This window comes from Quercus suber, unplaced genomic scaffold (genome assembly GCF_002906115.3).
Source record: "Quercus suber isolate HL8 unplaced genomic scaffold, Cork oak 2.0 scaffold_36, whole genome shotgun sequence".
Taxonomy (NCBI): domain Eukaryota; kingdom Viridiplantae; phylum Streptophyta; class Magnoliopsida; order Fagales; family Fagaceae; genus Quercus; species Quercus suber.
In genome coordinates this window covers 1,243,061-1,304,008 of record NW_027069501.1, presented here as the reverse complement: position 1 = coordinate 1,304,008, position 60,948 = coordinate 1,243,061, and the positions used below count along the sequence as shown (strand labels likewise).

Here is a 60,948-nt window from a genome sequence, read left to right as displayed (position 1 = left end):
AATGAAAAATAATGAAAATAAATGGAATGTAAGTAATCTTGTTTGGGAGCAACATGAAGAGAATGGAATGAAATTATTTTGTGATAATATTACTAGTAGGCCCCTATTTTAAAATAAATGGTTGAATATATAGGGGTATTTTAGAAGTTTTAGTAAAAAAATTATTAAATCTAATTCTATTCCCTTCCATTTCTCCCAATTTCGGGGGGAATGAAAATTTGAGATTTTAAGGGAATAAAGAGAAATGAGTGTTCCCTTCTACCCATTTCATCCCCTCCCACTTAAACTCCCAAATAAGGGAATTAACTTTTCATTTTCTCTATTAAAACTCCCAAACAAAAGAAGGGAAGAATATTCTAAATTTATTCTTTTCATTCTCTCCTCTCAAACGAGACCTTAAAGTTAAGGGGGCGGCTTTGCTGCTGGTTGTGTACAGTGACTTCGGCTTCTGACTCCGCTATTGCTTAGTTACTGACTATTTAAAGGGTTAGATTGTTTGTTTTGGGTAAGATTGGATGACTAGGCTTAATTTTGTTTAGTTTTACTATTAGTAATTTTGTTGTTGGATTAATTTTTTTAGGCTTGTATATTTTTTTTTTTAGATTTGGTCTTTAAAATGAGAAAGATGTTAGAGTTTCAAACTTTTTTACAAATTGCTGATGTGATGAGTGATTATTGATAAGTAAAAAATAATGTAAGCGGTAGGTCCAAATGCGAATCAATAAGAATTTGCTATCTTAACAGTTTGTAAAAATGTTGTAGAAAATTTTGACTATAACAATACTCTTAAAAGAATCAATGAAATTATTAAGAAGGTAAAAATGTAATTTTCTAAAATAAAATTGTTAAAATTAATACCCACATATATAATAATATATATTTTAAAAAATTTGGGGGCATTACCCCTCAAGTCAAACCATGGCTCTGTCTATGCCATCCAAATATGCTAAAAGGATGAAGCCATTTAAACATTTTTTTTAAATTATTTTATTTTAAATAATACTAAACGAAAAACAAAATCTATTAAATAAAACATATCCTAAACATTTTCAATTAAAGTTTTAATAAAAACAGAAAGATTAAACAAATATAATTTGCTAATAGATTTGTACGGATTTTACAAAATAAAGAGAAATTAAATGTTAATGACTAATCTGGTAATTAAATTTAAATTGACTAAATTAAATATTAGTCTAAAATATTCTGTCAAATTGAATGCCAAAAAAAGAAAAAGAAAAAGAAAAAGAAAAAAAATCAGGTAGTATACAACCCCAGTCCAGTCCGTACTTCTCTCCATTGTTTCTTCCTCCTCAGGAAACTCAGGAGTTGGATTGTTTCTCAAGAAAACGAAAACGAAAGCAAAAGAAAACATGGCATCATCATCAACACCAGGGGGAAGTACCGATGCAGAGAGAGAAAAAGCGTTGGATCAATTGCTCACTGTCTTGGCTTTCTGCGAAGACGACAAACTCCATATCTTGCTCAGCAGGCTTCTCCCTTTCGCTATTTCCTCTCTCTCTTTTCAATCGTCCCTAGTCCGTAACAAGGTCTCTTCTCTCTCTCTACCCATTTATTTTTTCTGATTCATGCTGTTGCTGTGTCAATTTTTCTCAATTATTAGCGCCATTTTAATGCATAAGTACTGCTTTCTGAACCTCAAAATGGAAAATGAATGAGCAAAGATAATAGAAGGGTAGGACTCGAAAAATTGACAAGTATCCAGATTCTGAATTTTCAATTTTATGTTCTGGCGAGAGGGTTTCTCAATAACTAACACAATTTTAATGCGTAAGTACTGCTTTCTGAACCTGAAAATGGAGAATGAATTGACAATGACAAAAGGGTAGAACTCGAAAAATTGACAAGTACCCAGATTGTGAATTTTCAATTTTATGCTCTTATTTTTTGTGTTCTGGCGAGAGGTTTTCTCAATTACTAACATATTGTTAATGCATAAGTACTGCTTTCTGAATTTGAAAATGGAAAATAAATGAGCAACGACAAAAGGTTAGGACTCGAAAAATTGACAAGCACCTGGATTGTGAATTTTCAATTTTATGTTCTTATTGTTGTGTTCTGGCGAGAGTTTTTCTCAATTATTAACACATTTTTAATGCATAAGTACTACTTTGTGAACCTGAAAATGGAAAAATGAATGAGCAACAACAAAAGGCTAGGTCTCGAAAAATTGACAAGTACCCGGATGGTGAAAATTCAATATATGTTCTTATTGTTGTGTTGTGGCAAAAGGTCAGGGGACTTGGTGCAATGGCAAGTGCCTTCCCCCAAAAGTGACAGGTTGTGAGCTTGAAGAAAAAATAAAAAATAGGGTAAGACTGCCTACCAATGACCTCTCTTAGACCGTGTAAAAGTAAGAGCTTTGTGCGCTAGATAGAAATGGAAAGTTTATTTCCATGGAAATGGAATGTTTGATGTTTGTTCTTACTACGTGTGATCAACATTTATCTCTACTCTAGTGTATCCTTATTTTGCTGTATACTTTATTTTCTACACATGTAGGGTAATAGATGTATACTTTGGTATTTGAATTGCCAAGAGCCTTGTAGCTCAACTGGTACCTTTTGGTGTTTCCAACGGAGACGTTCCTGGCTTAAATCCCTTCCTCCAACTATCAAATTATCAAAAACTTTGGTATTTGAATTAAAAGCCTCCAAGGTTAATAACTTCCATGTCGTGACAGGTTCTTGAGATATTGAGTCATATAAACAAGAGAGTGAAACATCAGCCTGAGATTGCTTTACCGCTATTGGAGTTATGGAAAGTGTATTCAGAAGCCAATGCTGCTCCAATGGTCAGAAATTTTTGCATTGTGTATATTGAAATGGCATTTGAACGTGTTCAAGCAAAGGTATGTTTGTTTTCTCCAGTCTACATCTTTTTTAGGAAATTATTTTGCTTAGTTTGTAATGACAGCATGCCATACTAGCAATTTGGAATTAATGATGATACCTGATGGTAATAGCAAAAAGAAGAGTTGGCACCTATGCTTTTGGTGAACATTTCAAAGCTTCCTCTTCAGCACCAAGAGATTATCCTGAGAATTGCAACCAAGGTATCTTTTTGTCTTATCTGCTTTAAAAATAAATTGTTGATGCAGCCCTGGAAAACTTAGAATGATTTTTGTTAGTTTATGAGGATAGGAAGGAAATAGAGGAGTTGTGACTGGATGGCTGCATTGAGCGGCCATTCTTTTTCTTTGCTGGAATTTTAAGATTTATGCACCCTGTCTTGATATTTTCATACCATTTGTTCATTTCCTGTGTACTGTGGATGTTATTTGCTTTCTTTCCTTTGAATAAAATATTTATCTTTATTAATTAAAAAAAAAAGTAAGTGAATAGAGGAAAATTAGGTGTGGTGAGTGCATCTATCTCCTTGGACAGACTATCTCAAAGTCTAATCCTATGTTTGAAAGGAAACATTTTTATCTAATTGTTTTTCCTAGAACATGTAAGGGTGCAGCCTAGCGGTTGGAGGCTTGGGATGAGCTGTAGACCTAGTCATCTGGGTTCAATCCTCACTAGGAGTTCTCTTGGATTAGATCATGTATTCGTGGTTTACTCTCAGGGATGGGTCCAAAGGACCTTTCCTTAGTGAGGTTCCAGTTCTTTTTTGCGAGAACAAAGATCAGAAATTAAAAAATTCATTGCTTGCTTCTAGAACCATACAATGACACATATTCATAGAGGCTTAGAACATTCAAAACTTCTCTTGTAACTAAGATAATAAATACTTGACTTCTTGGAGAACTAAGAATTTGGCTAATTTAAGGATGACTCCTCTAGAATTTGAATACTCAAAAATAATTTTAGATTTATTAGTTGCTTTATTCCCATCGACTCTTCCCTGCTGGAAAGAACTGAGCTCCAACTATTGAAAAGCTTGATATCTTTCCAAAAGTTCTTGACTGATACATTGGAAGTCTGATACAATTATCAAAGTGCTTTCTGAAATTGGTTTCCCTTTCCACTTGACTAGGAATTTCTGGTACCCTTCCTTTCTTGTAGAGACAAGTTGTTCAACAAGGACATCTTTTATCATGTCTGGTTTCATAGGTACCACAGGCAGTCTAAGTCTTGATTGTTTTCATTCAGTGTGCTTCATGGTGCTCAGAATAAGGGTTAGATTCTCCACATTGAAATAGAGCTGATGCTAAGATCTTTTGGGAGCTCAAGTAGATATGCATTTGGCCCAAGCCTTTTGAGTAGCTAATAAGGTCCATGTGTAGTATTTTAAATGCTCCTTTGGCAAATTATTAGGTTGTTACCATAACTTTGTCATAATTTTTTTTGTTTTGTTTTGTTTTTTGATAAGTAATAAACTTCATTGGAATTGAAAAAGGACAAAAAGATATAACAAGGCACGCAGGCAGTGTGCTAAGAGGCAACAAAGAAAAAGAAAACTAAATAGCAATGAAAGTACACAAATCAAGCATTTCAGGCAGAGACATGAAAGTAACAACACCCTAAGCATTTACCCATTCAAACAGAGTCTGAAAGAAGACAAGCTTCAACTCATGAATCGACCTTTCATCCCCTTCAAAAGGATGTGTATCTGCATGAGACTTGAATTTCTCAGTGCTAATAGCAATCTTCTTTTAAACTTCTTCATGGATCTCATAGATATGCCTCATGAAATCCTCAGCCTTTCGGCTTGTTCTAATATCTGTTGGTAACAGATAAGGTCAATAGGTTGGCTTGGCTTTTAATCCTGTGACAATTTCAATTGCTGACCGACCTGTTGTTTTATTATTAGAATTGTTATAAGAAAATTGTGCTGCAGGCAGAATCACATGCATGATTGTACATTTTCCCCAACAAGGTATCATAAAAGGTTTCTTGAACTTTGGTTAATAACCTCTGTCTGACTAACCATCTGTCTTATGGTAGTAGGCATTTGAGCACTCAGCTTGGTAACCATATTTTTCATAAGGTCTTCCAAAAGTAGCTCATATATATATATATATATATTTTTTTTTTTTTTTTTTTTTTTTTTTTTAATTGAAAAAATAAGGAAATAAATTTTTTTTAATATCTGAAAGGGGTGTAACCTATGTACAAGGGAAGTATTTGAGAGGTGCACCAAGAAATCATGTAAAAGTAAAAGGATCAAGAAATTATAACAAAAGAGGGAAAAAGGCCATGACTTACTCTAGAGTTCGAGGATTCACTTTTAGGGTTTGAATGCTTCTTACAATGGCTCTAGAAAAATTCCAGAAATTGTCCTTATTTCATATCTTGGCTACAAACAACTTTTTAAATAAAACCCTACATGACAATCAAACTAAAATACCCGACTTTGAAATCAAATAAAGCACTTAAAAAAAAGGATAATCTGGCAGCAGCTCTGTTTTAGCATAAGACCCACATATAACAAACTTCCAGCAATCAAACTAGCTACTAGATAAATCCCTGGTGAGGCTTGTAGTATCATTGTAGTCCGAAATGCCTTGTGTTATCATGATTTAGAGTTCAGATTCTTACGTCTCTTGTAAACCTTTCCAAAATGCCTTGTGTCCTCGTTAGAGGCCTTTCCTACACAAAAATATCTTAGCGTTCTTAATGAGTTTCTCAAGGTAAACAGACCAGCTAAAGTTGGAAACGGCTGAATGGTGGAAAAAGATTCTCATAACTGACCTTAAATACAATTCAAATTAAGACTTAGTTGAGACAGTGAAAAGGATTCTCATGACTGACTCCGACTATGCTTGGAGTTAAGACGTGGTTGAGTTCAGTGAAAATTGGCAAAAGTCAGCTATCTTATTAATTCTAAGAAACAGCTTATGTGGCATTCCATTTTACATCTGGGTTTCTTTCAGAGTTATGGCAATTCACAAATATCGACTGTTGCTTGCTTTTAGGTGATTGGTGAATGTCATTCAAGTCAAATTGATGATGAAGTTACTGCCAAGTATAGATCAATAAATGATTCTCAGGATAGGGAGCTCTTCATTGAATTTTGTCTTCATACAGTTTTGTATCAACCACCATCTCAAAGGTACAGAAATCAATTTAGTTTTTGTGTGATACTTGATCACTAAGCATGTTGTTTGTTATATCATAGCTGACTTTGAAGACTCATGTTTCTTTGCAGTGGAGGATGTCCACCTGGACTTTCAATTGCTCAAGCCAATCGTGTTAGTGGGAAACATCAATTGAAAAGCGATATGCTTTTAATGACAAAGGTGAATTTATTATGGGGCAATTCAACTGCAATAAATTAGATGGCTTGTCCTATTTCCAATCCTATGTAGAAAAAAAAATCTAAAATAAATGAGCTGAGAGGTTGGTTGCTCAAGCTATTTCATTTATTTATTAGCAATCTAGAGCAAATTTTCAGTTAGGATTGATCGCGTTATTTGGCTTTTCTAGGGTAAAGAATCAAGCCAACCTGAGCAATTAGGTGCTTATGATTAGTACATTCATCTTTCAAGATTATAGTTGATTGTTCAAGTTGTTTTTATTAATCCAATCTTGAGCTGACTTTAAGTATTTTGTTATTTTTCCAAACCGATTGTTGGAGCAAAAGCTCATTATATATCTAACATGCCTATTAAATAGCAAATGGTTTCATTGTTAATTGGTATCTAATCCAGGAAATGACTTATGTTCATAAAATTAAACTTCGTTTTTAACATTGTGACCTTGCTCATGCTTTGTGGATATTTGTTTGTGTGTGTTTTGGGTACATTGGGTTGTGCCACTGAAGAAATTGAAGACAGAAATTTCTCTCAAGCAAATCATTAAATGCAAAAGCATTAATCAGATAGAGAAATTGCCTGTAACTTACTCGCCATTCTCTTGAGTGAAATTCTGCAAAAGTCGTTTCTGAGTGCAATTTGAAGACCTGATTAACCCTATCTTATGCCACTATATAAGCTTTATATTGCATGACTATTTGACATTGAAAAAGGTTGACACACCAAGAGCAATGGAGAGAACTTCTTGCCTTTCCTTCCTTGTGCCAAACTAAAAATTCTTAGATTTTGCCCACTCATCTTGTGATCCTAAAGAGAGTGATTGTGAGTTTATTTGAAACCACAAAGATTCTTTCCAGTGAGTTCACTGCAGCAAATCTTATTGGCATGTGGAATTCATAAGAAATTTTAATGATTGGGAGTTTGATGGGGTGGCTTCATTTTCCATTTGTTAGATTCTCATATTCTTCTTAGGGAAAATAATGATAGGTTGAGATAGAAGTTAAAGAGTACTGGGGAGTTCACCTTGCAATCTTTTAATGAGATATTGCGTTTTTCCATTTGTTAGATTCTCATATTCTCCTTAGGGAAAGTAATGATAGGATGAGATAAAAGTTAAAGAGTACTGGGGAGTTCACTTTGCAATCTTTTTATGAGATATTGCGGGGCTCATGCCCTCTGCCTTTTCCTTGGAAGGCCATATGGAGGGCCAAGGCCCCTCAAAGTGTTTCTTTCTTTGTGTGGACAGTGGCTTGGGGGAAAATTCTCACTTTTGAGAATCTCATCAAGTGAGGTTATTCAATGGTGAGTTGGTGTTGTATGTGCCATTGTAGCAGGAAGACTGTGGATTACCTCTTGATTTATTGTAGCTTGGCTTTCAAGTTGTGGAGCTGTATATTCATGATGTTTGGGGTTTAGTGGGTTTTACCGGAGAAGGTTCTGATTTACCATGTGTGTGGTGATGTTGAGGCCCGAATTCAGATATATGGAATCTTATTCCTTTATGTTTGATGTGGACTATGTGGAGGGAACGAAGCCAGTGTACTTTTGAAGATGTGGAGTGCGCATCATCTCAATTGCAAGCATCCTTCATTAGTTCTGTTTATGAGTGGTCTTTTGTATCGGGTCTTACTATTAGTAACTCTATTCACTCTTTTGAAGAATTAATTCATGTGTAGATATTTCTCCCATTGTAATTCTTTAGGCTACTTCGTGCTTATTCTCACAAAGTAGCCTCATTTCAATAATATTATTTTTACCTATTAAAAAAAAAAAAAACTGCAGCAAATCTTCATGGAGGTCCTTGAAGTGACAGAGGTTTGGTTTGTGACGTGGAGAATATCACTGTAAATGGATGCCATAGGTTCTGGTACTATTTTGGTAAGAAGGTAAGCATGTGTTTGCAGATGTTATATAGAGAGTCTAGGTTACAAAGGTTTGAGAGTTCTGACTAATTGTAACTGTTCCTTTATAGTATATTTTCAATGGGATTGGATTTCCCGGAGTGGTTTTCCATTGAATAGGCTCTTCATTGGTTTTGCACTTCGTTACCAAACCTTTGCGTTCTCACTTATATTGGTTTAGATTTGATACTTGTGGTTAATATATTTGTTTGCACTAGAATCCACAATAAACATGTTTAATTTCCTCTGTTTAGTTACATAGGGGTCAAAACATAATTTTCAGTTCAGAACTATTCTCATCCAGCTCTCATGTATTGCAAACTCCTCCTTAGTGTAAAAATTAGCTGATTTTCAAGTTGCATCAACATATCTCAAGTTGCATCAACATCTCTCCTTACACATGTATGCACGCAGTCTATATTGGTCAATGCCTTGAATTCTTTCATGAGGTATATATATATATTTTTTTGTAAGCAGTTGGGGATCTTGAATGTTATTGAAGCCATGGAGTTCGCCCCTGAGCTTGTTTATCCTATATATGTGGCTGCTTGTGTAGATTGGTACGTCATAGTTCCTCTTGTATATTTATTTAAATATTTCTTATCTTTTTTTTTTTTTTAATTTTTTTTTTTTACTTTGGTTTGTTTAATATTTCAATTATAATGTGTTATTTTATGATTGATTGATTCAAGGCAGGAGCCTGTTGTTAAGAGAGGGGAGGAGCTTTTAAAGAAGAAGGGTTCTGGTGCGAATTTAGAGAATCCCAACCTGATAAACAAACTATTTATATTATTTAATGGTATGTAATTCTTAATTTATCTTTTTAATTAAATTTGATGCAATGGCTTTGTTATAATTTGATCAAGTGATGTTCTTTTTCCACATTCTCTTCCTCGCTAGATATCTTATCCATATATATTTTTTTTATTAAGAAATTTTATTAAAAAAGCACAAAAATGGGCGCAACTCCAATAAAGGGAATGCATACAAGAGATACCAAACAGCTATCATCTGAAATTAAACAATTAATAAACATTGTACGTTTCTTTTTTATCTTATAAAAAAAAATAGTTCTCATATTACCTATCAAAAAAAAAAAAAAACCTTTTTGTTGCTTTATTCAAAAAAAGAAAAGAAAATGAAGATCAATAAACACAATCATTTTGAAAAGGAATAACAATTAGTGGTAGCAATCCAACGCACAGGGAACGCAATAATAGAAGCTTTAAGTCCAAAATTGATCTCTCACACCCTTCATAGCCACAAGCATTTCTCGCTTTCCATATACACCATACCGTATCAGGCACAAAGGAATTGCATTCCAAATTTCAAATATGACGATGCTGGCTGAGCTGTCCCTTCCAACAAGCTAATGAATAAATCACCCTTTAGGCTTAGCCCAGTTAATCTCAAATAGTCATAAACCATGACCCACAACTCTCTAGCAATATCACAATGAAGAAGTAAATGATCTGTTGATAAGTTCTATCATTAAATTGAATTTTTTTTGATAATTTTGGCATATTAGTTTGGCTTTTAAAAATATCTTTGGATGATGGAAATCATTACTATATACTTAACCTTGAGATTCCATGGGTAATTGACCATAATTTTATTAGTTGGATTTGTTAGATTGTACTATCTATAATGAATCTGAATCTCCTTGCAAGTCTAGGGAGCTTTCATATACAGTTGCTAAAAAATGATATAATGAAGTAACAGAAGGTCATGAAGTGATAATATGTGAAGAAAATCACTTTTCACAATATTTATGACTCATCCTTTTATCCTAATCATGATTAAAGGTTTGTATGAGTATTTGATGATAGCGACTGCTAGTATGCTTTGGCTTATAGTTTGAATAAGAGGAGTTTACATTTGTAATATTTTCTATCTGAAAAATTTATGTTAAGGCTTTTGTTTGAAATGCATTGTTTTTTTTTTTTTTTTTTTTTTTGAGGAAGAAATACATTGGTTTTTGCAAGTCTTTTTTTTTTTTTTTTTTTTTTTTTTTTTGAGGAAGAAATACATTGGTTTTTGCAAGTCTTTTTCACCCTCTTTCCGATCATGCTAGTACATATTTGATACATATATTATGATTTTTGTAGGTAATGTTGGAGCAGAAAATGTTGAACCAGATTTAAGAGTCAATCCTGGGAATCCTGCTCTTAAATCCAGACTGATGTCTATTTTCTGCCATTCTGTAATGGCTGCAAACAGTTTCCCATCAACTTTGCAGTGCATATTTGGCTGCATATATGGTACTTAGCTTCTCTTAAATTTTTTATTTTTATTTTTTATAATATATATATTTTTAATTTTATAATATAAATAACTTGACTTTGTGTTTGCCCATTGTTTTAATTTATTTTGTAAGTCAATTGTATTTTTGTTTGGGCCCTAGTAATTAATTAGGTTAATTAGTATTTTTATTTAAAGTCTAGGGTATTTTTGTCATTCAATAAGTGGGGTTTCTTATAGAATTAAGGTTTAGCATTCCTAGATAAGCTTTGTACTCCTATGAAGAGAGATTTTTTTGATGAATAAAGTTTTGATTGAAAATTTGTGGTCTAGTGCTGACTCCTAGTGGTTCTCCTTTACTTGGTGTTTACTCCAAGCAACCCTAGGTGCCGACTCCTAGGTTTTATCATATATTTTGCTGTTGCATTGTTCTGGTTTGTCCTGCATCCAGATTGTTCCTGTTGCCAGATTTGCTGAAGCATTGTTATTGGGTTGCAAATATTTTGTTTTGTTTTGGTAAACTACACACACCCAGTGGGGCTTGAGTAATGCTGACTTGTGGAAAGATCAGTAAACGCAATCATTTAGTTGGGTGAAGCCACAGTAGTAGAATTGTTCTCTTCTTTGCAAGGAAACTATGGTCACTCTGTGTATAGTAAAATCTGGGAGTCCTTTTTTTTTTTTTTTGGCATCTTCTGTGGGTAATTTGGAGAGAAGATTATCTGAACTTTTGAAGGGGCTGAGCTTACGTTGATCTTGATCAAATCTTTATACCTAAGAACTTTGTATAACTGGATGTCTGTCTTAGGTAGGGTTAATTCTGCTTTTTTGTAGAATTGATTGATATTTTAAGTTTTAGAATATACTTCTTAAGGAGTTGCTCTAATGTACTCTCTTTGTACTGTAGCATTCTCCCCTTTACATAAAGTGATGTTTCTTTTAAAAAAAGAGAGGCAAACATCCTTATAATTGTCATATTGGAAATCACATAGAAATTTCGGACTTTCCATGGCTGCATCATTCTCCCCAAGTTTGAAGAAATCTGGCCTGGGCTTTTCTAGCACAGAAATTGATTTCTTTCCAATGAGCACTAGACATGCATTCCAATGTTCGTAAAAAAATCGCATTAACTTTTTGCTCACCTTTTGAAGCATCAAGCTTAATAACAAAGGATCTGTGTTTCATGCCTTATGTAATCTGTATGGAATCAATACTTATAAAAGAAAATGTAATCTGTATTGAATATGGTAAAAATCAATAGTGGAAATAATCTTGAAAAAAAATGCATCCTTAGATTATTTTGGAACACGGACTTTTAAAGAATCTATATCTATCCTTATCTCCATTGCCTTTGTCATGCAGTCTTTCTGATTCTGCCAGAGTACACAAGTATTTAACCACAAATACCTATCACTTGATTTTGAAAACCATGTAAGCCTTGATGCCATTGGTGTCACACATAAATCTTCATATTGCTAAAATTGTAAATAACATACAAACTAACAGCAACCCCATTTTCATGCCATCCTTTTGTATTGAACACTTTACTTTGGGCAAAGGAGCTTGAAAGGCTAAATGCTTTTTAGAACAGGAAATACTGATTGGTACTGCAATTTGTAGGGTTTATGTATAAGTACATTACTTTAATAATGCAGTGTCATATAAATGTCATATCCAAGGTTTTGGATTTTTGTATTTTGTGATAGTTTATCTAATCCTCATCGTTTTGACTACTTGGTCATAAAAGGGAAGATTTACTTTTATCTTCTTTTCAAATTTTGGTAATTTCATGTTTATTGTGTGATAGGATGTCCTTATGCTTATTTTTCTTTGGTTTCCTGAATTCTTAAATGTGATAGGAAATGGTACCACATCAAGGTTGAAGCAGTTGGGAATGGAGTTTACTGTCTGGGTATTTAAACACGTAAGGAACTTTTAACTTCTTCTTTTTCTTTGGTGTTCTGAAAGAGTGCTCATGCTAGTGCAGGTTCCTATTTGTGGTTCCCACTATAAGTTCTAGATGTTAGATACTACATCTTGTGGGCTATGATCAAACCTTTGGTTCTAGTTTCCTACACTAGCATACATCTAAAATTACATATGTTGGGAGGTTTTAATGACTAAGAGATTTTGTGTGTTTGGTATACAAGTTAATTGATGTTTGCCATGAATCATGTCAATTTTAATATGTTTTGGTTGAAATGCACTTTTGTCTCTGAAATTTGATCTAAATTCAATCTTCGTCCTCCAAATGTAAAAAGTTGCAATTTCGTGGAAAATATAAAAGGTATCAATTTTGTCATTTCATAATTTATTCATCACCAACCTCAACTTTTTAATGTGCCGTGTTAGTATTCTGCTTGCCTATTACACAATTCCTTTAGTAGCTGAAGGAGAGAAGGAAGCAATTGGTACTTTTTAAAATTCAGGGAAAAAATTGCAGTTTGTTTGTTTGATTTTTGATTATTTAAATTGAAGAATGAAAATCAAACTTGGATCAAATTTCCAGATGAAAAACATATTTTAGCCTTTGAAGTTTGAACAATGGGGGGTCTTTTTTTTTTTGGGTATTAGAAAGGTTTTTTCTTGTTCAAGTTGGAGCTTTATCATGTGTAGTGAAACACCCCATGCTGCGCGTGCCCCAATTGCAATGCAAATGTGAGCATGGGATAGCTAACCATCAACTGTTAGTCGCTGTTGCTTTACATTAACAAAAACAAGAAGAAGAAGGCCTTTGTATAAAATTTTTTGGGGTCAGCTATGGATCCTCTACAAGATTAGTTTGGGTCCACATGTATTTATTTCCTCCATTTTATTATATTCAAAGTCATAACTTTTGTTACTTCCTTAATTGACATGTCATTTTTAACTACTTCTACTATGTTATCTTTGGTCTTCCTAACTTCTTTTGTTCTCTTAACTAAATTAACTCACACTTTCGTACTGGTGTATTAATCACTCTCCTCTGCACATCACCAAATTAGAGATTTTGATGCTCTTCTTCCTCACTTCATTTTGATAATTATTTATGCAGGCAAAATTTGATCAACTTAAGCTTATTGGCCCAGTTATACTCACTGGAATCCTGAAGTCACTTGACAGTTATTCAGATTCAAAATCAGGTCCTGCATTTGAAGTTCTTTGAACTTCTTATATATGTGTGTGTGTGTGTATTTATGTATGTATGTATAAAATTTTATTTTATTAGGCTTTGTAGAACTTCATTCTGATTGATCTAGTGTACTAAATTCACCCAGATGCTACTGCTAGGGACACCAAGACTTTTGCTTTTCAAGCAATTGGGTTGTTAGCACAGCGCATGCCTCAACTTTTCAGGTTCATCACCCAACTTTTCTGCTTTCTTCTGTGACCCCCATTAGGCATATCTTAACATTGTGTACGAGGGGAAAAAGTTCTGATGGCTATTTTTTTTTCCTCAGTGGTAAGATCGACATGGCTCTACGTCTTTTTGATGCATTGAAAGTAGAGGATCAGTCTCTTCGTTTCATTGTTCAAGAAGCAACCAATTCCCTTGCTGCAGCATACAAGGTTTGCTAGTATTTTTTTTTTTTTTTTTCACTGGGTTGAATATATCATTAATAAATTCTCTTTCGCTGATGTGGCAATTAATTCACAAAGCTGTTGTTTCTCATCACTACTTTAGTGAACTTAATTTTAGCAATTCTGTTGTGGTTTTGTCAATTGAACTATTGCTACGTGATACTGGTTGGTTCAGTGGCAGGGAAGGTTTTGTTTTGTTTATTTATTAAGGTGTATTTTTTAGTATTAATATCTACCCTTGCTATTTTCTAAGGAAAATGCTCATGATGGGAATCATGTTTAAGACTATTCCTATATTTACGGAATACTCATTCTCCAACTGATCCAAATGAGAGAAAGGATGTCTGAGATTCATTTATAATCCTGGACAAACTCATTTATAGACAATTGTGATTGTCAGAGAGGTTATCTTTGAGATCTGTGACATAGTATGGAAGGATTAAAAGAGACCCATTATATTAGTTAAAAAGATATTATACAAGGATTTCAAAGAGAGCCATTGAAGTGTATAAGTTATATGCCCAAAAGTTACCTCAAATAAATTTGATGTAGAATTAGATATAGTTACCATCATTTAGTCACTAAGACCTGTCCAGAACAACAAATGCAAAAGGGCAACATCTTTGACTCACTTGATTGACATTTGACAATACATTATGGTGGAAGCCATGTTTATAATGAGATTCATTGAATTTTTAAAAAAGGTCAACTATAAATTTATTACAAATATATTTTGAATTTGAGTTTTCATATCAATACCATTTACATTTACTCCAACCAATCAATTTCTTGGTCTTGTTTTCAAGATGCATCGTTTTAAAAACCGAACCGGACTGGACCAGCCAGTTCAACTGGGAACCGGACATTAATTCGGTCCGGTTATTATTAAAAACCGAAAATAAGAGAGAAACTGCAAAAAACCGAAAACTGCTGGTTCAACAGGCAAAACCGGAAACAGGTACGGTTAAACCGGTTTTAAGTAGTTCTTCATAAAGACTTCTGCTATTGTGTTTTTGAAAAAAAAAGAAAAAGAAAAAAGAGAGAGATGTTGTTTCAGATTTAAGGAGAAGAGAGATTTTTATTTTTAAAATGCTCGAGTCTGAAGTGGTGAAGCCTAAAACGGCCACAATGACCCCAAAAAGGCAAAAACATCAAACTTACCATCTTTGTATTGAGGAAGAAGCTCAAAGATGAAGCAGATTTACAATTTTACAATGATATGATCTGTGCTTCAGTTGAGGCCTTTTTTTGCTGCTCTTGTCTGCTTCAGTTTGCTTCAGTGTTGGTATATTGGTATGAAACATTTGAAAGTTTAAAATTGGTATTTGAAGAAACTGAAATGCAAATGCCGATGCCGAAATAGAGGGATAGCATAGAAAGAAGTCGGGGTAGGTTGAGATATTTAATGGTGTGCCACGTTTCAGTTTTCTATTGGTTATAGGCTTTTTAAAATTTTTTTCCATTCAATTGTGTGTTCCATGTGGTGCCACATTTTTGGCATGCAAGGTAGTAAATTTTTTTTCCATTAGTCATAAATCGTGAAGTCATGAGTGATCATGACATTTCTTTTTCTTAAAAAAAAAAATAGTATCATCTCATTTCATTAATATAAAAACACGAAAATGAGCATAAATTTATATATAGTTATGAATTAAATAACCAAATAATTATATATTAACTAAATATTAATATATTATATATAATTAATTAATTCATATACTAAATAAGTCTTTGGTTATATTTTAGTATTTTTATTTTGTAAATATAAGATCTAAAAGCTTACTTAAAATCATTTTAAATTTTTTTTATATATTTTTAACTAAACATATTTACTACTATTAGCTTATTAGTTATATAAAAAGACTTATTATTTATTTTTATAATTTAATTAAATTATTTATGACGTTACCAGTTTTTTTGGCATGCAAGGTAGTAAATTTTTTTTCCATTAGTCATAAATCGTGAAGTCATGAGTGATCATGACATTTCTTTTTCTTAAAAAAAAAAATAGTATCATCTCATTTCATTAATATAAAAACACGAAAATGAGCATAAATTTATATATAGTTATGAATTAAATAACCAAATAATTATATATTAACTAAATATTAATATATTATATATAATTAATTAATTCATATACTAAATAAGTCTTTGGTTATATTTTAGTATTTTTATTTTGTAAATATAAGATCTAAAAGCTTACTTAAAATCATTTTAAATTTTTTTTATATATTTTTAACTAAACATATTTACTACTATTAGCTTATTAGTTATATAAAAAGACTTATTATTTATTTTTATAATTTAATTAAATTATTTATGACGTTACCAGTCAGACCATTGGTCGGACCACAAAACTGATAAGCTGTCCCTTTTTTGGTTCTTTGTCCGTTCCGGTTTTTAAAACCATTTCAAGATGTGGAAAGTGAACTATTCTTTCCAATATATGTTATCACTGATTGCAGTCCCTCTTCCTTCCTAGAAAGAGTGGTATTTATACCCAACTGCTTGATTTGGATTTTACTATTCATATCTTCTTTTGCAATACAAGTTATAACCTACAATCAATTTAAGTATATTATTGGTTAGTGCTCTAAAGCTTAAGTTAGGCGTCTTTGTAGAGATGGAGATTTGTTTGGGGTGGTGGGGTTGCAGGTGGAAGGCCACTAAAAACTGAAAAACTGAAAAACAAGAGTTAAATTCTGTTTCTTTGTCATTATGCACTCTCAAACTTTATTTATGCTCATAGCTTCCTCAGTGCAGTCAGAAATATTCCAAATGTTTATTTGAGGCAAAGATGGGTGGGTTAGTTGGCTTGAATGCTTCTTGTTTGTTGGACATTCTCTTTCTATGCTTTACCATAAGCGTTCACATTTTTGTGAATACAATTAGCTTGCTCATAAAGCTGACAACTTACAATTCAGAAGTATTTGACTTCTTGACCACTTTGCACCTGTACCTCTGAGCCATGTTCTATGATATTAACTTTTTTGTTTTGATTATTCTGCTTCACGTGCCCTTTATAATAATCTAATTAATGCTGCTATATTATCTGAGCATCAGGAAGCCCCTGCAACAGTGCTAAGGGATTTGGAAACTCTTTTACTGAAAAGTTCTCAAGAGGTATCTCACTTTTAATTTGTTGACTTCGTTTGTCTGTTGCTCTTTGTTCTTCCTTTGAGGATAAGAATTTCTATGCTTCATTAAAGAAACTTGCTGCTCAACCATATATGGCTAATTTATTGGTGCTGACCAGGAAAAAAGTGAAGTACGGTTCTGTGCTCTGAGATGGGCTACTTCTTTATATGATATGCAACATTGCCCAAGTCGGTTTATTTGTATCCTTGGAACTGCAGATTCTAAGTTGGACATAAGGTACTGTAAATTTTCATTTTGTATTTGGAATGGTCTCTGCTTAATTTGCAGAAAATTCTCTCCTTATGTCTGTTTTTCTGGCTCTCTTTAAATATATATATGTGTGTGTGTGTGTGTGTGTGTGTGTGCGTGTGCAATAATTTAAAATAAATAAAATTTACATTCGATTTATAATTCAACTTCTTTATAATCTTGCTTTCAGAATGAAGTGATTGAATGGAAAACAATTTATGCCATTCTGTTTCATAATGTCTTGTACGTTTTGATTGTTATATCTACACCTCATCTTTTTGTATTATTTCTTTCTTGAAATCTAACAATTTTAGCTTATGCCATTATTTTTTTTGATAAGTACATGATGATGATGTTTTGTTGTTAATGTAATTTCCTTCTGTCAGATGAAGAAAGAACTCAGATAGTTTTTATCAATAAATTATAACACTCACATCCCCCTTAATTTTTTAGGGAAATGGCACTTGAAGGCCTTTTTCCTGTTAAAGATGAAGGACGGATAATAACTCAAAGTCTTGATCTTCGATACCCAAAACTTGGTGTCATGCTAGATTATATTCTTAAGCAGCAACCGAAGTTGTTAGAGTCCAATGAAACAAGGGAACATAAGCTTCTTTTCCCACCAAAAACATATGTGGCTATGATTAAATTTTTGTTGAAGTGCTTCGAGTCAGAGTTGGAACTGAACAACTCTCTAGAAGGATCATCTGAATTTCAGTCTTCAGTGGAAGCAATGTGTTTATTACTAGAGCATGCTATGTCATTTGAAGGCTCTGTTGAGTTGCATGCCAATGCTTCCAAAGCATTGATAGATATTGCATGTCACTTTCCAAAGGTTGGTTAGCTCAGATTCTCTTGCTTTGTTTCTTCACTGGTTCTTGTTGTTGCATCTTTCTTTTCTTACGTATTATTGTTCTATCTAGATGATAGCTTCACACTATGCACTTAAGTTGTCATGGCTGAAGGCACTACTTAGTCATGTGGACTTGGATACTCGTGAATCTGTTGCACGCTTACTTGGAATAGCTTCCTCTGCTCTTCCTATGCCTGCAGCATCTGCTTTTATTCATGAACTGATTGCCTCAATCAGTGGAACACACAAGTTAAGGTTTGTATGGTTATCTTGTAAGGAATTTGATATTTGCAACAGAATATGTAAATTGTATTAGATTTCTCAGTCTTTTATTTATTCTTTCTCTGTTTAGGTTTGAGACTCAGCACGGAGCATTATGTGCAATAGGATATATTACTGCAGATTGCATGTCTAGAACGCCTACTGTAAGTTGGATGTTTGTGTTGTTATGTTATTACGTATCTTTTTTCATTCTTTCCTCTTCTTTTTTTTTTTTTTTTGGGGGGGGGGGGTGGGTGGGGGAGGGCACCCTCTGGGTAAGAAGATAGTATTTGGAATTTGGTGGTGTTGCTGGGTTGCCATGTGTGTTCTCATCTGATGACATACCGTATTACTACTATGGCCCCTTTTAAGGCAGCAGCAGCTGTTGAAAAGAGATTGGCTGCTTAGAAGAGGCGTATCTTTGAAAAGGCAGGAATATCAATCTTAATATAAGCTCACTCTTGAGTTTTCTAATAGATTAAGAAATGCCAGAGGGATCTCCTTTGGAATGGGAAGGATGATTTATTTGAACACCATTCGGTCAAGGAAGGGATTTTCCTTTACTTTTCATGGATGGGGTAATGCTGGTTTTACTTACTAAAATGTTTTACTTGCCAATAAAGAAAAAAAGAAAAAAGATTCAGTGAGGGGTAGAAAGAAGAGGAAGACAGCTAAGCCTTAATCCCAATTTAATTATTGTTAGGAATCTTCCTTCTTAATAGGGTGCTTTTAGGTTAGTGGCTTTGGTGGTTTACTTTTTATTTTTTTGGTATGGTGGTGGGGGGGTGGGGGTTATGGGGAGGAGTATTAAGGAGGGGAGTACTAAGTATGAAAGTTGGAGTGGCTGGTTGGCTCTAACACTGCAAAGGGGCCAGTATGGAGTATACCAGATGTACATAGGGGAACCACGATAGACCAATAGTACAATGAGTCAATAAAATCACACAAACTGCCGTGAAGTATGGGAGGACTGGGGTGGATAGAGTACAAAACTTGTTCAAGGAACTATGGTTGTGGGTTATGGAATAGTATTATGATGAGGTTGGATAGGTTCCAACAGTACACTCAATTGTAAGTTGCCAAATTTTACAAATGAATGTCTAATGTTCTATTCAGTACTGACATGTATCCAACATAATTTTGTGTCATCTCAATGAGATTTATTGGTACTGATTCAAATTTTCTGTTATTTTTTACTTTAATTATTTCTGTTCTCTAAATGCAGGCTACTTTATCAATTAAAACTGAAATCTGATTTTTTTTTTTCACTTGCATTTGTAATTCTCTTAAATATTTTGACAGATTCCAGAGACATTGTTTCAGACTACTCTTAAGTGCCTGGTTGATGTTGTTGTTTCAGAGACTGCTACACTGGCCTCAATTGCAATGCAGGCACTAGGTCATATTGGGCTGCGTGTTTCATTGCCTCCACTTATTAATGATTCTAGTTCAGGTGAAGTTTCTGTGCATTTGCTGAAACCTCATGGATTGCTTTTACTGTACTGGACTTGTTATATCTTTACAGCTATACTTGAGGTATCACATAAACCCATTTATTAAATGCAGTTGACATTCTGACGGTTTTACATGAAAAGTTGAGGAAGCTACTTTCTGGTGATGATATTAAAGCGATTCAGAAGATTGTTATTTCCATTGGACATATATGTGTAAAGGAAACAGCATCCTCACATCTAAATATCGCCCTTGATTTGATTTTCAGTCTTAGCCGGTCTAAGGTAGGTGTAATTTCTTAATCAGCTAATGTGCTTGTATACGCATTGGACTGCTTGTAAATATTATCTAGCATGGTTTTTTCATTCTTTAAAACTTATACAAACAAATCTGGATACAATAAATTCAGTAAGGGATGAATTTAGCCTCAAACCAAAACCAGACCAGTGGCGGTCATTTCTCTTTTTTCTAACATGGAATTACTCCTATGAAGTAGAATTAATCCAACCCAATATGTGTAAATCCTGGTTTGGTTCAGGTCAAAATTATTATTTTTTCTATATGATATGTGGGAAATCTTGATGAGTGGAAATCATTATCATGATTACCCAAGAAAAAGCCAAGATGGAAAACAAATTAGGAAAAAGAAAAAGGGAAAAAAAGCTACTAAGAGAAAAGGACAAATTAGTAAGAGGAATTTGTTCCTCATTGTAATCAAATTTTGATGAAATGGGTTGTTTGTTGCGTTTTATGCTTTGTAATAAGTTAAAAATCTCTAACTTGAAGCAATGAGCACATTCATAGGCCTTTTATGTCATGTAAATAAGGATGATTCTCAGGTTGTGTTTATTCTCCAACCTCTAATCTTTAAATTTGAGTAACTTTGGTTAATTGTTTTTTTCTTGAATAAGGAGTTTGTGACCAAGCAAAAATGGCTTAAATACTGAACTAAACTCAACCAAGGGATTGGTTCTGTTCAGTTCTTAGGTTGCTTTGGATTAAGTTGTACCCTAGTGGATGAGATTGGAAAAACCCTAATAATTACAACTTTGGAGTTTTACAGGTTGAAGATATCCTCTTTGCTGCTGGGGAGGCTCTATCATTTTTGTGGGGTGGTGTTCCTGTGACCGCTGATGCGATTCTCAAAACTAACTATACTTCACTTTCCATGTTTTCAAATTTCCTTACTGGAGATGTGACCTCGTCACTTGCAAAATATGGCCCTGTTGAGAAAGGCAAAGTGAATGATGATTGTCATGCCTTGGTTAGAGATGCAATTACTAGAAAGCTTTTTGACGTTCTTTTATACAGTACCAGAAAAGAAGAGCGCTGTTCCGGAACTGTCTGGTTGCTATCACTTACAATGTATGCTGGCCATCACCCAGCCATTCAAAAAATGCTTCCTGAAATTCAGGTTTGCCATTCCTTTACAAGTCAAAAATATCTATAGTGTTATTTCCCCCCCTTTTTCTTATCTTTGAAAGTTACTTGTTTGCATTGTACCGAAATTCAAGAAGAATAAACGCATGCTGACCCCAAAGTTTTGTGATTAAGGTTTTTTTGTTGTTATTAGTACAAATTGCAAATGCTAATGCTGCCAATGACAATTCTATACGGCTGCATTTTCTTGCAAACACCAAAGAGGCATTGATGTTAAAACATTCTTTCCAGCTTCTTGTAATACCATAATTGGATTTCTGAGTATAAAACATTTTCATATGAATGCAGGAGGCTTTCTCACACTTACTTGGTGAACAGAATGAACTTACACAGGAGTTGGCCTCTCATGGCATGAGTATTGTGTATGAAATTGGTGATGCAGCAATGAAGGAAAACTTGGTCAATGCACTTGTAAGCACTCTGACTGGTTCAGGGAAGAGAAAAAGAGCCATCAAGGTAACTGTTTTGATACCTTATATATAAAAGTTACTGTTCTGATACCTTCTATTTCTCTCTCTCTCTCTCTTCCCTTTGAAGTCTGAAGTTCTTGAGTTTTTATGCAGCTTGTTGAAGACTCTGAAGTGTTTCAAGAGGGGACTATTGGTGAAAATCTAAGTGGAGGGAAATTGAGCACTTATAAGGAGCTTTGCAGCTTAGCAAATGAGATGGGGCAACCCGACTTAATCTATAAGTTTATGGATCTTGCTAATTATCAAGCTTCTTTGAATTCCAAGAGGGGTGCAGCTTTTGGGTTTTCCAAGATAGCAAAGCAAGCAGGGGATGCTCTTACACCATATTTACGCTCATTTTTGTTATATCTTTACAGCTATACTTGAGGTATCACATAAACCCATTTATTAAATGCAGTTGACATTCTGACGGTTTTACATGAAAAGTTGAGGAAGCTACTTTCTGGTGATGATATTAAAGCGATTCAGAAGATTGTTATTTCCATTGGACATATATGTGTAAAGGAAACAGCATCCTCACATCTAAATATCGCCCTTGATTTGATTTTCAGTCTTAGCCGGTCTAAGGTAGGTGTAATTTCTTAATCAGCTAATGTGCTTGTATACGCATTGGACTGCTTGTAAATATTATCTAGCATGGTTTTTTCATTCTTTAAAACTTATACAAACAAATCTGGATACAATAAATTCAGTAAGGGATGAATTTAGCCTCAAACCAAAACCAGACCAGTGGCGGTCATTTCTCTTTTTTCTAACATGGAATTACTCCTATGAAGTAGAATTAATCCAACCCAATATGTGTAAATCCTGGTTTGGTTCAGGTCAAAATTATTATTTTTTCTATATGATATGTGGGAAATCTTGATGAGTGGAAATCATTATCATGATTACCCAAGAAAAAGCCAAGATGGAAAACAAATTAGGAAAAAGAAAAAGGGAAAAATATGGGGTGGCATTGGTGATGAACCAAAATTCCATTTGGTTAAATGGGCTACTGTTTGCACTCCCATTGCTTCGGGTGGTTTGGGGATAAGAAAGGTAATACTTTTTAATGAAGCTTTGCTTGGGAAGTGGCTATGGAGATTTGGGATGGAGAGGGCTGCCCTTTGGAGGCAAGTGATAGCCGTGAAATATGGTTGTGAATGGGGTAGTTGGTGTACTAGGCCTACTAATGGTCCATATGGTGTTGGCTTGTGGAAAAATATTAGTCGGGGATGGCCTACTTTCTCTCGCCACATTCTATATGATATTGGGGATGGGTCTAGGGTGAAATTTTGGCAAGACCGTTGGTGTGGAGAAACATCTCTTGTAGTCAGCTATCTTGAATTGTTTAGATTTTGCCGAGATCAAGCGGTTAGTGTGGCTGAGGTTATGAAGTTTGATAACGGAATCCTGTTTTGGGATGTAAGTTTCTTTAGGGGTGTACATGCCCGGGAACTTGAGGCACTAGATAGTTTCATGGATACCATATATGGTGCGTCGGTTAGAGGGCTTGGTGAGGATAAGATGTGCTGGAAATCTATTCGAGAGAAGGGCTTCACGGTTAGGGATTATTACAATCTCTTAATGGGCTCTAATGACTATTGGTTTCCTTGGAAAAGCATTTGGAAGCAGAAGATCCCTTCTCGAGTAGCTTTCTTTGTTTGGACTGTTGCTTTAGGGAAATGCTTAACGATTGACAATTTACGAAGAAGGAAGGTTTGGATATTAGACTGGTGCTACATGTGCAAGTGTAATGGGGAATCGGTTGATCATCTTTTTCTTCATTGTCCAGTTGCAATGGATATGTGGGCTATGGTGTTCGGGTTGTTTGGAGTGAGCTAGGTTATGCCGCAATCTGTAGTGGGGCTTCTAGCATGTTGGCAAGGCAGTTTTGACCGTCATCGAAATGGGTCTATATGGCTTATGGTTCCCCATTGCTTATTGTGGTGCCTTTGGAGGGAGAGAAATAGTCGGTGCTTTGAAGATAAGGAGAGATCCATATCAGACTTGAAGCTATTTTTCTTTAGCACTTTAATGGATTGGTTGGCTGCATTGCGGAACCAATCCTTTTCATCCTTTCTTAATTTCTTAGATTATTGTAATTTTTGTCTTATCAAAAAAAAAAGAAAAAGAAAAAGGGAAAAAAAGCTACTAAGAGAAAAGGACAAATTAGTAAGAGGATTTTGTTCCTCATTGTAATCAAATTTTGATGAAATGGGTTGTTTGTTGCGTTTTATGCTTTGTGATAAGTTAAAAATCTCTAACTTGAAGCAATGAGCACATTCATAGGCCTTTTATGTCATGTAAATAAGGATGATTCTCAGGTTGCGTTTATTCTCCAACCTCTAATCTTTAAATTTGAGTAACTTTGGTTAATTGTTTTTTTCTTGAATAAGGAGTTTGTGACCAAGCAAAAATGGCTTAAATACTGAACCAAACTAAACCAAGGGATTGGTTCTGTTCAGTTCTTAGGTTGCTTTGGATTAAGTTGTACCCTAGTGGATGAGATTGGAAAAACCCTAATAATTACAACTTTGGAGTTTTACAGGTTGAAGATATCCTCTTTGCTGCTGGGGAGGCTCTATCATTTTTGTGGGGTGGTGTTCCTGTGACTGCTGATGCGATTCTCAAAACTAACTATACTTCACTTTCCATGTTTTCAAATTTCCTTACTGGAGATGTGACCTCGTCACTTGCAAAATATGGCCCTGTTGAGAAAGGCAAAGTGAATGATGATTGTCATGCCTTGGTTAGAGATGCAATTACTAGAAAGCTTTTTGACGTTCTTTTATACAGTACCAGAAAAGAAGAGCGCTGTTCCGGAACTGTCTGGTTGCTATCACTTACAATGTATGCTGGCCATCACCCAGCCATTCAAAAAATGCTTCCTGAAATTCAGGTTTGCCATTCCTTTACAAGTCAAAAATATCTATAGTGTTATTTCCCCCCCTTTTTCTTATCTTTGAAAGTTACTTGTTTGCATTGTACCGAAATTCAAGAAGAATAAACGCATGCTGACCCCAAAGTTTTGTGATTAAGGTTTTTTTGTTGTTATTAGTACAAATTGCAAATGCTAATGCTGCCAATGACAATTCTATACGGCTGCATTTTCTTGCAAACACCAAAGAGGCATTGATGTTAAAACATTCTTTCCAGCTTCTTGTAATACCATAATTGGATTTCTGAGTATAAAACATTTTCATATGAATGCAGGAGGCTTTCTCACACTTACTTGGTGAACAGAATGAACTTACACAGGAGTTGGCCTCTCATGGCATGAGTATTGTGTATGAAATTGGTGATGCAGCAATGAAGGAAAACTTGGTCAATGCACTTGTAAGCACTCTGACTGGTTCAGGGAAGAGAAAAAGAGCCATCAAGGTAACTGTTTTGATACCTTATATATAAAAGTTACTGTTCTGATACCTTCTATTTCTCTCTCTCTCTCTCTTCCCTTTGAAGTCTGAAGTTCTTGAGTTTTTATGCAGCTTGTTGAAGACTCTGAAGTGTTTCAAGAGGGGACTATTGGTGAAAATCTAAGTGGAGGGAAATTGAGCACTTATAAGGAGCTTTGCAGCTTAGCAAATGAGATGGGGCAACCCGACTTAATCTATAAGTTTATGGATCTTGCTAATTATCAAGCTTCTTTGAATTCCAAGAGGGGTGCAGCTTTTGGGTTTTCCAAGATAGCAAAGCAAGCAGGGGATGCTCTTACACCATATTTACGCTCATTGATTCCAAGGCTTGTACGTTACCAATATGATCCTGATAAAAATGTCCAGGTACACATTTTTGAGCGCTCTGATTTATATTTATGAATTTCTATTCTATACTGGATGTAGTTTGTAACTTAAAAATGTAAATATTTTCAGCTGCATTCTGTATTTTCACATACACTTTAATGCGTATATTTCTGCGAGTATTTTGTTTCCTTTTCCCCCCTCTTTCAAATGAGCATACTAACTTGTATATCTTAATATTGTCGTTTGCTTTAGGCCAATTAATGTTAGTAATGTCATTTTCTCATTGCCTGTTGTTCTTGCAATGTTTTAGGATGCAATGGCCCACATCTGGAAGTCACTAGTAACAGACTCAAAGAAAACCATTGATGAAAACTTGGACCTCATTATTGATGATTTGTTAATACAATGTGGATCGAGGCTTTGGCGTTCACGTGAGGCATCCTGTCTTGCCCTTGCAGATATCATCCAAGGACGAAAATTTGATCAGGTGAGGAGGTCTATATTCATTTCTTTGTCCTAGTATATTGTAAACTCACGTTTGACGTTGTAACCTATACAATCCTTGCTTCGGTTGCTCAGTATTAGTAAACCAAATTTTCTCAGAAGATTAGGATATTGATTCAGAACTCAATTTAAAATTTTAAATATTACTCTAGTATGGCATGGCTTAATCAGTAAACCTTGCAATTTGTTTTGATAGGTAACAAAAAATTTTATTAAAAAAAATAGCCAACCTGAGTACATTAGGAATGTACTGTAGGGGCAAAAATCATGAACCAAAATTATAATGATAAAGTAGAAGAGGAAAGGAAAAACAAGAAAAAAGCAATTGAACCACACTCCATACAAGGAGAGTATGTAAGAAAAAAGACTTAATCTCTAGCAAAGACCGTTCACATCCCTCAAAACATCTTGCATTCCTTTCACTCCAAATACACACATCAAGCAATTTGGCACAAATCTCCAAAAATCTATATTGCGATGTTTCCCGTACTTACCTTGCCAAGACTCAAACAACTCAATAACCTTATGTGACATAACCCATTGAATTCCAAACAAACAAAACACCAATGACCACAACTCACCTTACAAACTTTTTTGCAATGTAGAGTTTGAAAAAATTTTAGTATCTCTTATCCTGTGCTTGTAACTACAATAAGCTGCAAATATCATGCCTCAATTTGATTACTGGATTGTCCTTGGGGAAAGTATGGAGTGGTGTCAACTTCTAGAATTAATATTCAAGATGTGCTGAAACAGAATTCGAGGTCCGTATGGGGTTAGTCTTTGGAAATTCATCGGGAAGGGTTGGGAGGGTTTTCATCGGTCCAACAGTTTCAAGGTAGGCAATGGCTCTTCTATTAATTTTTGGCATGATTCTTGGTGTGATGGGCCACCACTGCAGATCGTTTGACTTACTTGGGGGCTATTACCACTAGGGTATTAGCTTTGTTAGACCGATTTATGATTGGGAAATGGTTTCTTTTGCCTCTTTTATGAATTTACTTTATATGGTGTTGATAAGGCAGAGTGGGGTGGATATTCTTTTTTAGAACCCTTGTTCACCGAATGTCTTTGAGGTTGGATCCTATTATAAGATTTTACATTCCACGTTCCATTTTTCTTTTCCTTGGAGGAGTCTATGGAAGGCTAAAGTTCCTTCTAAAGTTAGCTTTTTCATTTAGACATCAACTTTGGGGAGAATTCTAACTTTTGATAACCTTAATAAGCGTTGAATAATCATTAGACTTAGATTGGTGTTGTACGTGTAAGAGGGATGGGGAGACTACTGATCATCTACTCCTTCATTACCTTGTGACATTCAAAATTAAGTAAGCTTTATGATTTCTGTCATCAATAAAAATAAAAATTACTATATATTTTGAAAATCTAACCGTTGAATTACATGTTCTTTATTCTCTTAATACACATGTCAAATTTTGTGTTAATTGGATATTATTTACTATATGATTTATAAGCGCTTATATTTTATGCATAATTCTAAACTACAAAAACTTGCAATTTAAACAATTTATTGATGACATAGCTATTGATCTTTACTTTTCTAGAAATTTTGCAAGCATGGAGGTTGTAAGAAGAAGATGTAATCCAATGATCTATTTGTCAAAATTCATCTTCAATAAAAATATATTGAGTAAGGTTGTAGCTTTATACTACAACCAATTTTATAGCTAAACTTTGTCCATATTTTTATTAAAATTATACAATGATTTGGCCTTATTAATGGGAAATAAAAGTACATTGTTCTTTATATAAGATAGATATGGATGCATTACAATCTAGAATCCTTTGCAATTAGTGCTTCTTTTATGTTCTTGCTTTTCTCAATTTTTTTTTTTTTTACCTTTTGTTTTGCTCTGTGCTAATTTGCATTTAGCAGTTCTTTGATAATACATCTTTCTTACCTATCAAAAAAAATTACAATCGAGAATCTTGGTTTTACTGTTGGATTCAAAGTTCATTTCATTTCTGTGATTTGGACTTAAACTAATTGGATTCAAACCTGATCTTTTCTTTGATAGGTAATAAAAATTTATTAAAAAAAAGTATAGTGCAGCATACTAACAGCTCAACAAGCTAGGATCTAAAATTACAAAAGTCAATAAGCTCTGATAAATTAGAAAAGGAAAACATCCCAGCTGCTGTCGTCCACTCAAACCTGATCTTGTTCAATACACAGCAGAATCTGAAATATTAAAAGCCCTTTTTTACTCTTCGTTTTTTACCACTGTAGTAAACAAGATTAAGTTTCTGTATTTGTATATACATCTACAATATGGCCATTCTTTCCTTTTAGTGGAGATGTGAATTCATCGACAACTTTCGGCAGAATCCAATACCGTCTGATACATCTTATACTCAGATTGTTCCTATTTTTCTACGTACAGCATCTTTAGAATATCATTCGCGTTTGCTGCTTGGTGATATCTATTAATTATATTTTTGACATGTAGGTCGGAAAGCATTTGAAGAAATTATGGTCAGCAGCATTTCGAGCCATGGATGACATAAAAGAGACAGTTCGTACTTCTGGTGATAAATTATGCCGTTCTGTAACTTCATTATCTAAGAGGCTTTGTGATGCATCCTTAACTGAAATCTCAGATGCAAGTCAAGCCATGAATATTGTTCTTCCTTTTTTGCTTGTGGAAGGCATATTAAGTAAAGTTGACAGTATCCGTAAAGCATCTATCGAAGTTGTTACAAAACTAGCGAAGGTTAGCATTGTGTTACAGTATGCTTTTTTTTAGTGAAAATAACTTAAGTTTTCTGTTAATGTGGTACTAGCTTTTAAATAGCACCTCAAATAATATTTTTCAGACTGTCCAATACAGTTGAGGTCTCATTATGAAAGGTTACTTTGAGTTGTTTATAGGAATATTATTCTTGTCTATTCAAGGTATAATTACATGCATATATATTTAATGTTTTCCGTGTATGTGTGTAACACTTGGATGCTAAGAGCTAGTTTGGATAGTCCAAAAACTGAGTGATATCACTCAATTTTCATGATCCATCATCCAAAACTTGTGGGTCCCACAAATGATGCAATGTTTGGCTTGGTTTTGGATGCTTGTTTCCATCACTCAAAATTTTGAGTTTGGATGATGGAAACTGAAAACACAATTTTGGTGTTTTCAGATTATGGATTATGAGTGATAGTGGCAAAATGGTAAAAAAATCAAATTTGTGGGACCCATTCTCCTGACTTGTCACTGTCAAGTAACAGTGTCATATTATTTTTTTTCTTTTTCTTTTTCATTCTTTCTTTCTTCTTTTGCAGAGTTCTATTGGCTTTTTTTTTTTTTTTCCTACTATTTCTTTCTTTCTTCTTCATACCCACTCCACCACCAACAACCTTTTTTTTTTTTTTTTCTTCTTCTTCTTCTTCTTCTTCATTCTTTCTTTTTCTTTCTTTCTTCATCAGACCCACTTCACCACCAACGGTTTTTTTTTTTTTTTTTTCTCCTCTTCCTCCTAGTTTTTCTTTCTTTCTTTCTTCTTCAGACCCACTCACCATGTTCATCCACGCATAAATATATGCCCAGAAACAGAAACCCACTCCTATTTTCGTGATTTTGTTCTTTCATCTAAGGATTCCTGGGTTTGGGTTGGCAATTTTGGATCACCGATCTGAAGATTTTGTGTTAGTGTGTTTGGGTTTTCTGTGTTTGTAGTTGTGGTTTGAAGCTTGGGCTGTGATGGAGGTGGGATTGTGTGGTTGTTGGTGTATTGATGATTGTAAATTTTTTCCTTTTGTGGTGTAGTTGATGGTTGGATTTTTTTTTTTTTTTTTTTTTTTTTTTTTTTTTTTTTTTTTTTGTGGCCGTTGGTGGTGTTGATAGTGGTGGGTTTTGAGTTTTCCATTGATGGTGGTGATGGACTTGGGAGAATATGAAAGAGGGGAAAAGAAAATGGATGTGGGTAGCAACCATAACCCTTGTGTAGTGTCAGTGGGGTGGGTTCACCATTTTGGCAAAAAGTAGACTTAAAGTTGAGATATGTGACTAACTTTTGTAACCAAACAACAATTTTGGAGTTTTTGAATGATAGTGGGGTTTGGGTTACGAGTAATGAGATTTGAGTTAGAGTTATGAGTTATGAGTATTAAGTTATAAAAACTGAGTCATGTCTAAACAAATTGGCCCTAAATGGTTTACCAATCCTTGATCTTGATAATACATTCAATATACATTCTTTGGCTACTTCAAGAAGAGGAAAGGGATTATATCTGCTTGTTTTTAGTTGATGTGGGAATCTTGATACGAGGAGGTGGAATTGCTTGTGTCCTCTAAATGGGAGAAAGCTCTAGTACTATTGTCGTACAGTATAGTATCATTGTGTTTGCTGCCCCAACTAGGTCAAAAAATGCCATCCCATTATTACTAAATCTCACTGAACTGTCAAATTGTATAAGCCTTTTGCTTGGCTTTGGAGGGGGATTCTTTATTGAAGAACTGTATCTAAAGATATGCAAATAAATATTTATAAAAAAAAAGATATGCAAAAAGAAGATATTATGAACAAGACTTTATTTCTAATTAATTCAAATATATGTTGTTGATATAATGAAAAAGAAATGTTGTACCTAACATCAACTATTCTTTAGGCAACAGCAACAGCAAATAAAGGTGCCAACGATATTAAGAAATACTTTCAAATAAATCCATAAATGCACTAATGACTTTACACTTTTAACAAAAATGCAACAACTAACTTATTGAGTTATGAGTTGGTATAGACTGAGTTATGAGACAGGTTCTGTCATTCGTGATTAATTTGATCCCCACAACTAGGGTCAATTAAATTGAAGGTTTTCTCCATATTAATTATTTGTACCCTCATGCTTGTTTGAATTGTTGGCCATAATGTCATTTTTAACCACTCTTTTCCCTCCTTTCCTCTCAGCACCTTCAACATGGATCAAATCTCTCCTTAACTGTATTGGCATAAGCATTACTGACCTGGGCTGGTCCACATTAAATTAATTTCCTACTGTTGTACCATCATGTTGCCTCCTATAGCTTGACAACAAGCTCCTTTGATTTTGTCTTCTATTTTTTCATATTGCCTTTCTTTTGGCATCCTCATTCCTGTTGTACTCAGTTTCGTGGCATGTTTCTTCACTGTTCAACAATTTATTATAAGGCATGCCTTTGACCATCTCAACACTTATCCAAAAATCTCTGATGTCCCCTGGTGGATCTCTGCATGTTTCCTTTTCTTCTCTTTTTGAAATTACTTTTTTCACTCCCATATCTTTAACAAGATTAGTAGCCTGAAGACTAAAACAGGGTGCAAAAAACTGAAAATCCTTCTCTTAAGTTCCTCTAGATACATGGGTACATACCCTCCTAAAATCTTTTGCAAAACAACTGAATCGAGGTTCTAGACAAGTTTTGGCTATTCAATCTTGTAAACTAGTCAAGATTGAAATTGGACAGATGGCTTGGCACCTGGAGACAGGACAAAATGGAAGATTGCTAGTTTGACTTGCTGTATTAGTTGCAATGCGAACCTTATTATTTCACTATGTTGCCATTGCCTTTTCTTTATTCCTTTTTTTTTTTTTTGATAAGTAAAATTTCATTAAAAAATAGAGATTAGAAGGGCGCCACCCATATACATAGGAACTGTAGAACAGTACACCAAAAGTAAATGCTAAAGTACATTGATCAATCAAATCATGCAAAGTAATAGAAAACATCCCAAAAGCATTAGTCCACTCAAACGGGGTCTTGAGGAATAACAGCTTCAGGTCATGAACAGATTTTTAATAACCCTCAAAAGTCTGACCATTCCTTTCCCGCCAAAGACCCCGCATGAGGCAATGGGTAATCATTACGACACTAGCTGAACTTGCCTTTCAGCTAGCTAAAAGCTCCACAACACCCACATGTTGCCATTGCTTTTTCATATTCCCTTCAAGGATCTCAAGGAACCTTTTTCCTTACTCTATTCATTCATTAATATAAGGAATTAGGTTGTTGACTTTATTATTCTTTGTTCTATAATCATGGATTTCATTGTAAAGTCAATATATTTGCAATGTTAGCTATTGAGCTCTAGCTCCAATAGCCCCTCTAATGCTTCCAACTTTCAGATTCAAGAAGTGAGAGGAGAGTTTGGGTTTAGAGAAGGATTAGCTTGTTGAGAACTTAAGAGCAAAAATAAGGCCAGGCTCTGTTATTGGAAAAGAAATTCTCTACAAGTGAAAAATTTATTACAAGGGTTGGAATTCTATTATTTATACTCTAAGAACAAATAATAGGCTATACTCCCCTTACATCCTGGTTACTTAAGCAAAATGACAGCCCAAAATAACAAACAAGTAACAACCACTCAAAACAGTTCAGAGAATGCCCTGCATCAGAGACTTCTCCTCTTAAAAAAACTTGTCCTCAAGTTGGAATACTAGCAGAAACATCTTCTTCAGTTGTGTAGTAAAGCAATAACTGTTTCACTTTGATGATATTAGAAATGTTGAAGTGGGGTGGAGGCTGCACTTACCATTGATTTGCTCAAGACCTTGCTAGGATCAACTTTTCTATCATTAAGCATCACATAAAATCTAGCAGGCATCAAGGTTTTACTATGTTAAAGCGCATAAATGATTAGTGGGAAGGACATGACAAGCATGTTCACTCTATTCTCCCCCATTATAATGATATAAGTTGTCAGATGCTAAGCTTTTGGCAACACAAATGCCCAGTGGGATATGGTCAATTGTTCTGTTTACTATAGTGGACATAAAGGAGACTTGTAGAAGGATATAAGATCTTGATGTTTTATATGATTTTAGTGGATTGGTTTAACAGCTCCTTTTTTGCATATGCAGTTTGAACTTTATAAGGTTTTGTGCTTTATTTTTTATTTTTCATTTGTTCCTAAGTGACTGATTCTGGTAGTACAACTTTCAAGCTGTCACATGTTTAATTAGTATACATTACTTGTTAATCAATAACCAAGGTGTAAGCCATTAATTTCTTTCATTCATTGGTTGTGTCAAAAACTACATATCCCCTTTTATTAAAAATTGCTCTTGGATTTTGTGCCTTATTTACAGGGTGCAGGAATTGCAGTTCGTCCACATTTATCTGATTTAGTTTGCTGCATGCTGGAAAGTTTATCAAGCCTTGAAGACCAAGGGCTCAATTATGTTGAGGTATAACATAATCTTTGTGCCATTATTGCATTTATATCAGCTCATGCTGTTTAGTTTATTCATATATTTATTTACTTTTCTGTTCCAGTTGCATGCAGCAAATGTTGGAATACAAACAGAGAAGCTTGAACATTTGAGAATTTCGATTGCAAAAGGCTCTCCAATGTGGGAAACTCTTGACATATGCATAAAAGTTGTAGATACTGAATCATTAGATCCATTGGTTCCTCGTCTTGCTCAATTGGTACGCTCTGGAGTAGGCCTCAATACCAGGTATATTGTCATGCTTATTCATGTGCTGTATTTTAGCATCCATTCAAGATGAAAAAGGATTTGTTTTGTATTTAATAGCAGTTTGTGTTGCCTGTTTTCTTTCTCAATTTATATATATAAACTACTCTTTCTTACTTATCCAAAAAAAAAAAAAAAAAAAAAAAAAAAAAAAAAAAAAAAAACCTCTTTCTGCAGTGAGTTATAGCTCAACTGGCTCTTCCTTTTCCTATAAAATGGGATGGAGGGGAAGTTTTGGGTGGGTGTAGGACACACTGGGTGCATGTGTAATTTATACATGACAAACATAATGATAAAATACTGCTCAGTGTTGTAAGATTCTGGCAAAATCTTTATGTGCAAATTATTAGTAACATAACTATGGTTACAAATTTTAGTTTTATGGTAAGTGCTAAGCAGATCAATAAAGGACATGACTTAAACAGAAAAAGTTGCAAATTGTAAAAAATTGAAGAATTGATAGGTATGGAAGTTTGGGGCAAGCCCCTTAACTTGTGTGTAATGTTACATACAAAACCCTGGGCGACATAATCAAGTAAGAAACAGATGGTCACCAAAATACAAGAAACTTTGATTTCTTCAAACTTCTAAAGATAACGTCCATAGGTGTTTATTCAATTCAATTGATTCAAGTTCAAGATCCTTGACTTGCCCTGTTGTGAATGAGCTCTAGTTCAATTGGTACCTTCTCCCCTTTTAAGTGCTAGTCGGTGGGTGAGATCATAGTTTCAAGACCCATCAGATGTGTTTGTAACTTAACCAAAAAAAAAAAAAAATCCTTTAGTTGCCCTATTATGTCCCTTCCAGTTGCACTACATAATAAACTCAGCAAATTTCAAAGGTTCAGTTTGTTTCATTTATTTTATTGGGTTTCAGGAACTTGGCGTGAAATGTTTGGGTATTGTCTTAACGTGGCACATTTGAAAGGAATGTTAAATCCTTTTACATTTACAATGTTGCACAAAATTTTGGGTAGTAGCAACGATTCAATTTTGGATCCAAGTTTTACTATATTCCTTAGTGTCTCCTCATTTCATTTAATACATTATTTATTTTGATAATTAATGAAATTTTTTATTAGAAAAAACAAAAAAGCAAACTTAGCACACGATGGTGTACCAATCAAATTTTTTTTTTTTTTTAATAAGTAATAAGTTTTATTGATATCAAGAAAGGGACCCCCTAGGCCAACAAATCAAGTACAAAAATTACAAGAATCAAGAAAATCAAGAAAAGAGGAGAATGATTGGTTTTGCAAAGCAGACAACCAATCCAATAATGTTCTAAAGAAAAATAACTTGGGGTCTGTTATGGATCTTTCATTATCTTCAAAACACCTACTATTTCTTTCCTTTCAAAGACACCACATTAAACAATGGGGAACAAGTAACCATATATGGCCATTTTGTTGTCAAAGTTTGCCTTGCTCGCAAGCTAGGAGCCCCACAATTGATTGTGGCATAACCCAACTTACTCCAAATAAACCCAAAACCATAGACCACAAATCCATAGCATCCGGACAATGAAGAAAGAGATGGTCAACCGATTCACCATTATACTTGCACAAATAACACCAATTCAAAATCCAAACCTTCCTTTTTCGTAAATTGTCAATCGTCAAGAATTTTCCTAAAGCAGCAGTCCAGACAAAGAAAGCCACTTGAGTAGGGATCTTCTACTTCCAAATGCTTTTCTAGGGGAAACAAAAATCATTAGAGCCCACTAGAAGATTATAATAATCATTAACTATGAACCTCTTATTTCTATTTGGTTTCCAGCTAGAAATACAATTAATATGCTAAAATAAACGACAGCTAGAACTAACTCTAACAAATTATGTTTTGATCCCAAATCCTCATATTATCTTTTGATGAGTAAATAATCACCTTTTAAAGAAGAGGAGAATGCTTCTGAACACAGGCTGTATACTAGAGCAAGTCCTAATGAAATTACAATCAGAAATTTAAAAGATCAACAAATTCTAAGAAGAGGAATGAACAATGCCCAAGACAGATTTTCAATTGTATAATAAAATTCTCAAGAACTGAGTTATAAACAAAATCAAGATTAATTCCATTTCTCCAAAAGTCCACCTTTCTCTTCAAGTTATCCATGTAAGGTGCAGTGGAATATATTTGTGTCTAAAACACTAGATTTGTGGCTAAGTGATTAAATTGACCATTTCATATTAGTTTAAACGTTTAGGACAAGCGGTAGTTTATATTAAAAGTTTCCTGTGTTGGGTCCCACTTATCAAGGGAGAGTTTGGGCCCATACTGAGGGCAGTGTTAGAATGATGGTTTGGTAATTAAATTAACCTTTAAAATTTCCTACAACTTGCAATTATTAGTGTAGAAATTAAAAAGGTGTTTTAGAAAACAACTTTTTATTATGTGACATTTGAATTAAAAGGCCAACAGTAAAGTCTTGTACCCATAAGTATTGAATTTCTATTCTGATAAGTAATAAAATTTAGTTAAATAAGAAAAGGTTTCAGTCCCAGTACATGTGAAATATACTAGAGAAATGAGTTTTTTTTTTTTTTTTTTTTAACCCTAAGATATACTAAGTTCTAAAATTACAAAGATCCTGAAGCATTGAATCTTTGAGATCATTGTTTGTGTGGATCCTTTTCAAGCGTATTTGTTCTTCAGCTTAGTGTGTGTTATTGGGATAGCTTTTTTTAATTGGCTTATTTTGCTTTAAAAATGAGTTGGGTGAGCGTACAACTGTACTTAGAAAAAGTGAGGTTTTAAAAAGTTAAACATAAACAGGCTTATAAGTTACACCAAACAGGCTTTTACTCTTGTTGAAACTTCTTGGTCGAACTAAGTTATACTGGGAACATTTTTCTTGTTTGGGCACTATCAATGTTATATTTTGAAACTTTCAGACCAAAGCAAAATTCATATCTTTAATTGTACTGTGCTCCCAGTTATCTCCCCATTTTTTCTGTTTACTTCATACAAGGCATTTAGCAATCTTAGTTGGTAATGCTATGGACTGCAGTTTAACTGAAGAGAGTTTAACAATGACAGATACATCTTTATTGTTCAAAAAGTGATGGAAGTTCCTGAACACAGTGTCTCCAAGGGAACGGGCATTGTAACTTTCTAAAAATTAGTCCTGTCTGTAATGTACACAATTGTTAACAGCAATGATGCTTTCTGTAACCTATACATATTCTTCTGCAGGGTTGGTGTTGCCAGCTTTATTACCTTACTAGTTCAAAATGTTGGAGCTGATATCAGACCGCATACAATCATGCTATTGAGGCTGTTGTTTCCAGTTGTTATGGAGGAGAAAAGTGTTGCAGCAAAGCGTGCCTTTGCCAATGCTTGTGCCATTGTTCTTAAGCATGCAACACCCCTTCAGGCTCAAAAGTTAATTGAAGAAACTGCAGCTTTACATACTGGTGACAGGAATGCTCAAATTTCGTGTGCAATTTTATTAAAAAGCTATTCATCCATGGCCTCAGATGTCGTGAGTGGATATCATGCAGCAATTGTTCCAGTTATCTTTCTTTCAAGGTCCGAATCAGATGATTGGATTTTTTTTTCTACTTTGAGATATTATTAATGCTCTCACCAGAAAGGAAATATATATCATACAATAAATTGTTGTCACCATGTTATTCTCTGGTTACTCTTTATTAGGTTGGCAGGGAATGTAGATGTACATGGTAAATAGTTTTAGAGAACGATTCCGGCCAGTAAAAATCATACAATGCTTAGTTGTTTACAGACTTAGGAGTTAAACTGCATTTTGGATTAAAGTACGATCAAGGTTTACAGAATATCACCCATTCTGGTAGAGAATTACCTGAGTCTTTGATGACTGTATTCTTTTGGACTCGTGCACTTAAATTGTTGGAAATTTTGAAATATAAACCAACATTTTTGCTTTTTTAATGAAACTTATTTACTTATATTAATAAAAAAATCTGTACAAAAAATGTTGACACTTTTTAAAGATTTTTATAATAATTGCAAATGACATTTAGGTCAAATGGTATTGGTGTTTCTAACGGAGATGTCTAGGGTTTGAAATTCCTTCCCCCTCAATTCCACCCCCAACCCCCTTTCAATGTATCCAAAAAGATCTTTATAATAATTAACAAAGCAAAATTGATTGTGCAAGTGAAATTTTATTTTACTTTAAAGAAACCAGTCAATTATGATGCAGGTTTGAGGATGACAAGTATATTTCTGGCTTATTTGAGGAGTTGTGGGAAGATAATACAAGTGGTGAACGCATCACCCTCCAGTTGTACTTGGGGGAAATTGTTTCTCTCATATGCGAGAGCATTACATTGTCATCATGGGCAAATAAAAGAAAGGTCAGTGTTATCTTCTTCTTCTTCTTTCTTTTTTTCCCCTCTTTTCCTCGCCTTTTAATTTTATGTTCTTATGAAATGGAAATTGGTTGCCTATGGTTTTAATAAAATTTTTGTTACTCATCAAAAGAAAACCAAATGGAGTTCCCATTCCCCGTTCCCTGTAACAAAGTGGTAAGGGGTTCACTCACAGGTTCAATCACATAAGAACCTAAAAAGAAAAATAAAATAAAAATTGTTTCCTATATTTGTAAGATCTCTGCTTGTGTGTTGCAGTCAGCCCTAGCAATTTGCAAGCTTAGTGAAGTTTTGGGTGAATCCATGTCTTCTTATTATCAAATTTTGCTCCAATCTCTTATGAAGGAAGTTCCTGGCCGCTTATGGGAGGTAGGTTGATCTTTTCATGAGCTTTGATAAAGAGAATGCACAAAGTCAAAGTTATCATAAACAATATGTTTTACTGTGTTTTCTGCTAGAATATGCAGTCAGTTTTTCCCCCCTTTCCGTTCCTACATATGAAGTAATATCATTGTAAAATAAAAACCTGATTGAGTTACTATTTAATGGTAGTCAATCCAGTATAAATATATGCATCATGGGTTCTTAATTATGTCACAGTTAAGATTTTTCCTCTTGTTTTTTTTTATTCCCTTCCTTCCTTCATATTTTAACCTATTTTGCTAGTATTGAGAACCAATTTTTTGGATGGACAGGGGAAGGATGCTCTATTGAATGCTTTAGGTGCCCTCTCTGCATCATGCCATGCAGCAATCTCCACTGGAGATCCTGCCAGTCCCAATGCCATTTTGAGTTTGGTATCTTCTGCGTGCACAAAAAAAGTGAAGAAATACCGTGAAGCGGCTTTCTCCTGTCTTGAACAGGTTAGAATTGTATAATGTTGCTGTATATTCATGAAATGTTTCGTATATTTTCTGGAAATATTGGACAGTAGAACCTATGTCTTCACAAAACTTTTATACAAGGATTCTTAAATTTCACTATTTCATACTAAAGCAGGTCGCATGGAATTATGGTTCCCGACTTATAGTTTAAGTTCCAGTGGTCCTTTCTAGACAGTTGCACCTTAGTCCAACTATTGCAATCCTGAAAACATGTTTTATGATGAATTACATTTTTTTACTGAAATATGTTATCAATGTAAGTCAAATAGAAGTTCTGATCTTTTTTTTAACATTACACTCCATCTCTTTATGTAATGATCACTAAAATATTGAAACAATGTGCGGGCCCCCTTTGGTTAACATTCTATGAAGTCATCTACTGATTGGTGGAAAAGGATTTATCTAGTGAACCCTTATTAGTTGGCATTAACACTTAGTTGAGTTGATACCTAAAAAATGTGTCTCCTCTTAGAGGAACAATTTTGTTCCTTAATTTTTAAAGGTGTTAGAACCCAGGCTTTGATATATGTTAAAATAGAAAGATGAAATTAGTCTGAAGGTGGAAGCAAGAGAATTAATACAGTTTGACCTTAGTGGCTTGCATCCCCAGTGTAGAGCGCTTAGTGGCTACACCTTTACCATATTGAACTGTGTTTTACAATGAACCTAATGTAGGGTATATAGTAGTTAACCCTAAGCTAACTCTCAAATTGCAGTACTTTCACTACAACTAGGTCTAAGATTACTTTGCTTGCTCTATTAGTAAATGGTCCTATAATAAGCCCAGGCCTCTTGGGCCATTATACCTTTAACAGTTATATTATCAAATTGTGATGGTGCTATGATATTTCAAGGCTCTTGTTAAATTGACTCTAAAATTACCTTTAACTGCATTTTGGGGCTTTTAAATAGACTCTAAAATAACCTATGGTAGAGTTAAAAATAGTTATATTATCCTAACAACTTAAGCTTTTAGGACAATCAGTTTATCATGGTATCAAAGCATGTGGCACTAATTTCGAACCATGCCTCCATTTTACCTCCAATAAAAAGGTAAAAATGTTGGGTCCCACTTACTATGTGGGAGTTTGGGTCCACATATGAGGGAGAGTGTTGGAATAATGGTTAAATGATTTAATTCACTACTTCCTAATAATTTATAATAATTTAAGTTGTTTGGATCAACATCATAGAAGGGAAGGAAATAAATTTCTAACCTAACAAGGAAATGAAATAACTTGTAATCTATTACATTAGATGTAAAATAAAAGAGAATAAAATCCTAAGAGTCTCAGCATCCATCAAGATCAATCACAATCAATTAGGTACAATGAAACCAATCACCATTAATATAGCACTTTTGGTGTCCTCACCACCAGAAGTCAGATGTCACTATGCTGTATCTTTAACTGATTTATTTGGGCCTATTTTTCAATATATGCTTTCTTAGAATTATGATTAAATGATTAAATTCATCATTTCCGAATAGTTTTAGCTTTTGGAGTAATTGGTAATTTAACAGAGTATCAGAGCAGAAGATCCTGAATTCGATTCTTAGCTTTACTACCTCCCATTTAAAATGTTAAAAATCCCACGTGTTGGGTCCACTTATTAAGGGGGAATTTAGGCCCACACATGTGGGGGATTGTTAGAATTATGATTAAATTCATCATTTCCTAATAGTTTAAGCTTTTGGGATAATTGGTAATTTAACATGCTTGAATTATAGGCTTTGCTTAAACTGTCTTATGAATTTTTGATGTATGCTCTCATGGTGATTGATGAAGAATGACTTCTTTTTGTTACCTATAATTTTAATTTGAGTTTTGACTTCTTTAAGTTCTTTTGTTTATTTTCCTTCCTGTATTATTTGTTACAGGTCATAAAAGCCTTTGGTCTTCCAGAGTTCTTCAATTTGGTCTTTCCTTTGTTATTTGATATGTGCAATATGGCCGCACTCAATAAGTCTGGGCAAGCACCCTTGGCAAGTGATGCTGCTAAAACAGGTTACATTCAGATTTTCAGTCCTATCTAAAAATTTATAGTTCACAGTAATTGAGCTGGGTATTGTGAAGGTATATTTAATCATTTCATAAATTTAGAATATGATTGTTAACTTATAACTATCTAGAACATGATTGGGATTGAGTTCGTTTGATTGGGATCTTTTCCTTAGGAGGTTTGAAGGACGTGACAATTAGCTCTTGAAGTATTAATATAAAGGGCGTAACCAATGCCTAAAACTCCCACTTTTGCTGGATTTGTGAGAGATGATTGGTACACAGGCTTACTCCAATATTTTTTTGGAGAGGCTGATTCCTAGACTCAAACCCTTGACTTGCTTTTGGTGGAAAGACACTTGCCATCACACCAAGGCTTGACCTCTAGTTTCTAAAGTGTAAATGATAATTAGACTTAAATAGGATCATCACCTCAATAGTTAATTGGTTTTTTTTGTGTCGTCGTGATGGGGAATCTGTGGACCATCTTCTGCTACACTATCATTTTGCTTATGCTTTATGGAGTGAAATATTTTTTGGTGTTTGGGATCCAATGGGTGATGCTGAAGATAGTTGTTTCTCTCCTTTTTGCATGGAGGAATTTGTTGGGAAAGCACCGGTCAAAGATCTGGAATATGGTTTCGGGGTGTCTAATGTGGTTAGTTTGGCAAGAACGCAATACCTGTACCTTTGAAGATAAATAGAAATCTCTAGAACTCTTAAAATCTCTTTTGTTTGGTACTCTGTTTCAGTGGTCTCGAGTTTGGGGTTATACGCAATATATTTCCATTCATTCTTTTCTTCATTCTATTAGTTTTACTCGAGTTTAATGTATTCATTTCCAGTTTAGAGTTTTCATCATAGTGAACACATTAAACTTTTTTATCAATAAAATCTCTATTACCTATATAAAAAAAAAAGGATCATTGCTGCAGTCTTTTTTCCGATATGCAGATGGTTTTAGGAAATGTATTTGTAGAATCATGAAATCCATTTTTCCATTTTACAACATATATCAAAAGGTTGCTGGAAAGTGTAACCTAGAGTGCAGTCAGTTGAGAGGATAAGTAAGAGAAAATAAAATGGTAGAGAGAAAATGGAAGACGGATTGATATTTCGATAGATTAAAAAAGTGAAAGAAAGGAACAAAGGGAGAGATGGTTATTTTTTATCTGGGATCACCATTCTTAATCCTCCCAAATTGGGAGGAAAATAGGAGAAAAAATGTCTTGCATGGTTTTCTAACTGTCTTCTCCCTCTAGTTCATTAAAAAAAAAAAAAAAATTAATACAAGTTGTTTTGTATAATGGAAAATAGAAATCTTTTCTTCTTTTTTTTCTGCCCCCAAATCCTCACATTCCCTCCTCTCAGTTTGTATCCTCCCTACCAAATAAAGCTAATTTTTCATAGTTTCTCTCATGAGCTTGGGCTTCTGTTGTTAGTGCAAAAGAATTTCTATCTATTTTTTCAGATGCAACCTTCAGGGGTTTGTCTGTCCTTTGTACATTTACTGTTGTGATATTTTCATGTAGATTTGTGCACTGGGTACGACCATCACTTCTGCTACCCATAATTTCTGGAAAGCAAAGTCCTCAATTCCTAGCCTCTTTCAGGCCCCCAGAACTAAAGCTTTTCAAACCCTAAATGAAACTACGAATTTTAAACCTTGACTCAACTAAAGAAAGGGGGAAAGATCTTCAGCTCTTTGCTTATTATCTACTGCAAAAATAGCCTTACCTTTGTTTCTCTGTTCCCCACTTGCTTCCATGCATCATCAAACTATTTTACAACTTGAAATTTGTGTGTTAAGGTTGTAAAGCGGTGCTAGTAGTCTTATTATAAACTTTCTGTCGTGCAGAATCAGAAGCTACTGAAGATGTATCTGTTCCACATGAGAAAATATTGGACTGCATGACATCTTGCATCCATGTTGCACATATAAATGATATTCTTGAACAGAAAAAGAATTTATTGCACATCTTCATAACTTCCCTGTCACCTGGATCTCCATGGACAGGTACCCTGATTAGCTATTTCTTTTTCTCAAAAGTTTAGTACCCTTCTTTATAGTTTATTGATTGAACTTTCATGGGCAGTCAAAACATCGGCATTTTCATCAATCAAAGAACTTTGTTCGAGACTCAACAAGGCTTCTGTTGACTTTCAGGGAACTTCCCTTCATGCCAACATAACTTCTTTAGTTCAGGAGGTAATCAGAGTTGTATTCATTTGTCAGATATTTTCTATGGCTTGTCTGAACACGAAATTCTATATTTTTTTCAGTTGTTTCACTCAGTGTCACCTGAGGTAGTCCAATGCATAAGCACGGTAAAGATTGCCCAGGTATGTCATCCATTTCCTTATTTGGTTGGTCAATGCACATCAACTTTTGTTCTAGTTATTGGTTCATTGAGCTTGAGGAAACCCTTACACCTGACTTATTGGATATCAGGAGGCACCTCATCTCTTGTATGCCTTTCAAGTAAAACATCTGATACATATCGAAACTGATCCATATGTAGTCATAATGATTCTGCTCCCCCACCCAAATAGAGGCAACATCTATTATTTTTATTGTTTAATTCAACTTTATGTAATTTTAAAAAAATGTTTGTTAATGCAATCAATCAGAATCTACTGATAAGATGGCCATATCATTATTTTGACATCAAATAAATTGTATATTGCATCTCTCTATTGGTCAGTTGCATTACCTACATACATCTTTAGAGTCCATAATCGCGGGGCAAACACATGATTTTCACATTTAAAAAATAAAATAAATCTTTTGGCCCAAGGTATCATTGAAATTGCATTTTTAAAATCATCAAAATGTTGCATTGTGACACTGCAGTTTCTTTTTCATAATGAGGTTTCATGACTTTCTTTTCATTGTACTTGCTTAGTTGTATTCCTCTAGTTTCTTCCAGACCTTTTGCCGAGTATCAGTTCATCAAACACATTCATTTAACCATTTCATAATACTCAAATATAAAGATTTACCAAAGCTCTTTAATTAATGGTACACATTCATATAATAAATTTTTATTGACGTTAACTTCTGAAATTGGCACAAATCCCCCTCCCTTTTTATTTTCAATTGGTATTGTCCCACTATTAACTTTCTCAGAAAAGATTTATTGTTTGACTTTCATGTCTGTTTTTGACTGTTCCACTTTGCTTCCAGCAGTTTCTAATTTATTAATGCGTTTTCTTATTCTCATTTTTACAAATTTTACACTGTCTAATCTAATACTCAAATTTAGGTTCACATCACTGCTTCAGAGTGCCTTCTGGAAATCACCAAGCTGTTCGGAGACCTTCCATTAGCACATTTGGTAGATGTAGGGTTTAAGAATGAGATTCTTAATCAGCTTGGGGTGGAGAAGAATGGGGAGGCAAGGTCATTGTTAAAAAGATGCATCGATATACTTGAAAACTTGAAAATCGAAAATGTCCAATAAACTTAAAATTGGTACAGCATGAAGCTAATGAACCTGTTGAAGCTCATAACTAAATTTGCAATGACATTCTATTTTATTTTAAGTTAATATATCATGCAATTTAGAATTATGAAGAGGTGTGCTGTGGAGACCAACCATGTTTGCTTGCTTTTGGTAATTGGAGTGGAGACCAACCATATTTTTGCTTATTCTTGGATAATATGAAGAATGCTTACTTGGAATTGGTATAGCTGATTGTGTTGTATTTGTGGTCTTTGTGTGTACAGGTGTGTGTATTTTGGTGTGTGAAAGTGAAATAGACACTGCACCGACTATAAAAACCAACACAACAACACTAACAAATAGACATGTACCTTTTATTTTTTGAGAAAAACAGACGACTTAATCGAGAGTAAAGACACGAAACAGTGACTTGAATCATAGAACAGTCACTGCACCAAACTAACAAGACCACTGATAGAATTATTTGCAACACAGATCGGGATGAAACAAAACCCATTGAGTCCCAACTGTAGCTAAGTTTGATATCCCTTTTCTCTTCTCTCCTTCAGCTTCTTGAGCTCAACTTCATAACATTTAAGTAATTTAGTGCCACTCTTGTGAAGACCGAATTTGTCATAATTGTCTAAGCACTTTTTAACAATTTCATAAAGTTCGATATGGCTACTTTTAATTCTATTGTCATCAACCCAGATACACCTGTAAAAAGTCTTAATAATACAGTTTTCATGGTCAATAAATTTCCAACCGGGTTTTCGCTTTTCTTTTTTGCATTCTTTAATATCTTTGTCAAGGCAATCATGTAATAGACTTCTGAAATCATCTAGTTGTGATGGATGAGGAAAGCCCATTGGAAGTGAAGAAGACATAATGTCATTAGCTTGAACTTTACATAAATTGAACATAATCAATTCCATCACCACCACCATCATAAGTTTTCTCATAGCCATTATGTTTTTCCAACTGTAAAAAATCTCTTATTTCAAAGTTAAATGCTAATCCATCTATCACAAAAATAAAACCTCTAGTCATCCATGGCAAGTAATTGGTTTGACACCTTTAAAATAAAGGTATTTAGTTTTTGTATTGATTTATCTTTAAAATAAGTAACTTATAAGAAAGGCTTGTTAAAAAAATCTTGTTTTTGATAAATTTCCAATTAACAAACTTTTAATTCAAGTAATGTCATTTGGAGAATGTGGGTTCATGGGACGGTAATTTTATGATATTATGTCCTTTTGAAAAGTTATTAAAAAAATTATTGTTTAAGAAATAAGGATGTCATATTAGAAACTTGGAATGCCATTAAACTATTCATTTATATAATAATAGAGGAGCACAATAAGAGGTTAAACGTCTATTATTTTTAAGATTTTTTTTTGTATGTGTGTGCGTGCGCGCGTGCGCGCAATAGTTCTATTTTATATATATATATATATATATATAGGAGAACTGTTAAAATAAATAAATTCTAGAAAATAATGAAGAGATGTTTGAAACTGTAGTCCAATGCATAAGCACGGTAAAGATTGCCCAGGTATGTCATCCATTTCCTTATTTGGTTGGTCAATGCACATCAACTTTTGTTCTAGTTATTGGTTCATTGAGCTTGAGGAAACCCTTACACCTGACTTATTGGATATCAGGAGGCACCTCATCTCTTGTATGCCTTTCAAGTAAAACATCTGATACATATCGAAACTGATCCATATGTAGTCATAATGATTCTGCTCCCCCACCCAAATAGAGGCAACATCTATTATTTTTATTGTTTAATTCAACTTTATGTAATTTTAAAAAAATGTTTGTTAATGCAATCAATCAGAATCTACTGATAAGATGGCCATATCATTATTTTGACATCAAATAAATTGTATATTGCATCTCTCTATTGGTCAGTTGCATTACCTACATACATCTTTAGAGTCCATAATCGCGGGGCAAACACATGATTTTCACATTTAAAAAATAAAATAAATCTTTTGGCCCAAGGTATCATTGAAATTGCATTTTTAAAATCATCAAAATGTTGCATTGTGACACTGCAGTTTCTTTTTCATAATGAGGTTTCATGGCTTTCTTTTCATTGTACTTGCTTAGTTGTATTCCTCTAGTTTCTTCCAGACCTTTTGCCGAGTATCAGTTCATCAAACACATTCATTTAACCATTTCATAATACTCAAATATAAAGATTTACCAAAGCTCTTTAATTAATGGTAAACATTCATATAATAAATTTTTATTGACGTTAACTTCTGAAATTGGCACAAATCCCCCTCCCTTTTTATTTTCAATTGGTATTGTCCCACTATTAACTTTCTCAGAAAAGATTTATTTTTTGACTTTCATGTCTGTTTTTGACTGTTCCACTTTGCTTCCAGCAGTTTCTAATTTATTAATGCGTTTTCTTATTCTCATTTTTACAAATTTTACACTGTCTAATCTAATACTCAAATTTAGGTTCACATCACTGCTTCAGAGTGCCTTCTGGAAATCACCAAGCTGTTTGGAGACCTTCCATTAGCGCATTTGGTAGATGTAGGGTTTAAGAATGAGATTCTTAATCAGCTTGGGGTGGAGAAGAATGGGGAGGCAAGGTCATTGTTAAAAAGATGCATCGATATACTTGAAAACTTGAAAATCGAAAATGTCCAATAAACTTGAAATTGGTACAACATGAAGCTAATCAACCTGTTGAAGCTCATAATTAAATTTGCAATGACATTCTATTTTATTTTAAGTTAATATATCATGCAATTTAGAATTATGAAGAGGGGTGCTGTGGAGACCAACCATGTTTGCTTGCTTTTGGTAATTGGAGTGGAGACCAACCATATTTTTGCTTATTCTTGGATAATATGAAGAATGCTTACTTGGAATTGGTATAGCTGATTGTGTTGTATTTGTGGTCTTTGTGTGTACAGGTGTGTGTATTTTGGTGTGTGAAAGTGAAATAGACACTGCACCGACTATAAAAACCAACACAACAGCACTAACAAATAGACACGTACCTTTTATTTTTTGAGAAAAACAGACGACTTAATCGAGAGTAAAGACACGAAACAGTGACTTGAATCATAGAACAGTCACTGCACCAAACTAACAAGACCACTGATAGAATTATTTGCAACACAGATCGGGATGAAACAAAACCCATTGAGTCCCAACTGTAGCTAAGTTTGATATCCCTTTTCTCTTCTCTCCTTCAGCTTCTTGAGCTCAACTTCATAACATTTAAGTAATTTAGTGCCACTTGTGAAGACCGAATTTGTCATAATTGTCTAAGCACTTTTTAACAATTTCATAAAGTTCGATATGGCTACTTTTAATTCTATTGTCATCAACCCAGATACACCTGTAAAAAGTCTTAATAATACAGTTTCCATGGTCAATAAATTTCCAACCGGGTTTTCGCTTTTCTTTTTGCATTCTTTAATATCTTTGTCAAGGCAATCATGTAATAGACTTCTGAAATCATCTAGTTGTGATGGATGAGGAAAGCCCATTGGAAGTGAAGAAGACATAATGTCATTAGCTTGAACTTTACATAAATTGAACATAATCAATTCCATCACCACCACCATCATAAGTTTTCTCATAGCCATTATGTTTTTCCAACTGTAAAAAATCTCTTATTTCAAAGTTAAATGCTAATCCATCTATCACAAAAATAAAACCTCTAGTTATCCATGGCAAGTAATTGGTTTGACACCTTTAAAATAAAGGTATTTAGTTTTTGTATTGATTTATCTTTAAAAATAAGTAACTTATAAGAAAGGCTTGTTAAAAAAATCTTGTTTTTGATAAATTTCCAATTAACAAACTTTTAATTCAAGTAATGTCATTTGGAGAATGTGGGTTCATGGGACAGGGTAATTTTATGATATTATGTCCTTTTGAAAAGTTATTAAAAAAATTATTGTTTAAGAAATAAGGATGTCATATTAGAAAATTGGAATGCCATTAAACTATTCATTTATATAATAATAGAGGAGCACAATAAGAGGTTAAACGTCTATTATTTTTAAGATTTTTTTTTTGTATGTGTGTGCGTGCGCGCGCGCGCGCAATAGTTCTATTATATATATATATATATATATAGGAGAACTATTAAAATAAATAAATTCTAAAAAATAATGAAGAGATGTTTGAAACCAATAGAAATGAGTGCACATGGTTACCTTTAGGGAAAGAAATGAGGTGAAGACAAAGGTTAATAGTTAGAAGAAGTAATAGGAAAATTTAATTAATTCAAGTAATGTCTTTTGGGAATGGACAATAGATTTTTACTGAATATGTAATTCTTAGAGCTAAAAATATATACTTATAAAAATATTATGTCAAAAGACTCGAAACTATAATATATCCTTTTAAAAAGTAATTCAAAAGTTATTATTGATTAAGAAAAAGAAGAAGAAGAAGATAAGGATCTCAAATTAGAAAGTGGTATTGTCATTAAACCATTAATTTATAGAAACGCTACTTCTTTAACTTTATCTTCCATATTAACTTTCATATTTTTATGTTTAATTTCCCAACCTATTTTTATTCATTAAAAAATTAAAATCAATCATTTAATATTAACATACTACAACAATGTGCACTCTACATGGCAAAAACACTCATATTGTAAAAAAATAAAAATTAAGGTTCCCACAGCTATAATACATTTTTGTGTCCAACTACTATGGCAATATGTTTTACTGTGTTTTCTGCTAGAATATGCTGTCAGTTTATTTTCCCCTTTCCATTCCTACATGTGAAGCAATATCCTTGGAAAAGAAAAACCTGGATGAATTACTATTTAATGTTAGACAGTCCAGTATAAATATATGCATCATGGGTTCTTAATTATGCCATAGTGTAAGATTTTTCCTTCTTTTTTTTTTCCTCTTCATATTTTAACCTATTTTGCGAGTATTGAGAACCAATTTTTTGAGTGACAGTGGAGGGATGCTCTATTGTATGCTTTTGGTGCTCTCTCTGCATCATGCCATGCAGCAATCTCCACTGGAGATCCTGCCAGTCCCAATGCCATTTTGAGTATGGTATCTTCTGCGTGCACAAAAAAAAGTAAAGAAATACATGAAGCAGGTTTCTCCTGTCTTGAACAGATTAGTATTGTATGATTGCTGCTGTAAAATATTCATGAAATGCTTCATATATTTTCTGGAAATATTGGACAGTAGAACCTATGTGCGATTTTCACTTCACATAACTTTCATATAAGGATTCTTCAATTTCACTATTTCATACTGAAGTTGTAAGGAGTATTGGTTCCTCACCTACATTTCTACGACAGTAATCAAAGGCATTAGCTGAATGTAAAATTGCTGACAGGATGACGGAGGAGAGGATTTTATTTGGGAAACAAAATATGGGGTGGACCTAGGGGATAGGAATAAGCACCAAGTGGATAAAATAGAAAAGTAGTTAGTATCTAAGCATTATCACCTGGCTTTGCTTGGAATCAACACCATTAATTATAGGTGTGATGCAGTCATGCAGGACAACCAGAACAATTGAACTGTAAAATTGAAAGTCAATAAAATAAAGAGATATGATTTGGGAGTTAGCACTAAGGGTGGAACTAGAGTCAGCACTAGACCAAAGAGACCAAAAGACTATTTTTTTTTTTTTTTTTTCGTTCATTAAAATATCAACTATCTTCAAAAGGAGTACAAAGGGTTCCTTATATAAGGAGAACTAAACCCTAGTTCTAATCTATGTAAGAAACCCAAGTTGCCTTATTACAAAAATGAACTTACTTCCAAATATTTAAATACTAAAAGCATAATAAACTATTAAAACCTAAAACATAAAAATACATTAACTTACAAACATAAATCTTTCTCAAATAAAAAAAAAAAAAACATAAATAATATTATAAAAATCTTTTTGCGTCTCTCGCATCCATAAAAACCAAGGAATCAGCACCTGAGTATAACTGGAATCAGGACCCAGCACTGGAAGAAAACCTCCAACCCAAATTTTATAAACCCACTATCAACTTTACAATATTGAGGCTTTTAAATAGACTCTAAAATTACCTATATTAGAACCATATCCTAATGACTTAAACTTCTAGAACAATTGATAGTTTATCATTGTATCAAGAGTATGTGACATTGAGTTTAAACTATGCCTACATTCTACCTACCATTTGAAAAGATAAATGTGTTAGGTCTAATGAAACCGGTGATGAGTCATCATTAATATACATCTTTTGGTGTCCTCACCGAAGTCAGATGTCACTACGCTGTATTTTTGACTGATTTATCTGGGTCATTTTCCAATATATGCTTGAACTATTGGCATTGCTTGGACTGTATTATGAGTTGTTGATATATGCTCTCATGGTGACTGATGAAGAACGATTTCTTTTAGTTACCTATAGTTTTAATTTGAGATTCGACTTCTTTTCTTTATTTTCCTTCATGTATTTGTACAGGTCATAAAAGCCTTTGGACTTTCCTTTCTTATTTGATATGTGCAATATGACCGCACTCAATAAGTCTAGGCAAGCACCCTTGGCAAGTGATGCTGCCAAAACAGGTTGTATTCAGATTTTCAGTCCTATCTTAAGAATTATAGTTCATATTAATTGAGCTGGGTATGGTGAAGGTATATTTAATCTTTTCAAAATTTTGGAATATGATTTTTAACTTTTAGCTGTCTATCTAGAACATGATGGGATTGAGTTCCTATTGGGATTTTTTCCTTGGGAGTTTCAAAGGATATGATAATTAGTTCTAAAAGTGTTAATTATAAAAAAGTCGTACTCAATACATAAAACTCGAACTTTTGCAGAATTTGAGAGATATAATTGATAGGCAACCTTACCCCAAATTCTTTTTTGGAGAGCCTAATTTCCAGACTCGAACCCATGACCTGTCACTTTTGGTGGAAAGACACTTGTGATCGTACCAAGGCTCGAGCCTTAACTCCTAAAAGTGTAAATGATAATTGGACTTAAAATAGGATCATTGTTGCAATCCTTTTTTAAATATGAAGAGGGTTTTAGGACATGTATTTGCATGATCACGAAATCCGTTTTTCCATCTTCACAACATATTTATCGAAAGGTTGTTGGAAAGTATAGCCTAGAGTGCAGTTGGTTGGCTGGATAAGTAAGAAAAAAGAAAATGGTAGAGAAAAAATGGAAGATGGATTAATATTTTGATACGAGTAAAAAGTGAAAGGAAGGAACAAAGGGAGATAGATCATAGATGGTTATTTTTTATCTGGGATCACCATTCTTAATCCTCCCAAATTGGGAGGAAAATAGGAGAGAAAATGTCTTGCATGGTAATGGTGACAGTCTTATCCTTCTAGTTCAATTAAAAACAATTTAATACAAGTTTTTATGTTTTCTCGCCTTCCCACCAACCAAATATCTTCCCACATTTTCTCTTTCAATTTTCTGTTCTCTCTACCAAATAATGATTCCCCACGATGGGATACTTAAAATGACAAATAAAGGCAACATCTATAATTTTGACTGTTTAATTGAACTTTTTGTAATTTTAAACCCATGTTAGTTAATACATTCAATCAGAATTCCACTGATAAGATGGCTGTAACATAATTTTAGACATTGAATGAATTTCATAATGCATCTTTCTTATGGTCAGTTGACATCTTTAGGGTTCGTAATTGCGGGTAAACACGTGATTTCCACATTTAAAATACATAAATAAATAAAATCAATCTTTTGGCCTGAGGATATGATTGAAATTGCATTTTGATACAACAGTTTATTTTTCATAATAAGGTTTTCGTGACATTCTTTTCGTTGTACTTTCTTGGTTGTATTCCTGTACTTACTTCCTAACTTTTTGCCAATTTGAACTATGTTATTCAAACACGCAAAATTAACCTTTGGAGTATAAGCTCATCAAACACATTCATCTAACAATCTCATAATACTCAAATATATAGATTTACGAAAGCTCTTTAATTTATGGTACATACATTCATATAATGAATTATTTTTTTTTGGTAAGCATAATTCATATAATGAATTATGTTAATAGACTACCAACGTGAATTATGTTATAGATTTACAGCTTTCTCTTCTGCAATCCCGCTGGCAATGCGACCATGTAATAGACTACCAACATGATCTAGTTGAGAGGGATGAAGAAACCCCATTGGAAGTGAAGAAGATATAATGCCATTAGCTTGAACTTTACATAGAATGAGTATAATCAATTCCATCAACACCACCATCACAAGTTTTCTCACTGCCATTGTGTTTTTCTTTTTCCAACTCTATAAAATTTCTTATTTTTCGAAGTTAATGCTACACAATTTATACAAAAAAAGAAAAAAGAAAAAAAAAAAGAGCCTCTAGTTGTTTGTCAAAAGAACAATATATCCTTTTAAAAAGTTATTCAAAAAAAAAAAAAAATATTGGTTAAGGAAAAAAAAAAAGATAAGGATCAAGGATGTCAAATTAGAAACCTGGAATGCCATTAAACTTTTCATTCATAGAAGAACACTATTATAAAAGATTAAAACTTACTAACACCGTGACTTCTTAATATATATGAAAATAAGAGAACAATAATAATAATAAAAAATCTTAAAAATAATGAAGAGACGTTTTAAACCAGTAGATGAATCCACATGATGAATTTTAGAAATATAAGGTTCGAACACTTCGTCTAACCCACCTAGGTTTGAGTCCCGCTGCCAGCAGGTTTTCGTTGGTGGGTAAACTTAATGGTGATGTGTACTCAGAGATGAGGTGACTCCCACATAGTGGTATAATCGGGCCCCCGAGATCGGACTACCTCAGCCGAGGCCACTGGCTCCCTGCCCGGGGGTGCAATATGATCATAAAGGCCCCCATTTTTTCCTCCTCAAAAAAAAAAAAAAAAAAAAGCTTTAGAAATATAAATTAAATGAGGCGAAGACAAAGTTAATAGTTAGTCGAATTAAAAGAAAATATAATATTCAAATAATGTCTTTTGGCCAGGACAACAAATTTTTACGGCAATATGTGATTCTTTACATTTATATACTTATAAAAAGGGGTAATCTTGCTTATTTTTTTACATTTTTAATTTGGTATTTAACTTTTCAATTATGTAAATTTGGTCTTAATTTTTAATTAGTTACTGTCATTATCTCTTGGATGGAAATTACTAGCATGGCTAATGGCCAAAATAAAAATTAGTTTCCGTTGATGTGACAATAAACTATTTTTTATTTTTTATTATTATTTTGGCTATTTGACATAGCTTTGACATGGTAAAGTCTTTTCGTCTACACAAAAACCAATTGGTGTCTTAGGTCTGATAATAAAAGGTAATCAATCATCAGAAGCAAATTTTATAGGTTGAAACTACGTTTTTTTTTTTTTTTTTCCTCAATGCATTTAACACTTCGTTAAAGCTAGTGTGGAGATTTGGGACAAAAATGGCCAAATACCACTATTTTTTAAAATATTTTGTAATCTACCATTATTTGCGAAATATTTAGCTATCTATTAATTTTTTGAAACTTGATTTTGTGGAAATCGAGTTTTCCATGGTACTCAAGTTCATGGAACTCAAGTACCATGAAAAAATTTTGAAATTTTTTAATGTAACTCGAGTTCATGAAACTCGAGTTCCATGAATTTTTTTTTTTCCATGGTACTCAAGTTCCATGAACTCAAGTACCATGGAAAACTCAATTTTTCACAAAATTGAGTTTCAAAAAGTAATAGATTGCTAAATATTTCCTAAACAGTAGTAGATCTATACATATTTTCTCAAACAGTAGTGTATGACCACTTTTGTGGGGGGGGGGGGGGGGGTGTGGGAGGAGATTGGGTACTTGAAAAACACTGCAATACAGTGACTTCCCATTATCATGATATTGCATCACTCAAACTTTCAGTCCATAATTGAAACAAAACTGTTTAATTGAAGTAGAATTGTGGGGGGGGGGGGGTGTGGGTTGTGGGGAGGAGATTGGGTACTTGAAAACACTGCAATACAGTGACTTCCCATTATCATGATATTGCATCACTCAAACTTTCAGTCCATAATTGAGAACAAACTGTTTAATTGAAGTAGAATATAAAATAGTAACACCCTAAAGTTAGGGTTGAGCCACAGTTCAATTAATTATATGAAGATTTCTTCTCAAAGTAGAATATAAAATAGTAGCGCCCCTAAAATTTGTGTTGAGCCACACAGTTCAATTAATTATGTGAAGATTTTTTCTAAAATGAAAAAGATTCGGTCCAACAAAAATAGTTGAACTGGACGGAAACCTTAATTAATAAACAGCACTGCAGCAAATTTATAAGGTACTAGAATAAAACTGTGAGTTAAAAGACATGATTTTAAATGTGAAACGTATATTCAATTTACGATTTCAATTCAAAAAATATGTAACGGATTTTTTAATTTATCAATTTCATTTTTGTGAAGCATGAGGAATTGAGAGTGGCAATATCCAACTCCAACAATCTTGTCAACACTATCTCAACACATTTAATTTTGCTTTAATAAATGTTTTTTTTTAAAATTATTACTACAACCATAAAATTTACCTCTATAAATGGGGTTGGGTACACTTGCCCAAGTCTTTGCAACTTAAATCAATTGGTCATCCATTATCTATCCAATTAAGTGGGTTTGGCCAGGGTGAAAATTATACAATTTTATTATATAAAGTTTTATGCCTGCAATTGGATGACACTTGATTTTTCCCACAAGTTTAATGAAGTGTTTGAAAGTTTGGATTTATATCCGTGCAATTACTATGGAGTTGCAAGATGTAAAAATTTATGAAAGGTAAAAAAGTAAAAACTTCATTGGTTAAAAAATTTTAGGATCCAAAGACTAAGATTAAAGTGAATTTGTAACTTCAATCCCACTTATTGATTCACTGTTACATTGTTTAAGACCTAAAAAAGTAAAAAGAACCCAAACAGAGCTACATAAATGTGCTGCCGAAGCACAAGCTTATTTTATTTGATCTGTTTTTTTTTTTTTTTTTTGGGTTATTGGGCCTTTAATTATAAGCCCAAAATTTTAGCATGTTTGTTACGCCCAACCCATGAAAACCTTTAAATCCCAACTTTTATCAACAAAACCCCTAATAACTAAATTCTCTGCACAAAACAATCCACAGAGAGAGAGAGAGAGAGAGAGAGAGAGCTGCGACTGCGACTGCGACACCTACTTGGCGCTGTGAGAGAGAGAGAGGGAGACGATTTCTGGTTTCATTGTGAGTTCTCTTTTGTCAATTCTATACTGGGTTTTTGCTAAAGATTTTGTGCGCACAACACGTTTGTCAATATTTCTCTGAGAGAGAAATAGCGTAAAGTGAACTGTCATTTTGATTTCTGATTTATTTTCGCAATGTTTCTTATGGGTCTGTTTTTGAATTGACTTGAAACGAAGTGGGTTCTCCCCACTTTGTTTCTTTATTTTTAGTACCGGTATAGTTCCATCTTTGTTTGTAAGGGTGCAATGATTTTTTAGTATCTGAAAACTTTAGCTGGTTTATAATTCTCTTTGTTGATTGTTGTCATTTTGGTTGGTTCTATTTAGAGTTGCAATTTGGTGTTAGTAAATTGCAGTGACATGAATGGCATTCACTGGTGCAGAATAGGCTCACCGAGGATTATAATTCTCTTTGTTGATTGGTATCATTTTGGTTAGAAACTTTCTCATTTCCTTTATGTCATTTATTTGGGACATGTGTATGTTTGTGGTTTTAGAACTTGGAACTTGTAACTTTGAACTATGAACCTTGTTTTTTTTTTTTTTTTTTAAAATATGGTTCTTAGTAATTATTGGCTTTTTTAAGCAATTTGTGTCAAAATTTACTCTCTTTTTCCCCAATGATTCTTTAACATCTATTATGAATTATGATTACTGGTATTTTTTCATATATATATAGTCTTACGATCCTTGATCTACAATTGCATCCATGGAACCCGCTCACCGTTGCTTATGTTGGATTCCTTCCGATCCCCTTGAACCAAAATTTTTAACTGATGTCTACTATTTTTGAATCATAATCCGATGAATAAGGAATCTTTCTTTGGCTGCCTAGTTACTAAGAGCAAAGAGATCTTGTTGAAGTTGATGTCTAGATATGACAACTAAGAAGTGTGAGACTTCTTTGCAATGTTTGGACTTGTATTATTTTGTTACATTGTTTGTTTCTCACAATGACTTGTTAGGTTATTTGTTTTCCATGCATGTACTTTTGACAATGTTTTGTTTCGTTAACAACGAATATGTGATAAATTATTGTCATTTCTATCGTGGACATGTTTTTTAAATGGATGAGACTTGAGTCTATTTTCTAGAATTATTAAAACAGGTTATTGTTCTCTTGTTGCATGAATTGCCAACTTGGAAATTGACAATAAATATGGATGGACAGATGATGAAAATCATTACTGAATGGACAAAAAAAAAAAGAAAAAAAAAGAAAAAAAGAGAATTTAGAAGGCTAGGTGCGTGGCTATTGAGTTGGATAAAAACAAGGAGAAGCAAACATAATGCCTGATTCTGTTTCTTTCCTTGGGAAATATATTGATTATAATATCTTAAACTTTTGTTGTTGTTGTTCAATATAACAGAAGGAGTATATTTTTTCCTAAATAACCTAATATTAATTATCGAATATTAGGTTAGGTCTTTCTTCCTTCTCAATTCTCACCGGTCACCCCCACATCACCACACTCACTGTCTTCACTCAGTTGCCATACCCCCCCACAACACACCCCCCCCCCCCCCCCCCCCCAAATTCTATATCTCTCACACACGAGCACGCTATACTATTTTACAATTTATTCCATTGCTCTCTAACTTTTTGTTTATTTCTATTTTACAATTTATTCCATTGCTCTCTAACTTTTTGTTTATTTGCAGTTGAGCTTTGGACATAGAGGGGAGAAATAAAAACATGTATAAGAAGATGAAAGAAGCTGATGGAGCAGGACCCTTGAGAGGCCAAATGGATACCAAGGATGAAGAAATGGACTTCAAGAAGATTATGAAGGATATAGAGCATATCAGTATGTTTCAATTTTCTCTCACTTTTGTTGCTTTATTAGTCCCAAAAATTGCACCTTCTAAGTTCCCCTTTTAATTCACTGCATTAATTTTATATGGAGTTTTTTTTTTTTTTCTAGATCAAGATATCAATGTTTTTTGAGAATAACATGGCTCCCCCCCCCCCCCCCCCCCCCCCCCCCCGCTATTTATGATCATTATTATTTGTTTTTTTGTGTTTGGTTTTATTTTAATCAAGGAATTTTGTAATCATAATTATGGCAGTGAATAGTGAATGTTGTAGTGTTGTCTNAACAACGAATATGTGATAAATTATTGTTCATTTTGGTTATTTTAGAAATTTGCTAATACTCATTTCTATCGTGGACATGTTTTTTAAATGGATGAGACTTGAGTCTATTTTCTAGAATTATTAAAACAGGTTTGTTCTCTTGTTGCATGAATTGCCAACTTGGAAATTGACAATAAATATGGATGGACAGATGATGAAAATCATTACTGAATGGACAAAAAAAAAAAAGAAAAAAAAGAAAAAAAGAGAATTATAGAAGGCTAGGTGCGTGGCTATTGAGTTGGATAAAAACAAGGAGAAGCAAACATAATGCCTGATTCTGTTTCTTTCCTTGGGAAATATAATTGCATTATAATATCTTAAACTTTTGTTGTTGTTGTTCAATATAACAGAAGGAGTATATTTTTTCCTAAATAACCTAATATTAATTATCGAATATTAGGTTAGGTCTTTCTTCCTTCTCAATTCTCACCGGTCACCCCCACATCACCACACTCACTGTCTTCACTCAGTTGCCATACACCCCCCACCCCACAACAACACCCCCCCCCCCCCCCCCCCCCCCCCCCCCCCCCCCCCACCCCCCCCCCCCCCCCCCCCCCCCCCAATTATTCCAATGCTATAATGGTGATTAAGGCAGGATAGTTCCCTTGTCAATGGCTTTAATTTATGGAGAAAGCTGATTTAATGTTGGCCATCAAGGAAAGGGCTAAAGCTTGTAGTTCTTGAAGATGGTTTTGGCAATGTAAATTTTGAAAAGAAAAATGTACCTTGCCTATAATTCGTCACTGCCATATGTTGCAGTGTGGGCTTCTGTGTTTAGATATCCATGCAACACTTTCTGCTTTGTAAAGTTACTTTTTGTCTTGTTAGAGAGCCAAAAGAAATATTTGGTTATCTTAACCTTGTAAAGGTTCTCTCTGTGGTTCAAATACAACGTGTCTCAAGCTGAACAGTATCAACTGTCAAGGTCTCTATTGGGATAATTTGTAGCACATTAGTCTTTTTTATTTCATTTTTCCATTTGCTTGTGACCTAATGTAAGGCAATGCCATTTTTTCAGGCTCCTCACATATGACATGGAAAGAGAAAAAGGAAATGGAGAACAGGAAGGTGATTGCTCTAGGTGGAAAGGTAAGAACTCTTTGCCCTTCTTTCATCTTCACTTTTAGCTCTATTTTGTTTGCAACAAGCAAACGGCCAGGTGGTGAACACTGAAGTGAACTTTTCAATTACTGTGGCTGTATTGTATTCATTTAAAGCTTCCTAAATCTCCTCTTAAAACAGCCTACTAAGAAGCAGAGACTACCCCTCAGTGTAGCACGACCCATGATGAAGAAACGAAAGGAAAGAGAGCAGAAAATGCTAGAAGAGGTGATTAATTTATTTCATTGCCCTTTTTATCTGGTTCATCTGACTGGCAAGACTTTTTGTAGTTTCACTAACTATTTTAGCTTTTAGCGTTTGATTCTTGGACAATTTGGAGGCAAGTCCAGCAGTAGTGGTAAAAGATCAATGGGGAGGCGCAAACCTGAAGACAGGGTTTTGAAAGCAAGTGAAGGTCATTTTAGAAATGGTGTACTTGATGTAAAGCATCTGTTACATTCAGCTCCAGCTCCAGCTCCTTCTAGAGGGAGTGATTTGGGTACCCGTTTGTTTAGTGATGGGAAAAAGAAAGGAAAGGGAAAGGGAAAGGGAAAGAAGAATGGAGGTAAGAAGGGTGGTGGTAGGAAGCGCCACTAAATGCACACAAGATGGGAAATATTCACAATGGAAACAAATAGAAGCACTAGTTGTCTACCTTAGATTTTTGTATCATTCTTGGAGCTCAAGCTATGCTAGTAATAATATTGTTCTCTTATTTGTCATTGCTAATGGAAAGGGTTAACTTTATCTTCTCTCTCTCTCTCTCTAACCATTGGTATAAATTTGAGCATTTTCCATTTTCAAATAAATTGTATTGCATAGCATAGATGCAGGAACCATCGATTTATGTCTCTGCATGTCTCTACTGTATATAAAAACGTGAACGGGATAAATTTCTTTTTTCCACATACTCTCAAGCAAGCCCCTTCCAACTCCAATCCATTTAATACAGGAATGAACTTCACATTGGAGAGCTAAAATCCTTGAGATAAAAAAATTGATGCTATGGTAAGGCCTGGAGACTCTGCTGTGCAAAGAGAACGTGGATGCCTTGGAACATTTTTTCATCCAATGCCTTGCTGCTGAGTTGAGCAGGTGTCGTTAAATTTGGTTTGGCCTCTTCACTTGCATTAATTTTTGTGTAAATACATCGATTGTTGGGGGTGAAGTGCTAAGTTTGGAGGACTGAGATTACTATGTCTCAATTGGTTAAGCATTATAAACCCATATCTAATACTGGGGCTGATAGGGTAGGAAGCAAAAGACTTGCACTCTTTGAGGCCATCATGTTCATCTGTGACTATTTGTGGATAAGCTAGAGATAATATTTTACATGGAGGCTTTTAAATACATCTCTGCCAACTTGCAAGACAAGTTAAATAAGGCATATGGTGAGATTCTAGGGGTGAACAAACACTAGATATAGCATCGTTGAAAGCTAATTCTTTTGGGTCAAGTGAGTTGAATTGTTGAAATTAATTGATTGAACAAGTCAAGCTAATTCTTTTGGGTCGAGTGAGTTGAATTGTTGAAATTGATTGATTGAACAAGCCAATTCTTTTGGATCGAGGGAGTTAAATTGTCAAAATTGATTGATTGAACAAGCCAATTATTTTGGGTTAGGGAGTTGAATTGTCGAAATTGATTGATTGAACCCATATTGTAGTAGGTCAGATCTATGTTGTGTTGTCGATTACCACCATCATGGAAGAGCTAACAGTGGTTGTGGGAGGCCGAATAGCATCCTTGTGCATCCTCTTGTGTTGTTGTCGTCCCTTCTTTGTCCCTTGCTTTGAATTGTTGTGCATCATTGTGCTTCCTTCTTTTCCTCACCAATGTCATCTTGATCCCTCACTTGAAAACCAACCAATTGACTTCGACAAATGACTCAAAACAGAATTGTGGTGGGAAATTCTTAATTTCTTGATTGTTGGTTCAAGACTAATGAAATTTGATAGCGTTGGTATTAATAAAAATTGTGTTAATGGGAAAAAAAAAGTAAAAAAAAAAAAAGAAAAAAGAAAAAGAAACAAAGAAGGGGTAATGGATTATGAAAAATTGTGTTAATGGAAAAAAAAAAGTATAGAAAAAGAAAAAGAAAAAAAAGAAGCAAAGAGGGGTAATGGATTATGGAATGTTGATTTAGATCTTAAAAAAAAAAAAAAATCATTCTCTCAAGCATGTGCAATCCCACCATCCCATTAATATTATGTTATTATAGGAAGGAATTCCCTAGGGTGGACCTAAAATAGTAAAATGTTGGCAAGTGGTTTCAAACC

General features: G+C 33.9%; 2 protein-coding genes and 1 long non-coding RNA gene across 3 annotated transcripts; all 3 read left to right on the top strand.

The window, feature by feature from the left end:
- Positions 1-1,240: 1,240 nt before the first annotated feature.
- LOC112035785 (uncharacterized) lies at positions 1,241-44,423 on the top strand. The gene is made up of 35 exons (XM_065770802.1): positions 1,241-1,547; positions 2,702-2,869; positions 2,984-3,073; positions 5,882-6,018; positions 6,115-6,205; positions 8,599-8,681; positions 8,814-8,920; positions 10,230-10,382; positions 12,222-12,286; positions 13,397-13,484; positions 13,620-13,698; positions 13,803-13,911; positions 16,990-17,049; positions 17,183-17,301; positions 17,767-18,148; positions 18,237-18,421; positions 18,519-18,591; positions 19,730-19,880; positions 19,994-20,163; positions 20,943-21,293; positions 21,608-21,775; positions 25,260-25,553; positions 25,825-26,001; positions 28,490-28,753; positions 33,103-33,201; positions 33,290-33,474; positions 36,687-37,022; positions 37,678-37,831; positions 38,105-38,215; positions 38,542-38,709; positions 40,610-40,736; positions 42,589-42,747; positions 42,827-42,939; positions 43,014-43,073; positions 43,997-44,423. The coding sequence occupies exons 1-35, from the start codon at positions 1,371-1,373 to the stop codon at positions 44,192-44,194; spliced, it is 5,451 nt and encodes a 1,816-aa protein (XP_065626874.1). The 5' UTR covers positions 1,241-1,370; the 3' UTR covers positions 44,195-44,423.
- A 1,270-nt stretch (positions 44,424-45,693) lies between these two features.
- LOC136066459 (uncharacterized) lies at positions 45,694-46,961 on the top strand. The gene is made up of 2 exons (XR_010627968.1): positions 45,694-45,731; positions 46,655-46,961. It is a non-coding gene; the product is annotated as an uncharacterized LOC136066459 (long non-coding RNA).
- Positions 46,962-55,302: 8,341 nt separating this feature from the next.
- Positions 55,303-59,421, top strand: LOC112030418 (uncharacterized). The gene is made up of 5 exons (XM_065770801.1): positions 55,303-55,426; positions 57,088-57,233; positions 58,587-58,657; positions 58,811-58,897; positions 58,985-59,421. The coding sequence occupies exons 2-5, from the start codon at positions 57,122-57,124 to the stop codon at positions 59,264-59,266; spliced, it is 552 nt and encodes a 183-aa protein (XP_065626873.1). The 5' UTR covers positions 55,303-55,426; positions 57,088-57,121; the 3' UTR covers positions 59,267-59,421.
- Positions 59,422-60,948: the final 1,527 nt, after the last annotated feature.

Coding starts and splice junctions, on each gene's coding strand:
- LOC112035785 (XM_065770802.1), top strand. CDS start 1,371: ATGGCATCATCATCAACACCAGGGGGAAGTACCGATGCAGAGAGAGAA. Junction 12,287..13,396: donor CTGTCTGGGTATTTAAACAC/GTAAGGAACTTT, acceptor TTATTTATGCAG/GCAAAATTTGATCAACTTAA. Junction 43,074..43,996: donor GCACGGTAAAGATTGCCCAG/GTATGTCATCCA, acceptor ACTCAAATTTAG/GTTCACATCACTGCTTCAGA.
- LOC112030418 (XM_065770801.1), top strand. CDS start 57,122: ATGTATAAGAAGATGAAAGAAGCTGATGGAGCAGGACCCTTGAGAGGC. Junction 57,234..58,586: donor GAAGGATATAGAGCATATCA/GTATGTTTCAAT, acceptor CCATTTTTTCAG/GCTCCTCACATATGACATGG. Junction 58,898..58,984: donor AGCAGAAAATGCTAGAAGAG/GTGATTAATTTA, acceptor TTTAGCTTTTAG/CGTTTGATTCTTGGACAATT.